A 51455-nucleotide genomic window follows, 5' to 3' on the forward strand; every position below is an offset into this window, starting at 1 on the left:
ACAAGATGGCACTTGTTGCGTAAACAAGACATGGTGTCACCAATGGCGGCTGAAATCCATCAGTGTATGCCTTGAAAATGTGGAGCTGATTCTGATGATAGACTGTTTCTAGTCAATGAATGCATTAATACTGTAGAGTCGTCTTGGGCAACAGTGGTTTGCACACCTGCTTTTGAACTATGAAAGGCAGGTATACCCGCCGCCACCTGCAACATCATAAGTCACAAGACCAACTGACACCAGAATAAACCTGGATGACAGAGACATTAAAGGGATCAACCCACATGTTAAACATGTTTATAGTCCATCAGCTAAAGGAAAGCTGACAGTGGTATCTGCTGAATTGATTCTAATCTTACATTTAAAAAAAATATGACCTGTTACTGATGTACAGAGAGAAACAAACAAAAAACTCTCACATATAAGTTCACAGAATTCTTTAAAAAAGAGATAAGATTAGCCTTTATTTGATAGAGGAGCTGAGGAGAGACAGGAAAGGGGGAGAGAGAGGGGATGACATGCAGCAAGGGGCCCTGGGTTGGAGTTGAACTTCAATTAAACAGGATGTGATTTACGTAAGAGTTTAAAGGAGCTGTGAAAATGCATGTGTGTGCATGTGCAGCAGCCGGTTGCTCGAGAATGAATGCTGAAACAAAACGTGGCAGAAAAGGAGCAGAAAAGGCCGGGAAGAACAAGACTACTAGGACAGTGTAAATAATGCAGGCTTTAAAAATATCCCAAAATCAGTTTTGCACAATGTTTATGAGGAGGGAAATGCATTTAAGACATTTTACAGATCTCAGGGATACACACAATATGTTTCAACGAGAAACACTGAACCTAAGCAGAAACTTTGCTCGTTTAAAAGAAAACTCTGTGTTTTACTCTGGTTGGTCCAAGGTTCAAGAAAAATGTCTGTTTCTTAAGCATTTAAGATGCTTGACTTTCTTCAGCAGCCACTTGTTTACTGAAGCCCTACCATTCCAGACCTGAGTCTGCTCATCTGATCTCGCTTGCTGGGAAATGCTCTTGGTTTTATGTCTTAGGGGTGTTAATGAGATTGGTAAAACTCAACTATTATGCCTTTTTCTTCCAGCCCACGTATGGACTGGCTGTACGGTGGTGGTTCTAAGTGGGCTTGGTACTGAGAAAGACCAGTTCACATTACATAATTGTTTTCACTGTTAACATCAAATACATTGCTTAATGTACGGTTTATAGATGATTGTTGTTGTTCTATGCTGGTTGTATTTCTCTTCTGACAGGCATGACAGACAGACGGACTGATTGAGAACTACAGTCACATGATATGAGCATTGGCAGGGTTCATATACAGTGTGTTGTGAACTGAAACTGGAGTCTAAGTGAAAGTAACAAAGGCAGCAGGATGGACTTCACCCTCTTTAAACAACAGGCTGTTTCAGACAGGGGCGGGTTGGGACCTGCACTGACACACAGATGGGAATGCTGCAGAGCCTGAATCATTAAGCTGCTCGGTGTTGTGCAACCATACTCACTAACAAACCTTTCAAGTATTGTGATGTGGAAGATTTTGCGTCACTAGAAATTAAGCATTATAATGTTATCTATGTCAGTCTTAACAGTCTTGATACTTTCTGTGATGAATTCACAGTGAACATGAAAGGCATTCATGTTTCATGTTTCACTGTTCCTCCCTGTCGGCCATGTTGCATCCAGTTCAGCGCTGGACTGTGAAGGTATATATATGAATGAGAATTTGTCTCCATCTGCTGGGCTACCATGGATATAACAAGTTGCTGTGTATGGCAGACTTTCTTCACTCCTACGGGCCAGTGTGTGTGTATATGTTCATAATCTTAATGCACAATCAAAGCATTCATTTTCTTATTATCTCTCCTGTTTGTTTTTTTTTAAGTGAAGGTAAGTGAGTTAGTGTCCTTCGCATATGGTGTTTGTTAACTTTGTATTATGATGGTGATTATGATGTTGAGTCATCCCAAGTTGTTTAACATAAATGCATATACATAAATAGGGCTGTCAAAGAATTTATGTTGTAGATTCTGAATTTATATTCTAATTGTAAAAAATCCAGACATTCGGTTGCGAAAAGGAGTCACAGTCACAGTTTCTGTTGCATAGCAATCACTGTTACTCCGACATATTTCTATTAAGTTTTGTTTGTTTGTTGTTTGTGTATTTGGTCTCCACACTGTGGTTTCCCGCTGCCTAAGAGTTTATTTCAAACGACCCAGAGTCACTGCTGATTGTTGAAACAGTGAAAAGACAAACCAAGAAGGTTTTGGAGAGTTTTACTGCTTTGCCTTGTTTGAATAAAGGGTGTTTTACGATGTTAAATGACTGTTTTTGTGAACGGAGTCTGGTGGCCTTGGCGAGAGCGATAGACTGTTTCTGGTTAAACAAAACTGACCTGACTCTTTAACAAACAGGTGTATCTCTACTACTACTACTACTACTTTATATTACCTTGTTCTATACTGCCTTCAGTCACTTTAACAATCTGAGTCTGTCGGTGGCGAAAACAAACAATTTTAGTGAACGTACACAGCACACGAACACCTGGAGGGATTCAATTGCAGCGCGTCTCCTGGCGGCTGGCTGTGGCGCTCTGGCTCAATACTGATAAAACTTCAAAAGTTGTCTCGATTAGTCACTTGGCCACAATAACATGGACATATCGGCCCCATACTCAGATAATATTTGATATTTGGGATGCCTCCCGTTTGTCCGGGACAAGTCTGATGAAGTGCACACAACGTTTCATTGATTGAGAATGAAATGTAGGTCAAGCTGAAACGAACACATAATTCAACAACAAGGTTAATGACATTATTTTATTTGTTTATTTTCCAATGTCTACTAATCCAGGTTTCATCACTCATGCATATACATCAGAATGAACAGATACTGTAATACCAGGACTCTAGGGGCTATAAGCAAGGTGCCTCCAGTAAGACAAAGATGTGCAAAAGAAAAAGAAAATACAAGAACCACATTGTAATTAGTCTTCACTTTATTATGAGTTTCCCAGGTATGGAGATCTGCAGTTTATGAATTGTCAGCACTTGTATCCTTAGCCCATAACCATTGTTGGGGTAAACATAGTGTATCAAGCAGCTTTGAAGTCTTGTTCCAGTAACTGGACCTGGATTATAATAGGATTTTGTATTTCATTTTATAAATCAATCAACTGATCAGCATATACAGAACACTTAAATATGTGACCTTGCTAGTTACCTGTAAAGCAGGGAATCTCTGTATGTATATCCTTCATATATCTCGAGATCTGTTCAGCCGCTCTGCTTTACACTTGGTGGCTGTATTGCTGGGAACCCAAAGACGTGCAGTGTGGAATTTGGTGCAATTTGGACACACGACATGTTCAGTATTGATAAACTCTGAATAAACCATAGGAATAAAAAAGCGAGCAGCGCTCTGCAAAGCACTGGGTGCAGAGTGCTTTTATGTTACTCCTAATGTAAACTGAACATTTCCTCCTGCTGCAGCTTCACATTAAAAGACATGAATATTTTTTCTCTTCCTGCAAAAAGAGCAACATCCCATGAAGTGTTTTCTTCAGTATACCCTGGACTTTTAGTCAAGTGAAGGACACTAGCTGTGGCAGGGTATTTTTGCTGGCTTACTCGGTTGACTTCTGCATTGGCATCTACCACAAACATAGAAATCACTGGCATCATCATTGGTATGTACCAGTTTTATAATGAGGTGCCTGAGCAGAGCCCAAAGGATCCTTAAAGACAACACCCATCACAGCCACAGCCCATTCACCCTGCGATACAGAAGTATCTGCTGCTGTACCACCGGACTACACAGCCGCTTCTTTCCTCAGGCTGAGACTCAATTGATCATCCACACTTCACCGTAAATACGTTTTTATTCATTCATTTCTACAATTTACAACTACAGTTATTTTTTATACAAATATGTTGTAGAATGATAAATTAACCCTTTGACTTCAGAAAATGGTATCAAATTGGAAAGTCCAAATCATATATGTTTTGATTATTTTGCAATTGTTCTGTGGGAAATATTTGTACATTATGTTAATTAGAACACACACTGCTTCACTGTACATCTGTGCACACAGTATTAAGTCAGGATAAAAAATACCTTTGTAATGGACACCCACACACATCCCGGGCCTCACTCTTAACTACCACAGCCCTCATTGTCTTAGGTTTACTGTTCACTTTCTTACATACAACTGTCCTGTCCTGTTGCTGCAGCTAGAGAAAAAATGAACAAACACATAATAAAAATAAACATTTGTTCAGAATCTGTATTGGCACATACTAAATATTTAAGGTACAGGAGCAATAAATGTTGTTGGGACATCCCTACTTTTGACTGAACCCTGTGACTTTCCAACATAAATGCTAACCTCAAACACAGGCTGTTGTCTTTGTTTGCCCCCTGGCCCTGTAGGCTGTTTACAAATCCATCCATGTTGCCCCATGTGGATCCAAGTGTATGTGGGAGAGATCAGTGTAAGGAGAGGTGTGTTGCCCTACGTGCACAGTTCATCCACACAAACTACACATCACACTCTTCCTGCAGAAAGAATTTGAAGAAGCCATACTTAGCTTCTTATGGTCCAGCTGGCCTGCCTCTGTAAGGGCCAAACTGAGTGTGATACAGCACGCTGTGACAGAAACCATGGCCTGTGCTGTGTGCATGTCTGCTCACTGTCATGAGTCACTGCCACACTCAAATAGAAGAGAGCCTTTGTAATGTTGACACTTGTGTTTGTCTGACTGTAACAATTCACACTGACTCCTGTGGAAAAGGCCTATATTACACAGACTTTCTAATAAATAAATGGGAAGACTGAGACATTATTACAGCTGCAGAAATAATATCTGCTTGTAATGTCTCCTGCATTACTTCACGTTTTTATGATTATGTTTAGGCACTCAGGTTAAGTTAACTCAGGTTTAAGGTTAGGGAAAGATCATGGTCTTGGTTTGAAAAAAGTGTGTAATTACTTGAATCATGAGACAGTTTTGTTAGCATTCAACTGAAACTACTGCTCTTTCTTAACCTTAAGCAAACCACAGACAGACACAGGATGCTAACTCTGGTCTCTGGAGTCAGAGTCCTGCACTTCACTTACTGTCTCCTCACTGCACGCCTGTGAGAGACATAAAATCAGCACAGTCAAAAAGTCCTGACCTTTATCCTGGCAGCTATTACATTTAGCAGCAGGTTACTGTCAATCAAAGTAGCTGTCAAGGATTCTGCTCATCTGTAAAATCTGGACTTTTGCCACTTTTTATTCTTTGATGTTCTCCTCCTAGTAGGTTGACCAGGTCCACTTGAAATGTGGTCAGACAAGCCTTAAGACCTTGATGATGCTTTATTGTGAAGACTGGCCAATGCACTGCAAAGAGATAAAGCATTAACATGATCACTCAACTATGACAACATTTGACCTCTTTCTAACAGTCTTTATTAAATCGTAAACACACTTCTGTATTTCCTTTCATCTAGAATGTTCAGATAATAATGCAGACAAGTAAGATGGGAAAGGAACTGCAAAATACACATATCATATTTCTAACACTACAATGGTGTTGGTCCTTGGGAAATGCACACACAGTAGCAATGGTATTGAGAAAGATGAATGTGTTTTCAAACATGTAATAAAAAATGAAACCAGGATGTGGGGGGCATACTTAAGACATGCCATATTCTACATATTCATTGTAATGTAAAAAGAGGAAGGAAAATGTAAATGTAAAAAATGTAGCAACAGCCAAAACAAATTTATATCAATTTCATGTCTGTGCTCCCAGTAGTGTTTGGCCTGGGATGTGCTTGACCTTGGCTGGCACAATCACTGGAAGCAGGTCTATCAAGACTGGAAAATTCACCTCCTAGAACTCCCCCTCTACCAATTTTAGTCCAATCAGTCCTTGAGGCCTACCTCCCTCTTCTGATCACACCAATAAAAAAGAACTAAGCCTAATAAAAAAGAAAACAACGTGGTTCCCTGGTGTGTACTGATGAAACAAGACCTTTTAAGTGTAGAAACTTGGGCGGCAATAAGCTGCCGATCATCTCAGGGGTCAGTTCTGGTGTGGACATGGAAACTGAGGAGCATAATGCAACAATTAGGACTTATTAGTCTTCTTCTTCTTCTTCTCCTTCTTCTTCTTTTTCTTTTTAGGTGTTTTAGCTTTTGGGGTTTTTCCTTTGTCACTGTCACTGCTATCACTGCTTTCATCTTTTACTTGATCTTTTTCTCTGCTGTTCTTGGAAGACTTTCTCTTGCTGTCTGGATTCTCTGCTTTGGCTTTGTTATGGCTTCCGATGGCCTGCAGGTCCTTGGCGACTTCCTCCGTGACCCTGACATTTGGAAGAGGTGTCACTCCACTGGACACTGTTATGAGCATCCTCTCCTTTCTCATCTCTTCTTTCAAGGAGATATTTTCCTGGCTGGCTGTGTGACTTTGGTGGTCGTCGCTGAGTTTCCTTCTGTGCTCTCTCTCATCTCGCCTGTCTTGCTGGTGGTCTCTGTGGTTCCTGTGGTCTCCTGAACCTCTATGGTTACTGTAGTCCTTGTGATCCCTCCTGTCTGAGGGTTGTGGCTGTTGGTTACTGCTGCTAAAATAGCGCAAGTGTATTTTGCTGTCTCCAGGAAGCTTGTCCATCTGCACCTTTGGCTAAAAACAAAGCAGAAACAATTTTACAGTGTGAAGATCAAGAAACCAGAGACTCTATCGGCACTGTGAGACTGAGGTGGTCACTAAATATATGAAAGTGCAGGACTACAGATTCAGCTTCTGGCGTTTGAAGTTAAACGCAAGCGTGCATGCCTGATTTAGTTCATGGTACCGTGCACAGTGATGAAAAAGGCTAATCTCAAACATCATTACAGCTCAAAATATGCTAAACTGGATGAGCTGCACTTGGAAAAAGTCTTTGGTGATGTAGCTTTCTCAAAACGTCCTTCTGACAATGTTATGCAGGCAAGTTTTGTGATGAGCTAACCAAGAGTTCACCACATTAGCTCAAAATGTTGTCTGCTTATTTTATTTTATTATATTCATACCCTAAATGTATTCACGACATGAAACCTCATTCAGAAGGAGACTTTATGAAGGAGTGCCTTGTGCCAGGTCTATGGGCACTAACAGGAGAATTAACCTAACATGCATGTTTCTGATGGCGGGGGAAACTGGGGCACCTGGAGGACACTCACACCCACAGGTGGGGAACATACCAACAGAAATGATAACAAAAAAAGTGGACATTTTGGCTTTAAAGCTCACCACGTTATCACCATTTGCATGATTCATTGTGTTTAAACTACAGACACTAAGACAACTGAGACACACAGGCTTTCCACCCTGCCTGTGACTCTGAACAGATAGAAACACTTTCATTTAGACTGGACGGACGACACACCTGTGATTTACTGGAGTTTTTAATCAAACATAACAAAACGGTGCATTTGTTGGGAACTACTTTCCAAGATGTCACCCAGTGCAAGAATGTGGCTCACTGATGTGTTTTTAATCATTTCTGGACAACAATGGAGTTCTCTGGCACAGAGGAATAAGATATATCAGGCTTTGATTCACACAATACATTCAGTGTTGGTTAAGTCTTTTCATGGAACTTGCTGACAATAAAAAAAATAATAAAAAAATCACCAGACTCAGAGGTATATAGAAAGTATACTTACACTGCTCGAGTTACTATGGTGATGGATGCCTGAATGACTTTCAGCACTATTCAAATCTCCAATGAACTCCTCACACTTCTGGCAGTAAAACCCAATTACTGGTGTCAGGAAACTCGATGCTGCAAATGGACAAGAAAAGCAGTGAAACACATGGACTATGGAAGACAACAAAGGAGGTAGAATCAGGAAGTACAGGGCTGTCTTTAGTGAAAGCTGCTTTACCATCCTGTTTCAACAACTCCTCCAGTTCTTTCATCAAGGATTCCATTTTACTCATTCTGGCTTGCTTCCTTTCCTGATCGTCACCTGCCTGGGAAACACAAGTGACCATTTTAAAATGAAGGGGTTTTGCCATTCTCGAATGTGTTCAACCACTCAGATCTTTGGTAGTCGATGGCACATCTTGGAGATCCTTTACCTTGTGTTTATCAGAGGATGTTTGAGAAGTTCCACAGCTGTCTCTTTTTGCCCGCTTCTCCTTTGTTGCTTAAGGAAGACAGAACAACAACATAATCCTGTATTCTACATCAAAAGCATTAAACAATAAAGACAGAAGAAACCATCAGGCCAGCTGGCAGAAGTTTCCAACTTATTGGGTACACCTCCATGTTCAGCTGAGACAAAATCTTATCCTTGACAACTGGAGAGAAAACAGATCCAAAATTAATATCTTTTGAATCTAAACGACTACCATTAGGCAAGTAAATGCACACCAAAATAAACTAGTCATTAACAATGTGCCCAGACATTTTACAGATGAGAATACTTTTTTATTTCAGGTGACTGTCTTAACATTTGAGGCTGGCGTTCTGTATTTTATTTTATGTCAACGAATCTCAGGGACAGACCAAAGCCAACAACATGTTAGTCAGTCTGCTCAATACTTTCTTTCTTAACCTGTCTGTAGCACTCAGGCCCACGCACAGTCACAAAAAAGGGTCACAAATACATCATTTCATTAATAAAGGTCCACTGATTTCCGAAAATAGCTAGGCTCTCTGGTTTTTAACAAAATTCATTCAACAGGAGTAAATGGTGCATCTGTCAAAATGAACTAGCATGTGTGTTCATGGTAATGAAGGAACCTGTCAGCCTGTCAGGATCGATTCAGTGTTGGTTTTGGTCTTTTCATGTGATTTGTTGACATCTGGAGAAATACTGCTAGCCCTATCCTTTATGCAAATTTTTTAGAAACAGAAATGATTAAAAACAAAGTCAAAAAATACAATGTGCTAATGAAAAGGTTCAGAACCCCAGATATTTAACAGATGCCGTTCAAACTTTTGGCATAAACAAAAGTCAATACAATTCTAAAGTCAATCAAAGTTGATCGCAGTGTGAAGGCACAGCTAGTAGGGGTGTAAACCACATCTGTAGTTAGATGCTGCTTGAACGCTGTGGGACAAGGGACTTGCCTTCTAGTCTGTGTTTGTCTCGTTCTGCTAATCGACATATTTGGGTGTTGTGCAGAAGTGAATTGTCTCTACAGACATGTCCAACTTCAACAGTCATCACTAATCTTTGTCCATTTTTGCTGTAACTAAGTGGGAAACCATAACGCTCCCACACAGTGGATGAAAATGTCATGAAAGGATCCTCCAGCTTTGTCCCTCATTTGTGTTTACCTTTTCGAAGGCAACAATATAACTAATCTTGCACTCTAGAATTTATGTGAAGAGTAGACGTAGGCTTTAAGTGACACGGTGCACTGAACCAAGGACGTCACACACTAAAGTGAACGTCCTGTCCTGAATGATTCGGGGCCAAAACACGTTCCGCTACACCCCTAACAACTAGTAAATATCAATATTAATTAACTATAAATTAACAATTTGAATGGGTAAGTTGAATCTGTCATTCAACACAGGATTCTCACCTTTGATCAGTGACTGTAGAGACTCCAGTGCTTGCCGAACATTCGGGTCACTCAGTGCTGGCAACACTAAGCCTGCTGTCGGGTTGGAACTGAGAGGCGCAGGGGACAGCTGCTTCCCCTCCTTCTGCCCCTGCATCTTCACCATGATATCACTGATGTCTGTTGTGCCCAGACTTTTTAATATGTTCTTGATCTTCTCACACTCGCTGCTGCTCAGATTGGCAGAGGCAAAGCTTGAGGAAGTCATTTGAAGGGGTTGCTTCAGATCAAGAACAGACTTGTTCTGATGCTGCTGACTGCCAGAAGCAAGACTCTCCTTTTCCTGTAGGGTGGCATGTTCTCCACTCTGGGAAAACGCAGAAAAAAGTGCCGTAGAGGAACTATTGGCTGGTTTTCCTGCAACGTCCTCATTCCCATACAAGAACGACTCCTCGTCTTCAAGCTCATCAGCTTTCAGGACCGTGGAGTCCTCTTGACTTTGAGCCTGGAGCCAAGAGAAGTCACTGCCCACTCTGTCGTGAGGAAGAAGCATACTGTCGTTTTCCAAAGCTGAATTCTCTTCACTGTCATGCTGCTGATGTCTGTGCTCATCAGGCACACGCTCCACTTTTTTGCTTTCATCTGAGGCCTGTACAGAAGAGATCACAACAGTTACATTACAATTAACAGAAGGGAGTGCTGTCACGTTGTTGAGGCCAGCCAAGTCTATACATGCAATCGTTTGTACTGCCTTGTGTTCACCTCTGTATTAAAATCTTTTGCAGGTCAGCTCAAGTTGAAGCTGAAACTATTTTATCTAGTGCTTGCATAAAGTTTATGACAGCCAAATGAATAATTAAATGGTGAACCTACTCTCTTTCCAGCAAATAAAACTAAAACATAGTTTCAGTGTAACAAACCTTTGTCATTTTCTGATAAAGGTCCAGTGTGTAGGATATAAGAGGAATCTATTAGTAGAAACAGGATATAATAATTATAATTATGTTTTCATTAGTGTATAATCACCTGAAAATAAGAATCATTGTGTTTCCGTTACCTCAGAATAAGGCTCTAGAGAGGATCTTTTGCGTTTTTTGCAGCCGTTGCAGTATCAGACTTAGAAAGGGTGTGTAGGGCAAAGGGGATTTAGTGGTTGCAATCTGGAACCTTAATATTAGACCACTTAATCCTACACACTGCACCTCTAAATAATTGCTAATGTTTAAGCCAGGGGGCATATTCTCAAATGTTCTTACAGTCCCCTGAGGAGAGAGAGATCAGGACATACAGGATGACTACCACAGAAAGGTGAGCTACTCTTTTCACAAGCCTGTGACTTGACCTGATGCATCCTGGCATCGTCCTTGCCATGTCAGTAGTGCTATGATCATGTCCACAACTGACTATTTTCACAATTTCTTTATTTTCAGGACAGCATCCTATCACCTACTTAACACCTCTTTCGGTCTATGGATTATTTTAATAAAATCTTAATAAAAACACTCGATGCACATCTGTTTATGATGCATGCTGGTAGTTTGTCTTGTGATCTTTTGGTAGACAACAAGACAAACTGCTGCTCCGTGTAGTCAATATAAAACTTTTTGCTTTGAGTGGAACTTTTGGATTGAAAATGTATTATGAAAATGTCCTTGGTGTAACCAAACACACTATCTTCAAGAATCACCCTTTTTTTGAGATTTATACTGATGATGGACAGAGACAGGGCATTTTGCAGAATGAAGTTTGAACTCTACCTTAATAGTGAGGATGGCATCTTTCAAGGTGGGCAACCGCTCTTCCAGTTCTTTGCTGTTCATGACCAACTTCAGGCCTTCTAACAGACTATTCCCCCTCAGATTCTTACTGCTGCCAACACTGCTATGGCTGGGGCTCCTCTTTCTTTTTTTCTCTTTGTCATGACTCTTTTCACTGCTGCTACTTCGTGACTTTGATCTCCTGGCTCGGCTCTTGCTCCGTACATGGTGCTTCTTGCTTCGGCTTCGGCTTCGGCTGCGGCTCCGACTCCGACTGCGAGCCCTGCTTTTGCTTCTTGCTTGACTCTTGCCACGAGCACGACTTTTGCTCCTTCCCCTGCTTCGGCTGCGTGCTAGGCTTTTGCTTCGCCCGTGGCTCTTGGCTCGAGATTTGCCCCGGCTTTTGCCACGACCTCGGCTTCGACTACGGCTACGGCTTTTGCTCCTGGTCACATGCTTCTGGAACTCAGGGTCTGATTTGACTGCTTGTTTTAGGACATTAGCCGACTTAAATGCATCAGCCAGGTTGTATGCCATGTTCCCTTTCAGATAGTCTGGGAAAGGCTTGTTTGCTGCAATGCATCTCAGGAATTCCTCACCAGCTCGGTCACTGAAAATCAACAATGCGTTTCAAACACTGGCAAACAGGAAAAGGACATCGGTGTAACTGTTCCAGCTTAGATTTACACAAAACAATTAACACATATACCTGTTGTCTGGAGGACGATGTTCCACAGGAGCTGGATTCCATTGTGGGACCTGAGTGTGCGGTGATTCTGCAGGAGGGCCGATCTGCTGCCTGCCTCCCAAAGCAATCACTGTACTATGGTCAATGGAGAAGCTGCTACAGTGGGGCTGAGAGTATTCAGAATTCATGTTATAGTGCTATACAAGACAGAACTACAATAGCATATGTAAGATATTTGTCTACAAGTTCTAAAAAAAATGTAAATACAATGGACGGTTGTACGCGATGCAAAGTTTTACATTTTGAATCTTTAGGTAATAAGTGTACACAGTTCACTTGCCTTTCGGTACAACACAGACAATGTACAGCGCACAATTTGCCGGCCAGTCATATCACATCTTACTGCTGATCATCTGCATCTTATCACATGTGACATGCTCAACGGATTGAAAATGCTTGTCAACAGAAATGAAGACAAATATAAAAACATAATGTGTAAAGAACAACCAGGACACGTGGGTCAATGCTTTTCTGCTGGCTAAGTGACCAAGTAATCCTAAATCTGTGCTTTCTGCCTTTGTAGACCAGTAAACTGCAAAAGTATAGTACCAGTCAAGATTTTACAGGCAACTGCTGTACTTTTTCTGTTTAAATGCTGAAAAACTGTGAATAATCTTTGCCATCTATTCCATTAAATATGAAACACTGTATTGGCCCAGAAATGGGACAATATTTATGTGTCATTACTGAATAAAAGACTATCCTGTGCAAACACTGTGTTCACAGTCTCTGATTCCTTGCAAAAGGCTGCAGTTAATGCAGTGGGCAGAGCATCTGCAGTGGAAATGGCTTTGTTAGATTTGTATTACTGAGAAGAAGACAACTGAGCTGTTCAAATAATTGCATAATGCTGTCTTCACAGTCAACAATCTCTACCAGCATTGGACACTTGTAGGGGTAAGCACTAGCAGCCCAAGGTGACCAATGGCAGTATGCACAAGGTGTCTGTGAAAACACTGTGGCCCTGAGCTGTTGTGGAGGAGGTGCACATCAGCTACTACTGCTATGGCAGAAATATGCGTCACTGTAGCTATGCCTTAACCCTTTAACTCTTTGTCCAGGGTGTGCTTGTCAGAGAATGGTATTCTTTTTTTCACCATACATCACTACATTTTCAGCACTTGATGTACTTCGAGACAGACAGTGTTGGTATGATAAGCAAGGCACAGTATGGGTTTCAACTGGTGGCAGTATTTGTAGCGGAGAAGTGGTACAATGTGAGGTGTGCCTGTGCTAAGAACAGGGACCACAGTAAAGACAAAATAGCTTAAAGAAAGACAGCAAACAGGTTTCCTTTTAATTTTCTGATATATTTTGCACTGACATTAAACTCTCTTTGTGGGATAAAAGAAAACAGCACATATAAGACATGAAATGATCAAGTGGATATGCAAAAGTAAAATATGTGATCAATATTTCAGATCCTGCTTACATAGATTATCTTTTGTTTGTAGATAATTGTCTAAACATTATTTACAGCAAACAAAAGTCCGAACTGGGCCTTTTGGCCAACAAAGAGTTTCAATAGATATCTATGACAACTTTGGCCTTTATAAAACTGAACTGAAATTGCACTAAAATAAACATTTCGTCACTTGATCTTTTTAAAGTGTATCACTCATTGTTAACCAAATATTTTTACAAAAGTAAATCAAATAGATCAGCAGCAACAAACTAAATGGATTTTTCTTCCATGGCTGAAAGTAAATCAGCAGTGTATTATCTTCTGCAAGCCTTCTTCCTCTTTTCTCCAGCGGTAGAGGAATGCTGCAAACACGTTTCTGCATGGTCCAATGCTCTACCAATCCTTCATTTCTTTATACCTGTACTGCAAAAGTTTAGAAAGCAATTTAAAAGACATTGCCTGTTTAACATTGTTGACCAGATATTAGATGAATAAAAGTAGAAATATATCACAGTATCACTTAAATAGAAGCTAAAACTTTACAGTAACAGTAATAATATAATAATCTCTAATTGAAGTCTAGCAGTCTTTTAGGCTGCAAAAACTTTAAATCTATGTAATATGCATCATAAAAAAGCATGGCTCACAAACAACCTCGTCTATAAAAGAACAAAAATGCTTCTACTGACCATTTTGATGTATAGCAGACACACAAACCGCTGGGGCCAGTGCGAGCAGCTGATGCGTACTGTGCTTGACTGTCGTCGGTATGCAACTGAAATTACCTCTGCAATATGGCTGCCAGGAAAATAGGAAGTAAATAGACTGTAACTGCATTGGAGGCTGAGAGGTTTTCAGGAATCCGGTGGGGGCTGCTGCGGCAGGACGGGAATCATACGAACAGTAGGCTGTGCCTACCTTAATCAATCACTGATATAATGCACCGCCCAGCAAGCATGCTGAGTGACCCAAATCAAACACACCAAAGACCAACAGGTGCAAGCTTGCTTTGCTAAAGCTGCTGTTTCTGACCATTTCTGTCACAGTTGTGACTGCAGAGCCTCATTCGGCTCCAAATGTTTGAAAACTCTGAGGAGCGCAGTGGGACAGAGAGGCTGAGAGGACTGGTCATAACATGAACTGGTCCAGCAAAGACATAGAACTAGGAGCAGATTGTTGAGGACCTCGTGGTGCACAAGGCTCAAAGGATGACGTTCAGGCAAGTGACTTTGCAAAAACTACGGAGACATCATCAACAACCACTGCGTTGCCTAGCAACATAGTATTGTGTGTGTGTGTGTGTTATGTGTATAAAAGCTGTGAAACTCTCTTTGCTTTAATGTGTGTGTTTGTGGCTGCAGCCAATGTGGAGTTTATATCGTTAATACAACTGCATACTGTCTGCCTTAGTGATGTTTTCTGCTATTAAAGTGCCAGTTATTCACTTTCTGTAGCCTAATATTGCCTGTTGCACCCGCCATGGTGTCCATATTTACAGTTGGTCATTTGTGTGTTACTGTCTGACTTTTCTCCTCTCTTTTGGTTAATTCTAGTGAGGTTATACAGGAGAGGGCCATTGTATATTTATAATTTGATAATCAGTGGTATACACTGGCTGCAAAATCTGCCTATACAAAGTATTGTTGGTTTGGACATCAAGGCTGGGTGGCAAATGATGTGATGTTGTTCCACTAGTGTTGTTGGACTGACAATGAATGCAACTGAAGCCTAAAGGTAGCATCATATATCAGTAGTACGGTACTTTCCAAAATGTAAAATGGTTATACTTACTCAGAGTACATTTTAATGGACTTGCTTTTTACTTTTATCAAGGTAAGTACATTTTGACACAAGATCTTTTACTTAAGTAACAAAAGTAACAGAACTTTTACTTGAGTAAAATATTCTCGTACTCTTTCCATCTCTTTCTAACATCAAATCACAATCTTGCCACTGTCAGCTACTCTCCTCATCCAGGGTTGAGTTAGTTACACTGTATTTTGTGTCAGTAAATTGGGGGTAATTAAAAAATCATTATTATTATGTAGCTTTTCACTACTTTTAATTTGTCCAAGCAGTACTTCTGATAAATAATGTTTTTCAATTGTTCTAACTTACAAATTACAGCCTTTAAACTTAATTATACATAAAAAATGATCTTTGTTTAAAACAAACATTTAAAACGACCTCAAAAGTAGTGGTACAGGAGCCACTTTTGACATATCCACTGAGCCACGAGCCCCAAAAAGGATGCTTCTAAAACCAAAAACAACCTTTAGGTAACTTTTGAGATACTTCCTTTCTTGGTCACATGATCCACTCGTATCACAGGTTTCATTACTGACAGAGGATTTTACTTTTTCCTTCATATTGTAATGTAAAGTGTTGGCACAAACAGGGTGGGATTGCCCTGCTTCATCCATGGTGGAAATCTTTGCCAACACCTTGTTGACATGGGGTCAAAAGACAGCTGAAACATACTGGGCAACAACATGCTTCCTGCATCATCTCCTCTGAGGACATGCTACTAGAGTGCACATGTGGTTTTTATGTATCCCACACTATTATTGTGTAGTTACAGCAGAGGGATGTAGAAGCACTATAAATGTGTAAATACGGGGTGGGGGGCATTATACCAAACTGGAGTTGAATGTTATACTGAGCTATGTATTAAGATAAGATCAACTTTATTAAACCCCTGGGTTTAAATCTGGGGAAATTGGTAAAATCAGATTAGATAAGATTAGATCAGACACGGATAACTTCAGGCATGGGTTTGCAAAGTGTGAAAACCATAGGTTGTATATAAACAACCTTTTCTTGAAATACACTGTACAAGACAGAGGACAGTTAACCAAGATTTTGGCTACCTTTGTCGGGCACATGACTCAGGTCATATTTGTCCCAAAAAATGCAAGCGATCATAGGGAAATTAGAAATATGGTTGATACGAGAAATCCACATAAAAAGATTTGATGATGTGTACTCAGGTGACCCTTCTTCTTCTGCAAATTCAGAGATATACAGTGGCTAGCTGGTTACATTTGAAGCTAATTCTCATAGAGGTGTATAAAACGATGCTGAAATTGGCTTCCCATTTGGCAGTTCAGGGAAACTTAACCTACACTGCTGAGCGACTGATCCTGTGTTTTGCATCTCAGTTATGTTGCCAGGTAATAGGGATGTCAGTTTCAGTTCATTTTGCTTTCAACAGTCGTCAATTAACCAGCGGCCATTTAACTTTGAGCTGAGGAGCGCGCTGGACTGCATCTCGCAGTGAGGGCTTTCAATGGTAATGGTCCACTTTTTGTGAAAGATTTCAATGTCCCAAATGGAAGAAACTCCAGTCAAATATTATTTGTTTATGGATCCTATCTTCCCATGTTTGTGTGTCTAAGTGCGTAATGGGGACAACAAGTTTTCACACTGGTCCAGTGTTGAGCGAGAGTGCTGCATCTGGCAGCCATGAAGCAGGCTGCAAAGTAATTCCTCCTGGCATTCGCACCATCAATGTCTGCTGTACGTCCATCTGATCTCAAATTGATATTCTAAATGTCTGACAACATTACGGAAAGAAAACTGAAAGAGACACCTTTTTGCTAAAGAGAAAGATCCATTTTGTTTAATCAGAAACAGCTGTTGTATCATTCTCGCCAAAGCCATGAGATTATAAGCAACACTATACTATTGTTTCCATTGTTTATACATTTTTAATATGTACAATGTCCTTGTTTAGGCCTATATTTGGAAACTAGACTGTATTTTACAGTATGTAGTGATTTGTTGTGTAAGAAATAAACAAATAATCTCTTTTGCAATTATCCTTATGACTTTGCATTATTTCACCTGCATTATTGTGCAGCTACCTGCTGAATGGTAACCAATCCACTCATTTTCACCAGTTTAAATATCCTTACAACAGAAGACAATGAGTTTTTGGCTGACGATCACCTTTTTAACACGACATCCCCTGTCGTGCTGTTGCTCCCGCAATGCTCTGTGCACAGTGACACAGATGAAAAACAAGATCTGAAACTTGTTTACCAACTACTCCAGCTCAGGTTTCAGCTTCTCTCTGTTCACTACCAGCACGTGTTGTCATGAGCCATGAGCACTTCAAGACAAAATTGTATTTGATATTCAATGGGAACTATTTGACCATTCTTCAGAGACCCCACTAGGAACTATTGGACCACTTTTCAACAAATAGGGAGATTCCACTGCTTTTTTCACATCTAAACACCTCTGGACCAGGTCCAAACCAAAAGATCCTGCGAAACACAGTTCAGACGCGCGGAAAAAAAACAGTGGGATCTCATTTTGTGTCATTTTCATAAAGGTTGTTAAAATTCTGATACTGTGTTTTAAAAGGTCTCTGGTTTCTCAGGGATAATATAGTCCAGATTTAAAATGCAACCCTGGTCCAATGTGGTCTAGATGTGAACAAAACATTGAAATCTCCCTTTTCTTTTTTGCAGATTTTCTGACAGCGTTACCTACAGTGTGCAACGACGGTCAGAGGAGCAAAAAGGACGGAGCATCGGTGGCTCAGCACTGAACGAGAAGTTTTTCTTCACTACCCACTCGGAAGCTGCCAATTGGAAGCAAATTTTACATAAAGCTGTTTACTCTGTTAGAATAATGCTAGCTAATCCCTTATCTGAATCATGTAACGTATGCTAACATATATAGCTGAGCTAGCTTTAGTAACCTGTTGGGTACGTACCCTGATGAAATGCCCACTTGGTGGCCTGTTAGGGATAAAATGGCTATCCAGTGCTGAAGCCGAAAATGGTCCACACGGTCCAGGGGGTGGGTGTCCAGGAGGAGGAACACCACAAGGACCCCTGAGTCTGAAAGGAGGGCCATGGGGTGGTGGAGGTCCGAACGGCGGCTGACCGTGTACAGGTTTACCTGGGCGGTACATGGTCGTGCTCAACACGGTGTGCTGACTCGCGTTTAGCCCAGCTAAGAGACCCGCATCAATGAAAACAATATCTCAGCTAATGTGGAAATTTATGTGTCTTCTGTTCAACGGTCTGCAGAAGTGAATGTGGCTTCAAGCAGAGACACAACACTGACACGGAACTGTTCTTCCTCTTCGGTTAATGGTGGTTGGCAAACAGATTTTCGGTGCATTATCGTCACCTTGTGGACTGGAGGGTGAATCACAACAGTAATCACACTATGAGGTTAAAAATCTCTATTAATTCCAATGTTTTCAAAAGATCTGCCTGTAACTGATATCCTACATCACCTGAACCCTTCTGCAATATTTCTCTAATACCTAATGTCACGTGATTCCTTTGGAATGTAATTTTAAGTGTATGGCTTTCTTGTTGATCTCTAGGACAGTATACAAATAAATACTCCAGTTTCCTGTAGTTCACAATTTTAATATGTAGCGACAGCATGCTTATTCATTATGTTTCATGTACTGCTCAGACCGGTGAGACCAAACTCCTACCTTTATATAATGGCCTGTTCTATTCTATTTCTACTGTTCCCTGTCATTTCTCCTACTTTTCTTTGAATGCTGTGGCATCATCACCCGCTTCCTTTATGCCATGCTTTCTGCCATTGCTCTGATTCTGATTTGATTGTAATTTTAACCTCAGCTTTGCTATGACCATATTTTTGTTTCTTGTTGCTCCTTTTGCATATTGATCTGTCAGACCGCATGTGTTTAATACTCGTTGATTCACTGCTGGAATCAGGAACTATCAAAACTCTGGTTTGACTTCCTGTATCCCAAGAAAAATCTGGAGTAACCACAACTAATTACATCAATCAATTCATATGCCGGAGCTAATGAATTTATATAAAATACCTGATGTAATGCTGTATAATAATGTAATATGCTTTTGGACAATACTCTATATATAAAGGCCAACACATACACACACATACATATATAGTGCAGTGCCTATACAGAGCTTACAGTTTATTTACTCAGATAATTAGCCCACTGAATGAAAAAATTATCATGTTCTCATTTCAGATTTTATTGCTCATTCACACATCCATGCAAACTTTCCAACATCCATATTTGTTCGCACACAATCTTCCATGAGCGGTACAAGATGACATCTTTTAAATAAGTAACAAAGGAGATTCCAGTCAAATCTACTGAAACAAAATGTAGACTGGAAACATGAAGCTGTTTTCAAGTAACTGTAAAATTCAATTAAACTATTAAGGATTTCAAGAATCCTACATGTAGCAATGAGGTGCACTTCTAATGTCAGACACACAGTAGGTGCACCAACACTGAAATCGTAGGAATTTTTCCTGTCTTTCAAAAAAAAAAAAAAGTCCAATATAAGGCTAATTAAGTGTCAAACTGAGGTCAAAACAGCAGAGTCCAACTAATCGATTTACCATTTAGAGCAGAGTTGTTGGCTTGAATACTCGTATTGAGGAGGCAGAAAAAACATTAACACACAAGTATGAAACAGCAAAAGACTACATTAGAACAGTCTTCTAAGAAAAGCGAGAACTCCAAACAGCCTGTTGTGTGTATTTACAGTATCTGTATGTGTAGATGTCCCAGATCCTTATTGAACATTTTAGTCAACTTTCAACCATGCTGAAAATTCAAGGTGATAAGGCATTTAAAATCTGTTCACGCACAATAAGCAGTCGATCTCTGAGTGGACTCTGCTGCGATGCCCCCACTGTCTTCAACTAGTGTAGTGTCTGCCTTGATTAAAGCCAGTTTGGTTGTAGTGCTGCCCGCCATGTTGGAAGAACTGTTCAAACTGTCCTCCTTGGTTAAAATTCTGACCCCCTCTCCCTCCCCAGCCACCTCCTTGTCCTCCTCCTCCTCGACCTCCTCTACCCCTGCCCCCCCGACCTCCTCGACCCCCACCCCTCTCATGATGCCAGCTTCCATCTTGGTGGTAATTGTCATGGTAACCACCTCCTCCTCCATGGTGGCCAGAGTCCTGGAAGCCTCCTTGGTTGTTCCCTCCTCCTCCGTAACCACCTCTCCCTCCTCCCCCCTGATGACCTCCTGCGTCTTGGTAGTGGCCCTGACTGTAATTGCCTCTCCCTCCTCCACCTCCTTCTCCCCAGCCTCCCTGCACCTTCCCCCCTCTAGCACCTCCTCTGCCTCCCCTTTCTCCATGTCCTCCTCCGCCTCCTCTCTCATATCCTCCACGGCCACCTTGGGAGTAGTGATCGTAGCCCCCCCTGCCGCCTCCATGCCCACTCCCAGCATAGTGTCCTCCGCCTTGGGGAGCATCCTGACGCTTCTGCCAGGAGGGCATCTCCGGAGGAGGCGGCTCAATCTCACAGGGTCGACCTCCTCTGTCTGGCACTCTGCCCATTAGAACCTAAGAGAAGGACAAACGTTAAAACAAGACAGTTCAAAAGGAAGCCCACTAGCCCAATTTGACCATTTATATATATGCTTTCTACACAACTACAGTGCGCTTGTTCATCTGATAATTTTTTTAAATGATGAATTCTGAAGATTTTTTTGTCACTTCATCTGAGTGCTCCCAAGAACTTTTCTACCAGAAAAAAAACTATATGGATACAAGCTTTTAGTCCCTGCAAGCTTTAGCACACCACAATGGCTTACAAACAGAGAAACAGGACAAAAAATGCATTGATAAAACATGAAATAGAAAACCTGTTGTGACTCCACTGTGTTTAACCCACCTTATTAATGGCACAAGCAGTCTTCTCTCTGATCTTGCCACTGCTTGTGCGTAGGATCTTGGAGAAATCTTCTCGTGCAGCAAGAAGGTGGGCAACAGAGATTTTGCTTTTGGTGCCGAGGGCAGAACGCAGTGGCTGGTAAACTTTGGCCAACTTTTCAGCATGTGTCTGTAATAAAACAAACAAAAGGAGGTCATTCATTTTTGTGAAGCAATACATCAAGGACACCAGTCAAATATTGTAAATGTGCAGTATGTGGTTTGCAGCAGTTATCTCTTTTCTTTGTAACATGAATGTTAATCACCAGAAGCTTATTTATATGTCCCATTATTGTGCCTCATGTTATCTATTTAGGGTGGACCATTTTGACGGTATGACACAAAAATAAGGAATTCATTCATTCATGTTGCTGAAAATTAGGACAACACACAATACTTTAAGGAACAGCTAAAAAAAACAAAGATGTTTCCGTTACATCTTGCAGAAGCACTGCGAACAGATTTTTAAATCATGCTCAGGATGTGCTTGAACGATAAGAACAACTATCATCAGACACTGACAGGCCTGATATGTGTTTATATATGACTCAGGTCAGAATATGATCAGAAAATGAGCCAAAATTTTATGACAGACTCATCTTACATCAAGCAGAAGTGCCAAACATTTGACCGTTACAGCTTCTAAATTGAGAGGATTCACTTCTTTTCTTTTTCTTATATTCTAGTGAACAAAGAATCTTTGGATGTTTTTTGTTTAATAGACAAAACAATTAATCGAGAAAATAACTGTCCATTCATTCAGAATGACAATAATGGTTAGTCGCAGCCCTGATCAAGAAAAACACAAACATTTATTATTCATGTCTGCCTTTTTACAATGGCTTTTCTTAAATTGTTTTCTATAATGTCAGTTTTTTTTTCATCTGGTTTTCAGTTTCAACTCTTTTTTTTTAGTGTGGAGAGGACAGGTTTGAGGGGAGGGCAGAGAGAGTGTAAATTGTATATATTTTGCGCTTGTTCCAGCAGACCTACCATAACCTTAACCCAGCCTGGTTGTATGTGAGAAAACAACAGCACTGCATTGTGCCCTTTTCAAATGTAGGATGATTGCAAGTTTCCACATACCTTTGCTCTGTCAGACCAACCAAAAGACTGCACTGTCACATCCAGACGTTTCAACAACAATTTTCTTCTCACTTCATACTCATTTACAAGTGCTTGGTTTATAGCTTCGATTTTCTCCTGGAAAACAAGGAGAGTATGTTCATATATGTGGTCATTCATTTATGCACTGCTCCTCAATGATATAGTACTTCTACATTGTTTGAGTATTTACCAAGTGCACAGGTCCAAGGGCCTTCTTCATCAAAGGCTCTCCTACATGAGTTGGTGGGACTCTGCTAATGGCTTCTTTCAGCTGTAGAGGTGTGTATTATGAGTGTATGGACAGTTAAAAACAGATCAAACAGAAGATACAATACATTAAACCAAACTGACAGAAAGCAGAAATGTGTACAACTTGATTTCTTCTGTCACTGTAACTGTGGCTAACATGGAAGTATGTTTGGAACCTGCTCACAGTGCTTTGTGTTTGTTCAGCATATTATAAAATGTTCATATCAAAACATATCAACCAAAATAGGCATTTCCTGTGAGGTCAGAAAATCCAGCAGAAACAGATTCACACCATTATGATGCACAAAAGTCACAACTAATACTGCTATTTAAGAACAATTGTTTGGGGTTCACAGCTCTTGAAGGCGATTTAAACAATCCTCAGATTAAACTGTGGGGGACACATTACAATCCAGCTGCACTGTAGTTTTATGAGGTGTGTTTCAGTAGCTATTGTCAGGAACTGAGAGAGAATGGGCAGCTTGAAAAGCAGGTTGAACCGGCCTAAATGTTTAGTCTTTCTCGTCAGCGCACACCACCTCACTGAGTCACCAACTAACCTTCTTCTCAATTCCACTGAAGAACTGGAACATGGTGATGTTGGCTGGAGGCTTGGACATGCCCAGCGCCATGCAGATGCCCTTCAGTTCCTGGAACACAGGGCTGCCTGACTCCTGGGCTTTCTTCTCAGGCTTATTAACCAGGATCATCCTAGACGCCTCCAACTCAGACACCAGAAAGGCTGAGACAAAAAATGGATTTAGTTAAATTCAAATAGCTGTTACAGGATGCTGAAGTTTCAATACTGATACTCTGAAATTAAATAAAACCAATTTAGGGAAAAAAATTGACAGTTTCAGCTCCGCCTGTGCTTATCCTACTATAACAAGTCAAAATGTCTGCTGTGAAAAAGTCTAATCTAATCTAATCTGAAGCCTAGTCTTGTAGAGGTCTTGCACACTTTCGGGCAGTTATCGCTAATTACACATTTACTCAAGTAGAGGCTTGGCACAGCTATGATGAGTCCACCCAACTTTGTAACTTGAAAATACAGTTACATCTTCCATCAATTTAATGTCCTACATTCAGCCCCAAAAAAGAATGTGAGGTCACAGTTCCAACACATGTCATACATGAACACTGCTCTCACAAACTGGAAACAACCCGCAAGAGGGATGCTGCAGTGATGCTGTAGTGTTGCAGTGAAATACTGGACTAAACTGGATGATGGTACATGCTAGAATAATAACTTTTCTATTTCCTAACATATCATTTTTTTTATCAGCTTCTGAACAGGAAAAATGCTTGAATTTGTCTATTGTTTAGGCTCTAAATGAAGACTTGGACAGGGTGAAGATATCTGTAGAATGGACATGTGACCATGCCGTAATACAAACGGTTGGCGCATTATCAAAGCACCCAGGCTTGATATAGACAGTGTGGATGAGGTTAGCTATTAAACTCAAGCAGCAAAGCTTTCCTGTCCACTCAAACCCAACAGCCAACACTGACAGCGACACAAAACAATCAATCTAAAAAACATCTGCCACAGAGGTAGGACCTCTTTTCGTGGCTATGTTGGCATGTGCACACTGTGTGTGTGTTAGATTTACTTTTGTTTTGTTATTTCAGCATAGCTCCATCATCCCTCCACCTGACCAGAGGTCTGCTCAGCCAGAACTGAAAACACTGGTGCGGGTGTACAGAGCCTGGGAAAAGTGACTGCACACAGGGTGCTTACGCAGCCATCTAGTGGTGGCTGAATGCAATGTCAACACCCTGTCCTGCCAAGCACATCAAAACACATGACTGTGCAGCACTATCACAGGTGGGTGTGGTACAACAGTCGACATAAAATGCAACAGACTTTAACCTTTCAGCCCACAGGTCACTACAGTAATGCCCTTCTTCCGTCTGAGGTGCCCTTGAGCAAGGCACTGTGCTATGCAGCAGGCCCATTGTTCTAATATCTTTCCATTGATGCATGTGTATGGGTCCACTATGTACATATTTGTGTATTTCGGGCTTGTGTGTGCAAATGAAAAATAACAGAGTGAAAACATGTAGTGTTTGCCAAGGGGAAACATAATTCTTCTGTCTTCTTCTAAATAGAATATTTAGTGTTAACTTGCTCTTTAAACTGGGGTGTTGCAAAGAGCTTTTATCATACTGAGGAGCAGCAGACAGTCTGTCCTGTTGAGGAGCCTCTGGGTGATGTCTCCGCTGATGAGGACAGAGTAAGGACAGGCGAGCTCTGAGAGCAGGCCGCTCATCTCCAACTGGAAGCTCTCTGCCTCGCTCGGACCTGGGAGGGGTAGACGGACAAACACACCGGCTGGTTCGCAAAACACTGTTCAATGGAAACACCTGCAAGTAGCATTTGAACTTTGCCGAAATTTCAGAAATATCGCTTTTATTTTGCGAACAACTGTAATGGAAACGCAGCTAGTGAAATGTCCAAATGTAGATTTTTTTTTTTTTTTGAAAGCTCAGTAGTTTCACCTAATGACTTACTTAATTACCCACAAACCCAACTTCACTTAGTGTGATACAATATGTCTTACAGTTTGTGGCCTGGACATTCTCCTCCAGCTTGCAGTAGAGTCTAAGCTCGGAGACAATCCAGGCACAGAGCTTGGTATACTCAGGTGAAGCTGCACCTCTGCTCACAGCAGAATCCAGAGCTCCTTCCTCCAACAGAGGGCCTTGATACCTACAGTGACACACAAAACTGAAACTTAAAACAACATAAGACCACATTCAAACTCAACCACAACTCTTTGCTTCTCTTACAAGTACAGTAAGGCAGCTATGACAAGTAATACTGAGGTTTGGTTTAGTGAGCAGAGCCACGTTTGACACTCAAGATTTGCTGCCAAGTACCAAGCGCGTTCGCCAATGAAACAAAACCACAATTTAAAATCTGGTTATTTAAAGAAGTCTCCCCTATTGAGGGTTCTGTTCGTAAATGCTGAACAGACACTGGTTCCTCAGATGACTTGTGAGAAGCCACAGGATATTTCATTGAATCAATAAATGATGCATCTTTACGAAGTATTTCGAGAATCAGTTAACAGAAAGAAATGTTTTGGGGTTATCCTCAACCATGACAGGAGCCGATCCTGCTGACGCAGCTTGTGGCATGACATGTAAAATCAGACTGTAATTAGGTCTATTAATACCGGTGCGCGCATAGTTAGCTATGGTGTACTTAAATGGCTATGAAAACATCGCCATCAAACCAACGTTAGCTACAACAGTAAGTTAGCCGCTTTGCTCAAACAAGCTATACTGTGGTAGTGGCTACGCTGGCTAAAGTAGGAAAGACCGGCACGGCTGGTCACTTCAGTGCCAGCTTCTGCACATAATCTTCATACAGCGCCATGTTACGTTTCCTTACTTACCCTAAATCCTCAAGAGAGACGAGAATGTCATTCTCCATCCCAATAATCTTTCGTTGTGCACCAAAATTACGTAGTGTCAAATAGGGTATTCCACATGAGCCAGCTCAGCTGATAGCATACACGTTTTACTTCGTCTTCTTCTTCTTGGGCAGTCAAGACGAAGTGATGGCGCGTTGCTGCCCCCCTCAGTCAGGACAACGGCATTGGCGCAAATCTATGCACACTGAAAACAGTGGTATGGGAGACTTCCCACAGTTTTCGTTTTTTTCTCTGTGTATTATTTACTAAGTACGGTTGAGTGATAGATGACAGTTCCCCCCAGTTCCCCCCAGTTTCTTCCTCTGCATTATAAATTGCGCACTGCAGAAGAACATGTTTCATTTGGTCAGTGTGGTCACACTGACACTTCCCATCATGATGAGCTTTTCATCATGGCCAGCCCCCAAAATATCCTCACTGACACCTTTCCAGTCTGCTTTTTACACTGTCAATTTCCATGTTATTGCAAGAGTAATCAGATAATTACAAAATAAAGATTGCTAATTTATTTTTTTTTAATTTCTGAAACATTCATACTGACATAAAACAGACATTTGATGTTTGTTTTATGCCCGGTCTTAGGGGGTCTGTTCTGTTGACACCTTCAAAATGAAATCCTATTTAATTAAATTACATTATTAGCAGTAATTAATGTAATTAATCTAAATTAATTATTTAATCATTATTGCTTATCTTTATTGTAATCAATGCTTTGTACGAAAGAGTCTTTTCTTTTTACCAAACAGATCTGGTCTGGCCTCCTCCTCTCCTGACACATCTGACTTCAGTTATTCAACCAAGACCCACCTGCTGCCACAGTATATAAGCACAGGCCTTCCAACGAGTATTTTTTTTGGAACTGTCTATTCACCTAATGTAGCAGTAGGTCACAAGGACTCTGCAGAGAACAGAGGCTAGAGACCAATCAGGAGGGACAGGAGGGGCTGATTGGCAGCGGGTGTGACTGCAGCGGCAGCCTTCAAATTGTGTGTTCTCACTGTGGCTGTGTCTGCTTGATTCCCTCTGACTCTGGTAGGGTGGACTTTTAACACTGTTTTATTGTTATGTTAGTATTTTATATTGTTAGGCTACAGTAGGGGTATTTGCACCCTGAGGTATTTGTATTTTAATGATTTTACTTGTGGGTCTACCATGTTTTTAGGTCGAACTTCAGTGTCAAACAGCACAGAGGTATGTAAAACAGCCAGCATTTAAAATCTCTTGTGCTTGACCTAGGAAATTAATTGTGCTTTGTTTGTTTTAAGGCAAAGCATTGGCTGCCGTTTATTTTGTTATTTTAGTATTACATGTTTTATTTTTACTGATTGGATTATTTTATTGTTTAGTGTAGGATTTAAACTGTTTAGTTTTAATACTCTGTCTCCTTTTTGTTTCTAGTGCGGCGGTTGGTGGGGTCCTCCACTCGCCAGTGTGGTTGACGCTGGCAGTTCACTTTGGTGATGGTGATAGGGTTTGTAGTGACACATTGTTAATTGTGTGGTGTTTTTATTTGAAGTGTGTTGAGTTTTGCTTTCTTTGGATATGTAGTATACGCCCAGTGTCCCAGCCGAAGTAGGACTGTCTGTCCTCTTCTTTTTCCTTCCCTTTGTTTTTTTTTTTTCAAATAAATGACATGCGTATGACCCACACTGGTAGTTGTGGCCTCTTTATTGAAGCCCTTGCCTTTCTCCTGAAAGGCTACATTAAGCAGGAACCTTTGTCTCTCTGTCTATCTACCTCTGATTTTTATTCTCTATGCTCATGTGCCTGCCTCATGCTCCGGCCTATGCCCTGTCTGTCTACCTTGTGAGTGACTGGATCTGGATTCCGTCTCAGACCTGGGGCCTGTTGCACAAAACTAGGATAAGGGATTAATCCAGGATGTTGGTTATCCTGGATCAACTTATCCTTGATCTGGTTGCACAAAAGTGGGATAAGGGGAAGTGGGATATGTTTTGACATAAGTTACCATGGAGATATATTCTGTGGAGCTAGCCTGCTCCAGACCAGGCTAAATTCCAGGATCTATTTAATCTCATCCCTTATCTCAGTCAGCAGTTACCACAAATGGAAACCAATATTTATTCCACCTCCCACTACACATTCTTATCACATTCAACGAGACCCACTGTCATTATTTAAACATTTGTGATCAGTAATTGCAATCACATATTATATATATATGCAAATACTATGCTATGCATACTATGCAAATAATGTATAAAGCAAAGAATAACTTACTGCCAGGTAATGTTCAGAAGCTGTTTTGTGATAGAGAGGGATGTTATAAATTAAAGGGTGAGTTAAATTTTAAGATTCTTAAAGTGCGCACTACATTGAAAAGTTTTTGTGTTACGATCTGTGGAATAAAACTATGGAACAAATTGTGTGTAGAGATGAAACAAATATCTATCATAAGTCAGTTAAAAAAAAGGTATAAAGAATTGATTCTTGCGTGATATAGTAATGACTAATAGGTATTTGGGTGTGTGTTGTGAATCACAACACTTTTTTCTATACATAATGTAACTGTCAATGCTTGCATATTGTGCACGTTATTTATCGGTAATTGCTGAATATATGGATCATGTGTAGGTTGAGGATGAATCAGGATGTTTCAGTCATGAGTTTTTTGATAAAAATGTAATAGTACTTAAGGGGTTGGGTATAATAAGTTTACACTTCTTCCTACTCCCTTTCGCTCATGTAATCTGAGATCAACATGAATTGAAGAGGGTGACACCTTTTTTTCTTCTTTATTTTTATTATTATCACTTTTTGTCTGTTTGCTTTGTTTTTTTTTATTACATGTTCGAAAAAAAGGAATCAATATAAAAATACACATCATACAGTAACATGATGACATGACGTTCCTTTATTGAATAGAATAAATCAAAGCAAGTAATCCATCAGTTCCTTTCAAAAGTGAAGTCACACAGTGCCCTACAAGATAGAAAGCACAGAATCAAAGCCTATCATTCATCGCAAGAATAAATACACATTCTCAAAGGTCTGTATATAAAACACCCTGCATGTCTGCACACTGGAATAAATGCAGGACAAATCCATACTTAACAAATGAACAGACAAATGTCAGGCCTGTACACACAGTACACAGCACAATAGGCCAAATGAATAGCTATCTGCTATTGCAGGCCATATTCAACTTAAATGTACAGAATGCACTTTAACTTAAATAATTTAAAACATATTGGTCACTGATCAGCCGACCACTGTCGTCATCTGAGGGCACTCTGGGGGCCCTCTCCTTCCTCAGACAGGCCACATTATGGAGGACAGCACAAGCCACAGTAATATCGCATGCTCTGTCTGGACTGACCCTCAGATTTTGCAGACATTGGAAGCGTGCCTTCAGGAGGCCAAAGGTCATCTGAATCTGAGCCCTTGTCCTGGCATGGGCATTGTTATATGCCTGCTGTGCTCCCTGAGGGTCTGCGTAAGGTGTGAGGCAAAAAGGCTCACAGGCATACCCTCTGTCCCCCAGCAGCGTGCGCCATCAGGCAAAGTGGCCTGGCTTTGCTGATCAGGTAGTCAGCATTGCAGACCATCTGAAATGATAAGATGTAGACGATTAAACCAATCAATGCACATCACAAGCAATGTACAGTGTTCATTAATGTCATAAAGTCATGTTCACCTGAACATTAATGCTGTGAAAGGATTTCCTGTTCACAAAATTTCCCTCATGGGCACCTGAGGGGTTAGGTCAGCTAGTGGTGACCCACCACCCATGCCTTGCTTGTGGTTTTTTTTTTTTTTTCAATTGCTATAAGTACAGACAATATGTGAGCAGGCACCCTCTGGGTACAGAGTATGTACATGCATAATATTTGTCAGGGCACTTACTGTTCTGCAGGATGTTCTTGTACTTTATCCTGACTTGCTGCCAAGTTGTTTGGGCCCAGTCATGTTTAATCTGAAAATAATAAATTAAATAAAAAAATGAACAAAGGACACACACACATAATGAATGAAACAACAGAGGAGCATGAGGAGAAAATACGGAGCTGCATTAACATGATTTTACTCCCATCTGCAGTCAATTTCACTGGTAGTTCCAGCTGTTTCATAATCAGAATACAACTACGTTTTTGGGGATGTTAACCCATAAGAACCCATGGTGACACAGGTGTCACACGTCCAAATTTTCCTAAAACATGAAATAATCCGAGTTCTCAACGCCTAATGTGAAACATCACTTGAGATCTTGGACAGTAGGGGGTGGTGTTTTGAAAGAAAAGTCAGAAATGTGTATATGTGGTCTATTTAGTCTGTCTTATGTCCCCCATAATTTTCCTAAAAGCAGAAGTGGGTCCGGGTTCTTATGGGTTAATAAACTATTTGGATTGTAAGTGTGATGGTTTCAGTGGAGTAGTGAGTGTGTCTTTGTGCAATACTTACGCATTCAGGCGATCTGCAATTGCCACGCTTTCTCTCGTTGTTGTTTTTTACTTTGGTCTTTCACCTCTTCATATGCGTCCATAATTATCTCCTGCTCCAATGGTGAGAAGTTTGCTGCACGAGATGCCATGGTGAATCAGTGAATCTGTGATTGATTGCGGGCCCTATTTGAGGAGCTGTGTGCTGCAACTTATCCAGGATTGGTTTCACCTGGCTTGATAAATCTGTGTCTACTTATCCTGGCCTGGCGTTTGTGCAACCAATTAAGCCTGAACTCTGTTGTTTTGGATTGGTTGAGCCAGGCTCAATAACTTATCCTGGATGCCTTAATCCTACTTTTGGTCTGTATTCTTGACAACTTAACACTCACACGTTATTTTTTGTGTAAAGCAATTTGTCTTGCATTTTACGGATGAGGTGTGCTGTATACATCAAGTTTGTTATGATTATTCTGTTTATAATCTCCCCCGTCCCCAACGATGGATGTGATTGCAATCAAACTGTCCTTGGATCATTATTTAACTTTATCAAAAGTTGCATTAAGCTTGTTGATACCATAGAGGGATGGACTTGGAAAACGGTAAAAACTCATTAGCCATTTGTGCGTAGCATTTGTCATATACCACTGCCCCAACAAGTAGCACTTACTGCATTAAAGGTTGATGGAGGTCAGGAAAGGAATTATGGAAGGAAGGATTTCTATGGCAACTCCATCCAACTTTACTCGTACTGAAGGCAGAGGGTTACTTCATGTTCATTTTCTCTGCCACTGAAAATGAGCTCTGCTATTTAGAGGTGACTTCTAGAGTCTTCACTATGCAAGTGACATGACTATTGTCAGGCCGGGACTCAGATCTGGACTCAGACAGAGATTTACTCACACAGTTCTTTATTGAACAACCCAAGGACCACTTTGCTGAGTGTTAAACAAATAGGCTATGAAATTATTCTAGGCAAAAAGCTATCACAATAATATGTCTATAATATAGGAAAATAACAAAGAAACAGAAAACGCTCACAAAGAAGAATAAACAATGAATGACTATGAAACAAAATACGCTCCAGAAGGAAGAAAACACAAAGGCTATGAACATGGAAATGACTTAACGAAGCTAGGTAAGAAAAACTACAAACTGAAAATACACTCCTAATAAACGGAGGAAGAACAACGAAACTAACAAAATTAATCCAACAGAAAATCACTCAATGAGGAAAACAATTCGGCTAAGCTCTAATCTAAGAAAAGAAACCAGAAACTAATTTATCAAAATTACAAACCAAAAACACTCACGAAGAGGATACAAGAGACGATGAGCAAGACTGTGGCTGTGGCAAGGAAAATGGAGAAGCCAGGCTCGGGTGAATCGCCGACGGACAAATACACACTGGCACTAGACAAGGGAGACACAGACTATTTAACACATGGGGGGTAATTAGGAACAGGTGAGGGCAAGTGCTCTGAAACGAGAGGAGAGTTAGACCTTCAAAATAAAAAAAGGAAATGACAAGACAACAACCCCATGACAAGACAAACCTCACCGTGGTGTGACAACTACAGAGCAACTTATCACAAGCAAGAAAACCCAAAAGAGAAGCACTTGTGAACACAAGAATCACCAGTGGCTCTATTTGAAGTGATTCTCTGAGAAGCTGGCGTCCAACTAATGGAGCTGTTTTTTTTTTAAAGATTTACACTGTATAAGATGTAGAGGTCAGCAAAACTACCCCAACAAAAAGCACTTACTGCACTGAGAGCCAAAGTGAGTGTTTGTGTTCACTACTGAATAGCACTTACTGAATTCAAGAGTCAAGTCAATGCTCAAGTTGGGCCAATAACACTGACTTGCGGTGAGCAATCTTTTGTTCGCTTCTGACTTCCAGCGCAGTCCCCATGTCTCTTTCGGGCAGCTTCTGTGTTGTGTCCCAGCTGCAGTGGAAGTGTTGTTTCTAGCCAAGATTTGGCCACCTTAAATACTGAATGGATTCATCTCCACAATACTCCGCCTTGTTTCTACACAATGATTAGACAACAATAGCACTATTTGTACTCAATGATGAAACAACCATCACACGAAATGCACGCATGTCATTAGCACTTGATGAGTGGTCAATTAGAGTCCAGTGAGCTTTCTTGATGGAGAAAATAGCCTGGAGCTGCATTTTCTGGAAGTGCAGGTATGATATGTTTATGGAGAAATGCATGAGCAAATCACAGGCTAACCTCCAAGCATGTTCTTCTGTTGCAATTTCATTTCAGAATGTGGCACCCCTTCAACCACATTTTGTTTGGGAACGATTGAATGCCCTAAAGCCCACATGTTTTGAAATGGCACACAAGATTTACACTGTATAAGATGTAGAGGTCAGCAAAACTACCCCAACAAAAAGCACTTACTGCACTGAGAGCCAAAGTGAGTGTTTGTGTTCGGGTTGTATTGGTGACCAAATGTAGAGCTCAGCAAGAAAAAGCTGATTACGTGCAAGACTACGGCAACCCCATGCAACTTTGCTCGTACGGAAGGCAGAGGGTTACATCATGTTCCCTTCCTCTGCCACTGAAAAAGAGCTCTGCTTTTTAGAGGTGATTTCTTGAGTCTTCAACATACTGCGTGACATATGACCATGGAGGAACTTGTCACAAGCAAGACAACCCCAAAGAGAAGCACTTGTGAACACAAGAATCACCAGTGGCTCTATTTGAAGTGATCTGAGAGTGATTCTCTGAGAAGCTGGCGTCCAACTGATGGAGCTGTTTTTGTCAATAACAGCAGCCAGAAGAAGCAGAACTTAGTGGATTGGAGACTGGAGTCGGTGCCCAAGTAAGGGAGCAGTCTTCAGAGGTCAGCAAAACTACCCCAACAGTTAGCACTTACTGCAGTCAGAATTCAAGTTAGTGCTGGTGTTTGGGTAATGTTGCTGACAAATGTACATATTCAGCGAGCCATGTGAAAATACTGCAAGCTTGACGGTCTCTGTGCTTGTCCTGTGATGGGTGTGCGGAAGCAGTCACAAGCAAGACAACCCCAAAGAGAAGCACTTATGAACACAAGAATCATCAGTGTCTCCATTTGAGGTGATCTGAATGTGATTCCACTCTATGTTCAGCAGGAGTGCGTAGCATTTGTCATATACCACCGCCCCAACAAGTAGCACTTACTGAATTCAAGAGTCAAGTCAATGCTCAAGTTGGGCCAATAACACTGACTTGCGGTGAGCAATCTTTTGTTCGCTTCTGACTTCCAGCGCAGTCCCCATGTCTCTTACGGGCAGCTTCTGCGTTGTGTCCCAGCTGCAGTGGAAGTGTTGTTTCTAGCCAAGATTTGGCCACCTTAAATACTGAATGGATTCATCTCCACAATACTCCGCCTTGTTTCTACACAATGATTAGACAACAATAGCACTATTTGTACTCAATGACGAAACAACCATCACACGAAATGCACGCATGTCATTAGCACTTGATGAGTGGTCAATTAGAGTCCAGTGAGCTTTCTTGATGGAGAAAACAGCCTGGAGCTGCATTTTCTGGAAGTGCAGGTATGATATGTTTATGGAGAAATGCATGAGCAAATCACAGGCTAACCTCCAAGCATGTTCTTCTGTTGCAATTTCATTTCAGAATGTGGCTAAAGTGCACCCCTTCAACCACATTTTGTTTTGGAACGATTGAATGCCCTAAAGCCCACATGTTTTGAAATGGCACACAAGATTTACACTGTATAAGATGTAGAGGTCAGCAAAACTACCCCAACAAAAAGCACTTACTGCACTGAGAGCCAAAGTGAGTGTTTGTGTTCGGGTTGTATTGGTGACCAAATGTAGAGCTCGGCAAGAAAAAGCTGATTACGTGCAAGACTACGGCAACCCCATGCAACTTTGCTCGTACGGAAGGCAGAGGGTTACATCATGTTCCCTTCCTCTGCCACTGAAAAAGAGCTCTGCTTTTTAGAGGTGATTTCTTGAGTCTTCAACATGCTGCGTGACATATGACCATGGAGGAACTTGTCACAAGCAAGACAACCCCAAAGAGAAGCACTTGTGAACACAAGAATCACCAGTGGCTCTATTTGAAGTGATCTGAGAGTGATTCTCTGAGAAGCTGGCGTCCAACTGATGGAGCTGTTTTTGTCAATAACAGCAGCCAGAAGAAGCAGAACTTAGTGGATTGGAGACTGGAGTCGGTGCCCAAGTAAGGGAGCAGTCTTCAGAGGTCAGCAAAACTACCCCAACAGTTAGCACTTACTGCAGTCAGAATTCAAGTTAGTGCTGGTGTTTGGGTAATGTTGCTGACAAATGTACATATTCAGCGAGCCATGTGAAAATACTGCAAGCTTGACGGTCTCTGTGCTTGTCCTGTGATGGGTGTGCGGAAGCAGTCACAAGCAAGACAACCCCAAAGAGAAGCACTTATGAACACAAGAATCATCAGCGTCTCCATTTGAGGTGATCTGAATGTGATTCCACTCTATGTTCAGCAGGAGTGCGTAGCATTTGTCATATACCACCGCCCCAACAAGTAGCACTTACTGAATTCAAGAGTCAAGTCAATGCTCAAGTTGGGCCAATAACACTGACTTGCGGTGAGCAATCTTTTGTTCGCTTCTGACTTCCAGCGCAGTCCCCATGTCTCTTTCGGGCAGCTTCTGCGTTGTGTCCCAGCTGCAGTGGAAGTGTTGTTTCTAGCCAAGATTTGGCCACCTTAAATACTGAATGGATTCATCTCCACAATACTCCGCCCTGTTTCTACACAATGATTAGACAACAATAGCACTATTTGTACTCAATGACGAAACAACCATCACACGAAATGCACGCATGTCATTAGCACTTGATGAGTGGTCAATTAGAGTCCAGTGAGCTTTCTTGATGGAGAAAATAGCCTGGAGCTGCATTTTCTGGAAGTGCAGGTATGATATGTTTATGGAGAAATGCATGAGCAAATCACAGGCTAACCTCCAAGCATGTTCTTCTGTTGCAATTTCATTTCAGAATGTGGCTAAAGTGCACCCCTTCAACCACATTTTGTTTGGGAACGATTGAATGCCCTAAAGCCCACATGTTTTGAAATGGCACACAAGATTTACACTGTATAAGATGTAGAGGTCAGCAAAACTACCCCAACAAAAGCACTTACTGCACTGAGAGCCAAAGTGAGTGTTTGTGTTCGGGTTGTATTGGTGACCAAATGTAGAGCTAAGGGAGCAGTCTTCAGAGGTCAGCAAAACTACCCCAACAGTTAGCACTTACTGCAGTCAAAATTCAAGTTAGTGCTGGTGTTTGGGTAATGTTGCTGACAAATGTACATATTCAGCGAGCCATGTGAAAATACTGCAAGCTTGACGGTCTCTGTGCTTGTCCTGTGATGGGTGTGTGTCACAAGCAAGACAACCCCAAAGAGAAGCACTTATGAACACAAGAATCATCAGTGTCTCCATTTGAGGTGATCTGAATGTGATTCCACTCTATGTTCAGCAGGAGTGCGTAGCATTTGTCATATACCACCGCCCCAACAAGTAGCACTTACTGAATTCAAGAGTCAAGTCAATGCTCAAGTTGGGCCAATAACACTGACTTGCGGTGAGCAATCTTTTGTTCGCTTCTGACTTCCAGCGCAGTCCCCATGTCTCTTTCGGGCAGCTTCTGTGTTGTGTCCCAGCTGCAGTGGAAGTGTTGTTTCTAGCCAAGATTTGGCCACCTTAAATACTGAATGGATTCATCTCCACAATACTCCGCCCTGTTTCTACACAATGATTAGACAACAATAGCACTATTTGTACTCAATGACGAAACAACCATCACACGAAATGCACGCATGTCATTAGCACTTGATGAGTGGTCAATTAGAGTCCAGTGAGCTTTCTTGATGGAGAAAACAGCCTGGAGCTGCATTTTCTGGAAGTGCAGGTATGATATGTTTATGGAGAAATGCATGAGCAAATCACAGGCTAACCTCCAAGCATGTTCTTCTGTTGCAATTTCATTTCAGAATGTGGCTAAAGTGCACCCCTTCAACCACATTTGTTTGGGAACGATTGAATGCCCTAAAGCCCACATGTTTTGAAATGGCACACAAGATTTACACTGTATAAGATGTAGAGGTCAGCAAAACTACCCCAACAAAAAGCACTTACTGCACTGAGAGCCAAAGTGAGTGTTTGTGTTCGGGTTGTATTAGTGACCAAATGTAGAGCTCGGCAAGAAAAAGCTGATTACGTGCAAGACTACGGCAACCCCATGCAACTTTGCTCGTACGGAAGGCAGAGGGTTACATCATGTTCCCTTCCTCTGCCACTGAAAAAGAGCTCTGCTTTTTAGAGGTGATTTCTTGAGTCTTCAACATGCTGCGTGACATATGACCATGGAGGAACTTGTCACAAGCAAGACAACCCCAAAGAGAAGCACTTGTGAACACAAGAATCACCAGTGGCTCTATTTGAAGTGATCTGAGAGTGATTCTCTGAGAAGCTGGCGTCCAACTGATGGAGCTGTTTTTGTCAATAACAGCAGCCAGAAGAAGCAGAACTTAGTGGATTGGAGACTGGAGTCGGTGCCCAAGTAAGGGAGCAGTCTTCAGAGGTCAGCAAAACTACCCCAACAGTTAGCACTTACTGCAGTCAGAATTCAAGTTAGTGCTGGTGTTTGGGTAATGTTGCTGACAAATGTACATATTCAGCGAGCCATGTGAAAATACTGCAAGCTTGACGGTCTCTGTGCTTGTCCTGTGATGGGTGTGCGGAAGCAGTCACAAGCAAGACAACCCCAAAGAGAAGCACTTATGAAGACAAGAATCATCAGTGTCTCCATTTGAGGTGATCTGAATGTGATTCCACTCTATGTTCAGCAGGAGTGCGTAGCATTTGTCATATACCACCGCCCCAACAAGTAGCACTTACTGAATTCAAGAGTCAAGTCAATGCTCAAGTTGGGCCAATAACACTGACTTGCGGTGAGCAATCTTTTGTTCGCTTCTGACTTCCAGCGCAGTCCCCATGTCTCTTTCGGGCAGCTTCTGTGTTGTGTCCCAGCTGCAGTGGAAGTGTTGTTTCTAGCCAAGATTTGGCCACCTTAAATACTGAATGGATTCATCTCCACAATACTCCGCCCTGTTTCTACACAATGATTAGACAACAATAGCACTATTTGTACTCAATGACGAAACAACCATCACACGAAATGCACGCATGTCATTAGCACTGATGAGTGGTCAATTAGAGTCCAGTGAGCTTTCTTGATGGAGAAAATAGCCTGGAGCTGCATTTTCTGGAAGTGCAGGTATGATATGTTTATGGAGAAATGCATGAGCAAATCACAGGCTAACCTCCAAGCATGTTCTTCTGTTGCAATTTCATTTCAGAATGTGGCTAAAGTGCACCCCTTCAACCACATTTTGTTTGGGAACGATTGAATGCCCTAAAGCCCACATGTTTGAAATGGCACACAAGATTTACACTGTATAAGATGTAGAGGTCAGCAAAACTACCCCAACAAAAAGCACTTACTGCACTGAGAGCCAAAGTGAGTGTTTGTGTTCGGGTTGTATTAGTGACCAAATGTAGAGCTCGGCAAGAAAAAGCTGATTACGTGCAAGACTACGGCAACCCCATGCAACTTTGCTCGTACGGAAGGCAGAGGGTTACATCATGTTCCCTTCCTCTGCCACTGAAAAAGAGCTCTGCTTTTTAGAGGTGATTTCTTGAGTCTTCAACATGCTGCGTGACATATGACCATGGAGGAACTTGTCACAAGCAAGACAACCCCAAAGAGAAGCACTTGTGAACACAAGAATCACCAGTGGCTCTATTTGAAGTGATCTGAGAGTGATTCTCTGAGAAGCTGGCGTCCAACTGATGGAGCTGTTTTTGTCAATAACAGCAGCCAGAAGAAGCAGAACTTAGTGGATTGGAGACTGGAGTCGGTGCCCAAGTAAGGGAGCAGTCTTCAGAGGTCAGCAAAACTACCCCAACAGTTAGCACTTACTGCAGTCAGAATTCAAGTTAGTGCTGGTGTTTGGGTAATGTTGCTGACAAATGTACATATTCAGCGAGCCATGTGAAAATACTGCAAGCTTGACGGTCTCTGTGCTTGTCCTGTGATGGGTGTGCGGAAGCAGTCACAAGCAAGACAACCCCAAAGAGAAGCACTTATGAACACAAGAATCATCAGTGTCTCCATTTGAGGTGATCTGAATGTGATTCCACTCTATGTTCAGCAGGAGTGCGTAGCATTTGTCATATACCACCGCCCCAACAAGTAGCACTTACTGAATTCAAGAGTCAAGTCAATGCTCAAGTTGGGCCAATAACACTGACTTGCGGTGAGCAATCTTTTGTTCGCTTCTGACTTCCAGCGCAGTCCCCATGTCTCTTTCGGGCAGCTTCTGCGTTGTGTCCCAGCTGCAGTGGAAGTGTTGTTTCTAGCCAAGATTTGGCCACCTTAAATACTGAATGGATTCATCTCCACAATACTCCGCCCTGTTTCTACACAATGATTAGACAACAATAGCACTATTTGTACTCAATGACGAAACAACCATCACACGAAATGCACGCATGTCATTAGCACTCGATGAGTGGTCAATTAGAGTCCAGTGAGCTTTCTTGATGGAGAAAACAGCCTGGAGCTGCATTTTCTGGAAGTGCAGGTATGATATGTTTATGGAGAAATGCATGAGCAAATCACAGGCTAACCTCCAAGCATGTTCTTCTGTTGCAATTTCATTTCAGAATGTGGCTAAAGTGCACCCCTTCAACCACATTTTGTTGGGAACGATTGAATGCCCTAAAGCCCACATGTTTTGAAATGGCACACAAGATTTACACTGTATAAGATGTAGAGGTCAGCAAAACTACCCCAACAAAAAGCACTTACTGCACTGAGAGCCAAAGTGAGTGTTTGTGTTCGGGTTGTATTGGTGACCAAATGTAGAGCTCGGCAAGAAAAGCTGATTACGTGCAAGACTACGGCAACCCCATGCAACTTTGCTCGTACGGAAGGCAGAGGGTTACATCATGTTCCCTTCCTCTGCCACTGAAAAGAGCTCTGCTTTTTAGAGGTGATTTCTTGAGTCTTCAACATGCTGCGTGACATATGACCATGGAGGAACTTGTCACAAGCAAGACAACCCCAAAGAGAAGCACTTGTGAACACAAGAATCACCAGTGGCTCTATTTGAAGTGATCTGAGAGTGATTCTCTGAGAAGCTGGCGTCCAACTGATGGAGCTGTTTTTGTCAATAACAGCAGCCAGAAGAAGCAGAACTTAGTGGATTGGAGACTGGAGTCGGTGCCCAAGTAAGGGAGCAGTCTTCAGAGGTCAGCAAAACTACCCCAACAGTTAGCACTTACTGCAGTCAGAATTCAAGTTAGTGCTGGTGTTTGGGTAATGTTGCTGACAAATGTACATATTCAGCGAGCCATGTGAAAATACTGCAAGCTTGACGGTCTCTGTGCTTGTCCTGTGATGGGTGTGCGGAAGCAGTCACAAGCAAGACAACCCCAAAGAGAAGCACTTATGAACACAAGAATCATCAGTGTCTCCATTTGAGGTGATCTGAATGTGATTCCACTCTATGTTCAGCAGGAGTGCGTAGCATTTGTCATATACCACCGCCCCAACAAGTAGCACTTACTGAATTCAAGAGTCAAGTCAATGCTCAAGTTGGGCCAATAACACTGACTTGCGGTGAGCAATCTTTTGTTCGCTTCTGACTTCCAGCGCAGTCCCCATGTCTCTTTCGGGCAGCTTCTGCGTTGTGTCCCAGCTGCAGTGGAAGTGTTGTTTCTAGCCAAGATTTGGCCACCTTAAATACTGAATGGATTCATCTCCACAATACTCCGCCCTGTTTCTACACAATGATTAGACAACAATAGCACTATTTGTACTCAATGACGAAACAACCATCACACGAAATGCACGCATGTCATTAGCACTCGATGAGTGGTCAATTAGAGTCCAGTGAGCTTTCTTGATGGAGAAAACAGCCTGGAGCTGCATTTTCTGGAAGTGCAGGTATGATATGTTTATGGAGAAATGCATGAGCAAATCACAGGCTAACCTCCAAGCATGTTCTTCTGTTGCAATTTCATTTCAGAATGTGGCTAAAGTGCACCCCTTCAACCACATTTTGTTTGGGAACGATTGAATGCCCTAAAGCCCACATGTTTTGAAATGGCACACAAGATTTACACTGTATAAGATGTAGAGGTCAGCAAAACTACCCCAACAAAAAGCACTTACTGCACTGAGAGCCAAAGTGAGTGTTTGTGTTCGGGTTGTATTGGTGACCAAATGTAGAGCTCGGCAAGAAAAAGCTGATTACGTGCAAGACTACGGCAACCCCATGCAACTTTGCTCGTACGGAAGGCAGAGGGTTACATCATGTTCCCTTCCTCTGCCACTGAAAAAGAGCTCTGCTTTTTAGAGGTGATTTCTTGAGTCTTCAACATGCTGCGTGACATATGACCATGGAGGAACTTGTCACAAGCAAGACAACCCCAAAGAGAAGCACTTGTGAACACAAGAATCACCAGTGGCTCTATTTGAAGTGATCTGAGAGTGATTCTCTGAGAAGCTGGCGTCCAACTGATGGAGCTGTTTTTGTCAATAACAGCAGCCAGAAGAAGCAGAACTTAGTGGATTGGAGACTGGAGTCGGTGCCCAAGTAAGGGAGCAGTCTTCAGAGGTCAGCAAAACTACCCCAACAGTTAGCACTTACTGCAGTCAGAATTCAAGTTAGTGCTGGTGTTTGGGTAATGTTGCTGACAAATGTACATATTCAGCGAGCCATGTGAAAATACTGCAAGCTTGACGGTCTCTGTGCTTGTCCTGTGATGGGTGTGCGGAAGCAGTCACAAGCAAGACAACCCCAAAGAGAAGCACTTATGAACACAAGAATCATCAGTGTCTCCATTTGAGGTGATCTGAATGTGATTCCACTCTATGTTCAGCAGGAGTGCGTAGCATTTGTCATATACCACCGCCCCAACAAGTAGCACTTACTGAATTCAAGAGTCAAGTCAATGCTCAAGTTGGGCCAATAACACTGACTTGCGGTGAGCAATCTTTTGTTCGCTTCTGACTTCCAGCGCAGTCCCCATGTCTCTTTCGGGCAGCTTCTGTGTTGTGTCCCAGCTGCAGTGGAAGTGTTGTTTCTAGCCAAGATTTGGCCACCTTAAATACTGAATGGATTCATCTCCACATACTCCGCCCTGTTTCTACACAATGATTAGACAACAATAGCACTATTTGTACTCAATGACGAAACAACCATCACACGAAATGCACGCATGTCATTAGCACTTGATGAGTGGTCAATTAGAGTCCAGTGAGCTTTCTTGATGGAGAAAACAGCCTGGAGCTGCATTTTCTGGAAGTGCAGGTATGATATGTTTATGGAGAAATGCATGAGCAAATCACAGGCTAACCTCCAAGCATGTTCTTCTGTTGCAATTTCATTTCAGAATGTGGCTAAAGTGCACCCCTTCAACCACATTTTGTTTGGGAACGATTGAATGCCCTAAAGCCCACATGTTTTGAAATGGCACACAAGATTTACACTGTATAAGATGTAGAGGTCAGCAAAACTACCCCAACAAAAAGCACTTACTGCACTGAGAGCCAAAGTGAGTGTTTGTGTTCGGGTTGTATTGGTGACCAAATGTAGAGCTCGGCAAGAAAAAGCTGATTACGTGCAAGACTACGGCAACCCCATGCAACTTTGCTCGTACGGAAGGCAGAGGGTTACATCATGTTCCCTTCCTCTGCCACTGAAAAAGAGCTCTGCTTTTTAGAGGTGATTTCTTGAGTCTTCAACATGCTGCGTGACATATGACCATGGAGGAACTTGTCACAAGCAAGACAACCCCAAAGAGAAGCACTTGTGAACACAAGAATCACCAGTGGCTCTATTTGAAGTGATCTGAGAGTGATTCTCTGAGAAGCTGGCGTCCAACTGATGGAGCTGTTTTTGTCAATAACAGCAGCCAGAAGAAGCAGAACTTAGTGGATTGGAGACTGGAGTCGGTGCCCAAGTAAGGGAGCAGTCTTCAGAGGTCAGCAAAACTACCCCAACAGTTAGCACTTACTGCAGTCAGAATTCAAGTTAGTGCTGGTGTTTGGGTAATGTTGCTGACAAATGTACATATTCAGCGAGCCATGTGAAAATACTGCAAGCTTGACGGTCTCTGTGCTTGTCCTGTGATGGGTGTGCGGAAGCAGTCACAAGCAAGACAACCCCAAAGAGAAGCACTTATGAACACAAGAATCATCAGTGTCTCCATTTGAGGTGATCTGAATGTGATTCCACTCTATGTTCAGCAGGAGTGCGTAGCATTTGTCATATACCACCGCCCCAACAAGTAGCACTTACTGAATTCAAGAGTCAAGTCAATGCTCAAGTTGGGCCAATAACACTGACTTGCGGTGAGCAATCTTTTGTTCGCTTCTGACTTCCAGCGCAGTCCCCATGTCTCTTTCGGGCAGCTTCTGTGTTGTGTCCCAGCTGCAGTGGAAGTGTTGTTTCTAGCCAAGATTTGGCCACCTTAAATACTGAATGGATTCATCTCCACAATACTCCGCCCTGTTCTACACAATGATTAGACAACAATAGCACTATTTGTACTCAATGACGAAACAACCATCACACGAAATGCACGCATGTCATTAGCACTTGATGAGTGGTCAATTAGAGTCCAGTGAGCTTTCTTGATGGAGAAAACAGCCTGGAGCTGCATTTTCGGGAAGTGCAGGTATGATATGTTTATGGAGAAATGCATGAGCAAATCACAGGCTAACCTCCAAGCATGTTCTTCTGTTGCAATTTCATTTCAGAATGTGGCTAAAGTGCACCCCTTCAACCACATTTTGTTTGGGAACGATTGAATGCCCTAAAGCCCACATGTTTTGAAATGGCACACAAGATTTACACTGTATAAGATGTAGAGGTCAGCAAAACTACCCCAAAAAAAGCACTTACTGCACTGAGAGCCAAAGTGAGTGTTTGTGTTCGGGTTGTATTGGTGACCAAATGTAGAGCTCGGCAAGAAAAAGCTGATTACGTGCAAGACTACGGCAACCCCATGCAACTTTGCTCGTACGGAAGGCAGAGGGTTACATCATGTTCCCTTCCTCTGCCACTGAAAAGAGCTCTGCTTTTTAGAGGTGATTTCTTGAGTCTTCAACATGCTGCGTGACATATGACCGTGGAGGAACTTGTCACAAGCAAGACAACCCCAAAGAGAAGCACTTGTGAACACAAGAATCACCAGTGGCTCTATTTGAAGTGATCTGAGAGTGATTCTCTGAGAAGCTGGCGTCCAACTGATGGAGCTGTTTTTGTCAATAACAGCAGCCAGAAGAAGCAGAACTTAGTGGATTGGAGACTGGAGTCGGTGCCCAAGTAAGGGAGCAGTCTTCAGAGGTCAGCAAAACTACCCCAACAGTTAGCACTTACTGCAGTCAGAATTCAAGTTAGTGCTGGTGTTTGGGTAATGTTGCTGACAAATGTACATATTCAGCGAGCCATGTGAAAATACTGCAAGCTTGACGGTCTCTGTGCTTGTCCTGTGATGGGTGTGCGGAAGCAGTCACAAGCAAGACAACCCCAAAGAGAAGCACTTATGAACACAAGAATCATCAGTGTCTCCATTTGAGGTGATCTGAATGTGATTCCACTCTATGTTCAGCAGGAGTGCGTAGCATTTGTCATATACCACCGCCCCAACAAGTAGCACTTACTGAATTCAAGAGTCAAGTCAATGCTCAAGTTGGGCCAATAACACTGACTTGCGGTGAGCAATCTTTTGTTCGCTTCTGACTTCCAGCGCAGTCCCCATGTCTCTTTCGGGCAGCTTCTGTGTTGTGTCCCAGCTGCAGTGGAAGTGTTGTTTCTAGCCAAGATTTGGCCACCTTAAATACTGAATGGATTCATCTCCACAATACTCCGCCCTGTTTCTACACAATGATTAGACAACAATAGCACTATTTGTACTCAATGACGAAACAACCATCACACGAAATGCACGCATGTCATTAGCACTTGATGAGTGGTCAATTAGAGTCCAGTGAGCTTTCTTGATGGAGAAAATAGCCTGGAGCTGCATTTTCTGGAAGTGCAGGTATGATATGTTTATGGAGAAATGCATGAGCAAATCACAGGCTAACCTCCAAGCATGTTCTTCTGTTGCAATTTCATTTCAGAATGTGGCTAAAGTGCACCCCTTCAACCACATTTTGTTTGGGAACGATTGAATGCCCTAAAGCCCACATGTTTTGAAATGGCACACAAGATTTACACTGTATAAGATGTAGAGGTCAGCAAAACTACCCCAACAAAAAGCACTTACTGCACTGAGAGCCAAAGTGAGTGTTTGTGTTCGGGTTGTATTGGTGACCAAATGTAGAGCTCGGCAAGAAAAAGCTGATTACGTGCAAGACTACGGCAACCCCATGCAACTTTGCTCGTACGGAAGGCAGAGGGTTACATCATGTTCCCTTCCTCTGCCACTGAAAAAGAGCTCTGCTTTTTAGAGGTGATTTCTTGAGTCTTCAACATGCTGCGTGACATATGACCATGGAGGAACTTGTCACAAGCAAGACAACCCCAAAGAGAAGCACTTGTGAACACAAGAATCACCAGTGGCTCTATTTGAAGTGATCTGAGAGTGATTCTCTGAGAAGCTGGCGTCCAACTGATGGAGCTGTTTTTGTCAATAACAGCAGCCAGAAGAAGCAGAACTTAGTGGATTGGAGACTGGAGTCGGTGCCCAAGTAAGGGAGCAGTCTTCAGAGGTCAGCAAAACTACCCCAACAGTTAGCACTTACTGCAGTCAGAATTCAAGTTAGTGCTGGTGTTTGGGTAATGTTGCTGACAAATGTACATATTCAGCGAGCCATGTGAAAATACTGCAAGCTTGACGGTCTCTGTGCTTGTCCTGTGATGGGTGTGCGGAAGCAGTCACAAGCAAGACAACCCCAAAGAGAAGCACTTATGAACACAAGAATCATCAGTGTCTCCATTTGAGGTGATCTGAATGTGATTCCACTCTATGTTCAGCAGGAGTGCGTAGCATTTGTCATATACCACCGCCCCAACAAGTAGCACTTACTGAATTCAAGAGTCAAGTCAATGCTCAAGTTGGGCCAATAACACTGACTGCGGTGAGCAATCTTTTGTTCGCTTCTGACTTCCAGCGCAGTCCCCATGTCTCTTTCGGGCAGCTTCTGCGTTGTGTCCCAGCTGCAGTGGAAGTGTTGTTTCTAGCCAAGATTTGGCCACCTTAAATACTGAATGGATTCATCTCCACAATACTCCGCCCTGTTTCTACACAATGATTAGACAACAATAGCACTATTTGTACTCAATGACGAAACAACCATCACACGAAATGCACGCATGTCATTAGCACTTGATGAGTGGTCAATTAGAGTCCAGTGAGCTTTCTTGATGGAGAAAACAGCCTGGAGCTGCATTTTCTGGAAGTGCAGGTATGATATGTTTATGGAGAAATGCATGAGCAAATCACAGGCTAACCTCCAAGCATGTTCTTCTGTTGCAATTTCATTTCAGAATGTGGCTAAAGTGCACCCCTTCAACCACATTTTGTTTGGGAACGATTGAATGCCCTAAAGCCCACATGTTTTGAAATGGCACACAAGATTTACACTGTATAAGATGTAGAGGTCAGCAAAACTACCCCAACAAAAAGCACTTACTGCACTGAGAGCCAAAGTGAGTGTTTGTGTTCGGGTTGTATTGGTGACCAAATGTAGAGCTCGGCAAGAAAAGCTGATTACGTGCAAGACTACGGCAACCCCATGCAACTTTGCTCGTACGGAAGGCAGAGGGTTACATCATGTTCCCTTCCTCTGCCACTGAAAAGAGCTCTGCTTTTTAGAGGTGATTTCTTGAGTCTTCAACATGCTGTGTGACATATGACCATGGAGGAACTTGTCACAAGCAAGACAACCCCAAAGAGAAGCACTTGTGAACACAAGAATCACCAGTGGCTCTATTTGAAGTGATCTGAGAGTGATTCTCTGAGAAGCTGGCGTCCAACTGATGGAGCTGTTTTTGTCAATAACAGCAGCCAGAAGAAGCAGAACTTAGTGGATTGGAGACTGGAGTCGGTGCCCAAGTAAGGGAGCAGTCTTCAGAGGTCAGCAAAACTACCCCAACAGTTAGCACTTACTGCAGTCAGAATTCAAGTTAGTGCTGGTGTTTGGGTAATGTTGCTGACAAATGTACATATTCAGCGAGCCATGTGAAAATACTGCAAGCTTGACGGTCTCTGTGCTTGTCCTGTGATGGGTGTGCGGAAGCAGTCACAAGCAAGACAACCCCAAAGAGAAGCACTTATGAACACAAGAATCATCAGTGTCTCCATTTGAGGTGATCTGAATGTGATTCCACTCTATGTTCAGCAGGAGTGCGTAGCATTTGTCATATACCACCGCCCCAACAAGTAGCACTTACTGAATTCAAGAGTCAAGTCAATGCTCAAGTTGGGCCAATAACACTGACTTGCGGTGAGCAATCTTTTGTTCGCTTCTGACTTCCAGCGCAGTCCCCATGTCTCTTTCGGGCAGCTTCTGTGTTGTGTCCAGCTGCAGTGGAAGTGTTGTTTCTAGCCAAGATTTGGCCACCTTAAATACTGAATGGATTCATCTCCACAATACTCCGCCCTGTTTCTACACAATGATTAGACAACAATAGCACTATTTGTACTCAATGACGAAACAACCATCACACGAAATGCACGCATGTCATTAGCACTCGATGAGTGGTCAATTAGAGTCCAGTGAGCTTTCTTGATGGAGAAAATAGCCTGGAGCTGCATTTTCTGGAAGTGCAGGTATGATATGTTTATGGAGAAATGCATGAGCAAATCACAGGCTAACCTCCAAGCATGTTCTTCTGTTGCAATTTCATTTCAGAATGTGGCTAAAGTGCACCCCTTCAACCACATTTTGTTTGGGAACGATTGAATGCCCTAAAGCCCACATGTTTAGAAATGGCACACAAGATTTACACTGTATAAGATGTAGAGGTCAGCAAAACTACCCCAACAAAAAGCACTTACTGCACTGAGAGCCAAAGTGAGTGTTTGTGTTCGGGTTGTATTGGTGACCAAATGTAGAGCTCGGCAAGAAAAAGCTGATTACGTGCAAGACTACGGCAACCCCATGCAACTTTGCTCGTACGGAAGGCAGAGGGTTACATCATGTTCCCTTCCTCTGCCACTGAAAAAGAGCTCTGCTTTTAGAGGTGATTTCTTGAGTCTTCAACATGCTGCGTGACATATGACCATGGAGGAACTTGTCACAAGCAAGACAACCCCAAAGAGAAGCACTTGTGAACACAAGAATCACCAGTGGCTCTATTTGAAGTGATCTGAGAGTGATTCTCTGAGAAGCTGGCGTCCAACTGATGGAGCTGTTTTTGTCAATAACAGCAGCCAGAAGAAGCAGAACTTAGTGGATTGGAGACTGGAGTCGGTGCCCAAGTAAGGGAGCAGTCTTCAGAGGTCAGCAAAACTACCCCAACAGTTAGCACTTACTGCAGTCAGAATTCAAGTTAGTGCTGGTGTTTGGGTAATGTTGCTGACAAATGTACATATTCAGCGAGCCATGTGAAAATACTGCAAGCTTGACGGTCTCTGTGCTTGTCCTGTGATGGGTGTGTGTCACAAGCAAGACAACCCAAAGAGAAGCACTTGTGAACACAAGAATCATCAGTGGCTCTATTTGAAGTGATCTGAGAGTGATTCTCTGAGAAGCTGGCGTCCAACTGATGGAGCTGTTTTTGTCAATAACAGCAGCCAGAAGAAGCAGAACTTAGTGGATTGGAGACTGGAGTCGGTGCCCAAGTAAGGGAGCAGTCTTCAGAGGTCAGCAAAACTACCCCAACAGTTAGCACTTACTGCAGTCAGAATTCAAGTTAGTGCTGGTGTTTGGTAATGTTGCTGACAAATGTACATATTCAGCGAGCCATGTGAAAATACTGCAAGCTTGACGGTCTCTGTGCTTGTCCTGTGATGGGTGTGCGGAAGCAGTCACAAGCAAGACAACCCCAAAGAGAAGCACTTATGAACACAAGAATCATCAGTGTCTCCATTTGAGGTGATCTGAATGTGATTCCACTCTATGTTCAGCAGGAGTGCGTAGCATTTGTCATATACCACCGCCCCAACAAGTAGCACTTACTGAATTCAAGAGTCAAGTCAATGCTCAAGTTGGGCCAATAACACTGACTTGCGGTGAGCAATCTTTTGTTCGCTTCTGACTTCCAGCGCAGTCCCCATGTCTCTTTCGGGCAGCTTCTGTGTTGTGTCCCAGCTGCAGTGGAAGTGTTGTTTCTAGCCAAGATTTGGCCACCTTAAATACTGAATGGATTCATCTCCACAATACTCCGCCCTGTTTCTACACAATGATTAGACAACAATAGCACTATTTGTACTCAATGACGAAACAACCATCACACGAAATGCACGCATGTCATTAGCACTCGATGAGTGGTCAATTAGAGTCCAGTGAGCTTTCTTGATGGAGAAAACAGCCTGGAGCTGCATTTTCTGGAAGTGCAGGTATGATATGTTTATGGAGAAATGCATGAGCAAATCACAGGCTAACCTCCAAGCATGTTCTTCTGTTGCAATTTCATTTCAGAATGTGGCTAAAGTGCACCCCTTCAACCACATTTTGTTTGGGAACGATTGAATGCCCTAAAGCCCACATGTTTTGAAATGGCACACAAGATTTACACTGTATAAGATGTAGAGGTCAGCAAAACTACCCCAACAAAAAGCACTTACTGCACTGAGAGCCAAAGTGAGTGTTTGTGTTCGGGTTGTATTGGTGACCAAATGTAGAGCTAAGGGAGCAGTCTTCAGAGGTCAGCAAAACTACCCCAACAGTTAGCACTTACTGCAGTCAAAATTCAAGTTAGTGCTGGTGTTTGGGTAATGTTGCTGACAAATGTACATATTCAGCGAGCCATGTGAAAATACTGCAAGCTTGACGGTCTCTGTGCTTGTCCTGTGATGGGTGTGTGTCACAAGCAAGACAACCCCAAAGAGAAGCACTTATGAACACAAGAATCATCAGTGTCTCCATTTGAGGTGATCTGAATGTGATTCCACTCTATGTTCAGCAGGAGTGCGTAGCATTTGTCATATACCACCGCCCCAACAAGTAGCACTTACTGAATTCAAGAGTCAAGTCAATGCTCAAGTTGGGCCAATAACACTGACTTGCGGTGAGCAATCTTTTGTTCGCTTCTGACTTCCAGCGCAGTCCCCATGTCTCTTTCGGGCAGCTTCTGTGTTGTGTCCCAGCTGCAGTGGAAGTGTTGTTTCTAGCCAAGATTTGGCCACCTTAAATACTGAATGGATTCATCTCCACAATACTCCGCCCTGTTTCTACACAATGATTAGACAACAATAGCACTATTTGTACTCAATGACGAAACAACCATCACACGAAATGCACGCATGTCATTAGCACTTGATGAGTGGTCAATTAGAGTCCAGTGAGCTTTCTTGATGGAGAAAACAGCCTGGAGCTGCATTTTCTGGAAGTGCAGGTATGATATGTTTATGGAGAAATGCATGAGCAAATCACAGGCTAACCTCCAAGCATGTTCTTCTGTTGCAATTTCATTTCAGAATGTGGCTAAAGTGCACCCCTTCAACCACATTTTGTTTGGGAACGATTGAATGCCCTAAAGCCCACATGTTTTGAAATGGCACACAAGATTTACACTGTATAAGATGTAGAGGTCAGCAAAACTACCCCAACAAAAAGCACTTACTGCACTGAGAGCCAAAGTGAGTGTTTGTGTTCGGGTTGTATTGGTGACCAAATGTAGAGCTCGGCAAGAAAAGCTGATTACGTGCAAGACTACGGCAACCCCATGCAACTTTGCTCGTACGGAAGGCAGAGGGTTACATCATGTTCCCTTCCTCTGCCACTGAAAAAGAGCTCTGCTTTTTAGAGGTGATTTCTTGAGTCTTCAACATGCTGCGTGACATATGACCATGGAGGAACTTGTCACAAGCAAGACAACCCCAAAGAGAAGCACTTGTGAACACAAGAATCACCAGTGGCTCTATTTGAAGTGATCTGAGAGTGATTCTCTGAGAAGCTGGCGTCCAACTGATGGAGCTGTTTTTGTCAATAACAGCAGCCAGAAGAAGCAGAACTTAGTGGATTGGAGACTGGAGTCGGTGCCCAAGTAAGGGAGCAGTCTTCAGAGGTCAGCAAAACTACCCCAACAGTTAGCACTTACTGCAGTCAGAATTCAAGTTAGTGCTGGTGTTTGGGTAATGTTGCTGACAAATGTACATATTCAGCGAGCCATGTGAAAATACTGCAAGCTTGACGGTCTCTGTGCTTGTCCTGTGATGGGTGTGCGGAAGCAGTCACAAGCAAGACAACCCCAAAGAGAAGCACTTATGAACACAAGAATCATCAGTGTCTCCATTTGAGGTGATCTGAATGTGATTCCACTCTATGTTCAGCAGGAGTGCGTAGCATTTGTCATATACCACCGCCCCAACAAGTAGCACTTACTGAATTCAAGAGTCAAGTCAATGCTCAAGTTGGGCCAATAACACTGACTTGCGGTGAGCAATCTTTTGTTCGCTTCTGACTTCCAGCGCAGTCCCCATGTCTCTTTCGGGCAGCTTCTGCGTTGTGTCCCAGCTGCAGTGGAAGTGTTGTTTCTAGCCAAGATTTGGCCACCTTAAATACTGAATGGATTCATCTCCACAATACTCCGCCCTGTTTCTACACAATGATTAGACAACAATAGCACTATTTGTACTCAATGACGAAACAACCATCACACGAAATGCACGCATGTCATTAGCACTTGATGAGTGGTCAATTAGAGTCCAGTGAGCTTTCTTGATGGAGAAAACAGCCTGGAGCTGCATTTTCTGGAAGTGCAGGTATGATATGTTTATGGAGAAATGCATGAGCAAATCACAGGCTAACCTCCAAGCATGTTCTTCTGTTGCAATTTCATTTCAGAATGTGGCTAAAGTGCACCCCT

The 51455-nt window shown here is 42.3% G+C and overlaps 2 protein-coding genes across 2 annotated transcripts; both read right to left on the reverse strand.

The window, feature by feature from the left end:
* Nucleotides 1–2963: 2963 nt before the first annotated feature.
* On the reverse strand, nt 2964–18535 carry si:ch211-195b21.5 (zinc finger protein 318). The gene is made up of 8 exons (XM_041947438.1): nt 18203–18535; nt 12033–12178; nt 11324–11933; nt 9588–10215; nt 8130–8197; nt 7934–8021; nt 7712–7830; nt 2964–6686 (listed from the first exon to the last, which is right to left on the reverse strand). Exons 1-8 carry the CDS (start codon nt 18401–18403, stop codon nt 6135–6137), a joined length of 2412 nt encoding a protein of 803 aa, XP_041803372.1. The 5' UTR covers nt 18404–18535; the 3' UTR covers nt 2964–6134.
* Nucleotides 18536–19445: 910 nt separating this feature from the next.
* On the reverse strand, nt 19446–26076 carry fam98a (family with sequence similarity 98 member A). The gene is made up of 8 exons (XM_041947665.1): nt 25943–26076; nt 25103–25251; nt 24709–24843; nt 23099–23280; nt 22480–22560; nt 22269–22385; nt 21145–21312; nt 19446–20813 (listed from the first exon to the last, which is right to left on the reverse strand). The coding sequence occupies exons 1-8, from the start codon at nt 25978–25980 to the stop codon at nt 20160–20162; spliced, it is 1524 nt and encodes a 507-aa protein (XP_041803599.1). The 5' UTR covers nt 25981–26076; the 3' UTR covers nt 19446–20159.
* Nucleotides 26077–51455: the final 25379 nt, after the last annotated feature.

The sequence above is a fragment of the Chelmon rostratus genome, chromosome 11 (genome assembly GCF_017976325.1).
Source record: "Chelmon rostratus isolate fCheRos1 chromosome 11, fCheRos1.pri, whole genome shotgun sequence".
Lineage (NCBI taxonomy): Eukaryota > Metazoa > Chordata > Actinopteri > Chaetodontiformes > Chaetodontidae > Chelmon > Chelmon rostratus.

What these genes read in the sequence shown, in the direction of transcription:
- fam98a (XM_041947665.1), bottom strand. Translation starts at nt 25,980, where the DNA reads ATGGAGAATGACATTCTCGTCTCTCTTGAGGATTTAGG. An exon ending in TCAGTGGAATTGAGAAGAAG is followed by an intron (nt 22,561 to 23,098) that starts GTTAGTTGGTGA and finishes ACACCTCTACAG; the next exon opens with CTGAAAGAAGCCATTAGCAG. An exon ending in GTTGGTCTGACAGAGCAAAG is followed by an intron (nt 21,313 to 22,268) that starts GTATGTGGAAAC and finishes GTTTTATTACAG; the next exon opens with ACACATGCTGAAAAGTTGGC.
- si:ch211-195b21.5 (XM_041947438.1), bottom strand. Translation starts at nt 18,403, where the DNA reads ATGTACCGCCCAGGTAAACCTGTACACGGTCAGCCGCCGTTCGGACCT. An exon ending in CAAGTGGGCATTTCATCAGG is followed by an intron (nt 12,179 to 18,202) that starts GTACGTACCCAA and finishes GAATACTCTCAG; the next exon opens with CCCCACTGTAGCAGCTTCTC. An exon ending in ATGCCATCCTCACTATTAAG is followed by an intron (nt 10,216 to 11,323) that starts GTAGAGTTCAAA and finishes TCTTCTGTACAG; the next exon opens with GCCTCAGATGAAAGCAAAAA.